The 72,089-nt window shown below is 43.5% G+C and overlaps 3 protein-coding genes across 5 annotated transcripts; 2 read left to right on the plus strand and 1 right to left on the minus strand.

The window, feature by feature from the left end:
- Positions 1-35,036: 35,036 nt before the first annotated feature.
- Positions 35,037-39,986, plus strand: LOC123142291 (protein IQ-DOMAIN 31). Of its 2 annotated transcripts, none has more exons than XM_044561275.1 (7): positions 35,037-35,275; positions 35,653-35,785; positions 35,911-36,204; positions 36,480-36,683; positions 37,539-37,595; positions 37,728-38,790; positions 39,521-39,986. In XM_044561275.1, exons 2-7 carry the CDS (start codon positions 35,696-35,698, stop codon positions 39,550-39,552), a joined length of 1,740 nt encoding a protein of 579 aa, XP_044417210.1. In that variant the 5' UTR covers positions 35,037-35,275; positions 35,653-35,695; the 3' UTR covers positions 39,553-39,986. The 2 variants fall into 2 exon arrangements, with proteins under 2 accessions (XP_044417210.1, XP_044417213.1); XM_044561278.1 differs by having other exon boundaries at positions 35,914-36,204.
- Positions 39,987-41,244: 1,258 nt separating this feature from the next.
- LOC123142306 (mitochondrial outer membrane protein porin 2) lies at positions 41,245-44,518 on the plus strand. The gene is made up of 6 exons (XM_044561284.1): positions 41,245-41,432; positions 41,541-41,608; positions 43,064-43,174; positions 43,304-43,399; positions 43,523-43,731; positions 43,963-44,518. The coding sequence occupies exons 1-6, from the start codon at positions 41,351-41,353 to the stop codon at positions 44,261-44,263; spliced, it is 867 nt and encodes a 288-aa protein (XP_044417219.1). The 5' UTR covers positions 41,245-41,350; the 3' UTR covers positions 44,264-44,518.
- A 4,032-nt stretch (positions 44,519-48,550) lies between these two features.
- LOC123097060 (myb-like protein H) lies at positions 48,551-50,471 on the minus strand. 2 transcript variants are annotated; one of them, XM_044518840.1, is made up of 3 exons: positions 50,163-50,471; positions 49,753-50,024; positions 48,551-49,097 (listed from the first exon to the last, which is right to left on the minus strand). In XM_044518840.1, the coding sequence occupies exons 1-3, from the start codon at positions 50,328-50,330 to the stop codon at positions 48,623-48,625; spliced, it is 915 nt and encodes a 304-aa protein (XP_044374775.1). In that variant the 5' UTR covers positions 50,331-50,471; the 3' UTR covers positions 48,551-48,622. The 2 variants fall into 2 exon arrangements, with proteins under 2 accessions (XP_044374775.1, XP_044374768.1); XM_044518833.1 differs by having other exon boundaries at positions 49,753-50,471.
- Positions 50,472-72,089: the final 21,618 nt, after the last annotated feature.

The following is a 72,089-nucleotide window of genomic DNA, read 5'->3' on the forward strand; positions in this document are numbered from 1 at the left end:
GCTTTGTCATCTCTATTAGTGTTGTGCTACTGTTTAGATACTGTCATGAAAAAGTGGTATTGTCCTTGAGAAGTGCTTCATCTGTGCTATCTTAAATATTTCCTTTCCTTTTTTTCGAGCAAACAGGGATCATCTTCCTCTGAAGAAGAATATGGAGTACGTGAAGTGACTAGTTCCGATTATGCCAGGATGAAGAAGCCATGTCTATCTTCTCATCAGAAGGAGCAGTTGAAGGATGGTTACATTACTCCCCACAAGACCAAACTAACTTCAGCTCAGAAGGACTGACAAATCTCCATTTTTTTGTTGTGATGCGCGAGTACAATGTTGTTCTAGGATTCTTTCTAGTGAGTTCCATTTTTCTAAAAGTGTGCTCTACATGGACCATGTATGTGCCTGTTGAAACTGTCAATTCATGGTACAGTTTGCTTTATACTAATCACTTTTTTGTATTTGTGCAAACAGGGGTGCTTAGCTTGATTTCAACGGGAACTGCACAAAATGTTCATGAATACATCGAATCATTCATTTCCACCACAAGAAAGGAGGTGCCCATAAGTTCAAGGCGTTGCAACATATAAGGGCGAAGTCATACAAGCTACGCGCGAATTTGGTCGATTTTGGTGGAACTGCACAAAAAGAACAGCTGGTTTATTTAGCACGAGGTGCCATGTCAATGTCTGAACTGATGGCAAACCCTGCCCATTCCACAATCGTAGGCATTTGATATTTTGGAATGGGACAACCTTGTCAAATTTTTCTCATTGATTTTAGCAAGATATGCGTTTGATATTTTCGAATGGGACGCCCTTTGCTGTCAGCAGCGGCGATCAATTTTTTCTTTATTCTTTAGTTGTGAAGTAAATATTGCCTCTGACATGTGAGACGCTGAGATGCATAATCATCGATTGTTTTGAATGTTCTCTATGAATTGCCAGTCCTGTGTGTTTGATTGCAATGTACAGAAACGCTAAAAAGCTGCTCAAACTCTTTGTACTCCTTCTGTTCCTTTTTACTTTGCACATGCTGAAAGTGCATACTTTTTTGTATAAGATTGGTCAAAGTAGAGATACTTTGACTGCAGACAAAACATGTATGCAGCCTAGAAAGGACCGGAGGGAGTACATGTGAAACCGCTACAAACGTGGTGATCACCCTGAGAATAATGCTAGTACGTATTGTTTTGCATGTTCATCCAATGCCAGTGATACAGGAATTCGAACTAATCAAAATAAATTCATTCATACACGGTCGGATTTCATATAAACATGCCGGATTTCATTACATTTCATACATTCTTCAACTAAAAAGGGGTGTTTGTGGCCGCATGCATCTCCCAGATGCAGAGGCCGGGGGTCATCCTCCTTTTCTAAAAAAAAGAAAACTAAAAAGTGTTGGGTAACGTAGCAGAAATTCAAAAAAATTTCCTACGTGTCACCAAGATCTATCTATGGAGAAACCAGCAACGAGGGGAAGGAGAGTGCATCTACATACCCTTGTAGATTGCTAAGAGGAAGCGTTCAAGAGAACGGGGTTGAAGGAGTCGTACTCGTCGTGATCCAAATCACCGGAGATCCTAGTGCCGAACGGATGGCACCTCCGCGTTCAACACACGTACAGCCCGGTGACGTCTCCCATGCCTTGATCCAGCAAGGAGAGAGGGAGAGGTTGAGGAAGACTCCATCCAGCAGCAGCACAATAGTGTGATGGTGGTGGAGGAGCGTGGCAATCCTGCAGGGCTTCGCCAAGCACCGCGGGAGAGGAGAAGGGAGAGAGGTAGGGCTGCGCCAAGGAGAGGTCAAAACTCATGTGTTGGCAGCCCTCAAGACCTCAACTATATATAGGGGAGAGGGAGGGGGTGCGCCCCCTCTAGGGTTTCCACCCCAAGGGGTGCGGAAGCCCTAGATGGGACTTGGAGGGGGCGGCCAAGAGGGGGAGAGAGGGGGCGCGCCCTAGGGTGGGCCTTTAGGCCCATCTGCGCCTAGGGTTTCCCCTCTCCCCTCCTAGCTGCGCCTTGGGCCTTGGTGGGAGGCACACCAGCCCACTCTGGGGCTGGTCCCTTTCCACACTAGGCCGATGCAAGCCTCCGGGGCTGGTGGCCCCTCCCGGTGGACCCCGGAACCCTTCCGGTGGTCCTGATACATTACCGGTGACCCCCAAAACACTTCCGGTGGCCAAAACCTCACTTCCTATATATTATTCTTTACCTCCGGACCATTCCGGGGCTCCTCGTGACGTCCGGGATCTCATCCGGGACTCCGAACAACATTCGGTAACCACATACATCTATTCCCTATAACCCTAGCGTCATAGAACCTTAAGTGTGTAGACCCTATGGGTTCGGGAACCATGCAGACATGACCAAGACGTTCTCCTGTCAATAACCAACAGCGGGATCTGGATACCCATGTTGGCTCCCACATGTTCCACAATGATCTCATCGGATGAACCACGATGTCAAGGACTCAATCAATCCCGTATTCAATTCCCTTTGTCTAGCGTTATTGTACTTGCCCGAGATTCGATCGTCGGTATGCCGATACCTTGTTCAATCTCGTTACCGGCAAGTCTCTTTACTTGTTCCGTAACACATCATCCCGTGATCAACCCCTTGGTCACATTGTGCACATTATGATGATGTCCTACCGAGTGGGCCCAGAGATACCTCTCCGTCACACGGAGTGACAAATCCCAATCTCGATTCGTGCCAACCCAACAGACACTTTCGGAGATACCTGTAGTGCACCTTTATAGCCACCCAGTTACGTTGTGACGTTTGGTACACCCAAAGCATTCCTACGGTATCCGGGAGTTGCACAATCTCATGGTATAAGGAAATGATACTTGACATTAGAAAAGCTTTAGCATACGAACTACGATCTTTGTGCTAGGCTTAGGATTGGGTCTTGTCCATCACATCATTCTCCTAATGATGTGATCCCGTTATCAACGACATCCAATGTCCATGGTCAGGAAACCGTAACCATCTATTGATCAACGAGCTAGTCAATTAGAGGCTTACTAGGGACATGGTGTTGTCTATGTATCCACACATGTATCTGAGTTTCCTATCAATACAATTATAGCATGGATAATAAACGATTATCATGAACAAGGAAATATAATAACAACTTATTTATTATTGCCTCTAGGGCATATTTCCAACAGTCTCCCACTTGCACTAGAGTCAATAATCTAGTTCACATCGCCATGTGATTAACACTCACAGGTCACATCGCCATGTGACCAACATCCAAAGAGTTTACTAGTGTCATTAAACTAGTTCACATCATCATGTGATTAAGACTCAATGAGTTCTGGGGTTTGATCATGTTTTGCTAGTGAGAGAGGTTTTAGTCAACGGGTCTGCAACATTCAGATCCGTATGTACTTCGCAAATCTCTAGGTCATATTGTAAATACTGCTTCCACGCTCTACTTGGAGCTATTCCAAATGGTTGCTCCACTATATGTATCCGGTTTGCTACTCAGAGTCATTCGGATAGGTGTTAAAGCTTGCATCAACGTAACCCTTTACATCAAACTCTTTATCACCTCCATAATCGAGAAACATATACTTATTCCTCTAAGGATAATTTTGACCGCTATCTGGTGATCCACTCCTTGATCACCTTTGTACCCTCTTGCCAGATATGTAGCAAGGCACACATCAGGTGCGGTACACAGCATAGCATACTATAGAGCCTACGTCTAAAGCATAGGGGACGACCTTCGTCCTTTCTCTCTTTTCTGCCGTGGTCGAGCTTTAAGTCTAAACTTCATACCTTACATCTCAGGCAAGAACTCCTTCTTTTGACTGATCCATCTTGAACACCTTCAATATCATGTCAAGGTATATGCTCATTTGAAAGTATTATTAAGCATTTTGATCTATCCTTATAGATCTCGATGCTCAATGTTCAAGTAGCTTAATCCAGGTTTTCTATTGAAAAACACTTTTCAAATAACCCTATATGCTTTCCAGAAATTCTACATCATTTCTGATCAACAATATGTCAACAACATATACTCATCAGAAATTCTATAGTGCTCCCACTCACTTCTTTGGAAATACAAGTTTCTCATAAACTTTGTATAAATCCAAAATCTTTGACCATCTCATCAAAGCGTACGTTCCAACTCCGAGATGCTTACTCCAGTCCTTAGAAGGATCGCTAGAGCTTTGCATACTTTTAGCATCCTTAGGATCGACAAAACTTTTCTGATTGTATCGCATACAACCTTTCCTTACAAAAACTGGTAAGGAAACTCGTTTTGACATCCATCTGCCGGATTTCATAAATGCAGCTTGTGCTAAGATGATTTCGACGGACTTAAGCTTCGCTACGGATGAGAAAATCTCATCGTAGTCAACTCCCTGAACTTGTGAGAAACTCTTCGCCACAAGTCGAGCTTCATAGACGGTAACATTACCGTCCATGTCCGTCTTCTTCTTAAATATCCACTTATCTCAATGGCTTGCCGATCATCGGGCAAGTCCACCAAAGTCCATGCTTTGTTCTGATACATGGATCCTATCTCGGATTTCATGGCTTCTAACCATTTGTCGGAATTTGGGCCCACCATCGCTTCTCCATAGCTCGTAGGTTCATTGTTGTCTAGCAACATGACCTTCAAGACAGGATTACTGTACCACTCTGAAGCAGTACGCATCCTTGTCACCCTATGAGGTACGGTAGTGACTTGAACCGAAGTTTCATGATCACTATCATAAGCTTCTACTTCAATTGGTGTAGGTGCCACAGGAACAACTTCCTGTGCCCTGCTACACACTAGTTGTAGTGACGGTTCAATAACCATATGAAGTCTCCACCATCCTCCCACTCAACTTTTCGAGACAAACTTTTCCTCGAGAAAGGACCCGATTCAAGAAACAATCCCTATTGCTTTCGGATCTGAATTAGGAGGTATACCCAACTGTTTTGGGTGTCCTATGAAGATGCATTTTATCCGCTTTGGGTTCGAGCTTATCAACCTGAAACTTTTTCACATAAGCATCGCAGCCCCAAACCTTTAAGAAATGACAGCTTAGGTTTCTCTAAACCATAGTTCATATGGTGTCATCTCAACGGAATTACGTGGTGCCCTATATAAAGTGAATGTGGTTTTCTCTAATGCCTAACCCATAAACAATAGTGGTAATTCGATAAGAGACATCATGGTATGCACCATATCCAATAGGGTGCAGTTATGATGTTCGGACACACCATCACACTATGGTGTTCCAGGCGGTATTGGTTGTGAAACAATCTCCACAATGTCTTAATTGTGTGCCAAATTCGTAACCCAGATACTCATCTCTATGATCATATCATAGACATTTTATCCTCTTGTCACAATGATCTCCAACTTCACTCTGAAATTACTTGAACCATTCAATAATTCAGACTTGTGTTTCATCAAGTAAATATACTCAACATCTACTCGAATCATCCGTGAAGTAAGAACATAACGATATCCACTGCGTGCCTGAGCACTCATTGGACTGCACACATCAAAATGTATTACTTCCAACAAGTTGCTTTCTCCTTCCATTTTACTGAAAACGAGGCTTTCAGTCATCTTGCCCATGTGGTATGATTTGCATGTCTCAAGTGATTCAGAATCAAGAGAGTCCAAACGATCCATCTGCATGGAGTTTCTTCATGCGTATACACCAATAGACATGGTTCGCATGTCTCAAACTTTTCAAAAACGAGTGAGTCCAAAGATCCATCAACATGGAGCTTCTTCATGTGTTTTATGCCAATATGACCTATATGGCAGTGCCACAAGTAAGTGGTACTATCATTACTATCTTATACCTTTTGGCATGAAAATGTGTATCACTACGATCGACATTCAATAAACCATCCCTTTAGGTGCAAGACCATTGAAGGTATTATTCAAATAAATAGAGTAACCATTATTCTCCTTAAATGAATAACCGTATTGCAATAGACATAATCCAATCATGTCTATGCTCAATGCAAACACCAAATGACAATTATTCAGGTTTAATACTAATCTTGATGGTAGAAGGAGTGTGCGATGTTTGATCACATCAAACTTGGAAACACTTCCAACATATATCGTCAGCTCACCTTTAGCTAGTCTCCGTTTATTCCGTAGCTCTTTTGATTCGAGTTACTAACACTTAGAAACCGAACCGGTATCTTAATACCCTGGTGCTACTAGGAGTACTAGTAAAGTACACATTAACATAATGTATATTCAATATACTTCTATCGACCTTGCCAGCCTTCTCATCTACCAAGTATCTAGGGTAATTCTGCTCCAGTGGCTGTTCCCCTTATTACAGAAGCAGTTAGTCTGGGTATGGGTTCAACCTTGGGTTTCTTCATTAGAGCAGCAGTTGATTTGCTGTTTCATGAAGTATCCCTTCTTGCCCTTTCCCTTCTTGATTTCTACTTTCGCGGTGTCAAACATCGCGAATACCTCAAGGATCATCATATCTATCCCTGTTATGTTATAGTTCATCACGAAGCTCTAGCAGCTTGGTGGCAATGACTTTGGAGAAACATCACTATCTCATCTGGAAGATCAACTCCCACTCGATTCAAGTGATTGTCGCACTTAGACAATCTGAGCACAAGCTCAACAATTGAGCTTTTCTCCCTTAGTTTGCAGGCTAAGAAAATCGTCGGAGGTCTTATACCTCTTGACGTGGGCACGAGCCTGAAACCCCAATTTCAGCCCTCGAAACATCTCATATGTTCCGCGACGTTTCGAAAACGTCTTTGGTGCCTCAACTCTAAACCGTTTAACTGAACTATCACGTAGTTATCAAAATGTGTATGTCCGATGTTCGCAACATCCACATACGACGTTTGGGGTTCAGCACACTGAGTGGTGCATTAAGGACATAAGCTTTCTTCTGTCTGCATAATCGCTACTGTCAACTTTCAACTATATTTTCTCTAGGAACATATCTAAACAGTGGAACTAAATCGCGAGCTTATGACATAATTTGCAAAGATCTTTTGACTATGTTCAGGATAATTAAGTTCATCTTATGAACTCCCACTCAGATAGACATCCCTCTAGTCATCTAAGTGATTACATGATCCGAGTCAACTAGGCCGTGTCCGATCATCACGTGAGACGGACAAGTCATCATCGGTGAACATCTTCATGTTGATCGTATCCTCCATACGACTCATGCTCGACCTTTCGGTCTCTTGTGTTCCGAGGCCATGTCTGTACATGCTAGGCTCGTCAAGTTAACCTAAGTGTTTCGCGTGTGTAAATCTGGCTTACACCCGTTGTATGTGAACGTAAGAATCTATCACACCCGATCATCACGTGGTGCTTCGAAACGACAAACTTTCGCAACGGTGCACAGTTAGGGGGAACACTTTCTTGAAATTTTAATGAGGGATCATCTTATTTACTACCGTCGTTCTAAGCAAATAAGATGCATAAACATGATAAACATCACATGCAATCAAAAATAGTGACATGATATGGCCAATATCATTTTGCTCCTTTTGATCTCCATCTTTGGGGCTCCATGATCATCATCGTCACCGGCATGACACCATGATCTCCATCATCATGATCTCCATCATCGTGTCTCCATGAAGTTGTCTCGCCAACTTATTACTTCTACTACTATGGCTACCGGTTAGCAATAAAGTAAAGTAATTACATGGTGTTGTTCAATGACACGCAGGTCATACAATAAATGAAGACAACTCCTATGGCTCCTGTCGGTTGTCATACTCATCGACATGCAAGTCGTGATTCCTATTACAAGAATATGATCAATCTCATACATCACATATCATTCATCACATTCTTCTTGGCCATATCACGTCACGTAGCATACCCTGCAAAAACAAGTTAGACGTCCTCTAATTGTTGTTTGCATGTTTTATGTGGCTGCTATGGGTTTCTAGCAAGAACGTTTCTTACCTACGCAAAAACCACAACGTGATATGTCAATTGCTATTTACCCTTCATAAGGACCCTTTTCATCGAATCCGTTCCGACTAAAGTGGGAGAGACTGGCACCCGCTAGCCACCTTATGCACCAAGTGCATGTCAGTCGGTGGAACCTGTCTCACGTAAGTGTACGTGTAAGGTCGGTCCGGGACGCTTCATCCCACAATACCGTCGAAACAAGATTGGACTAGTAACGGTAAGCATATTGAACAAAATCAACGCCCACAACTACTTTGTGTTCTACTCGTGCAAAGAATCTACGCAATAGACCTAGCTCATGATGCCACTGTTGGGTAACGTAGCAGAAATTCAAAAAAATTCCTACGTGTCACCAAGATCTATCTATGGAGAAACCAGCAACGAGGGGAAGGAGAGTGCATCTACATACCCTTGTAGATCGCTAAGCGGAAGCGTTCAAGAGAACGGGGTTGAAGGAGTCGTACTCGTCGTGATCCAAATCACCGGAGATCCTAGTGCCGAACGGACGGCACCTCCGCGTTCAACACACGTACAGCCCGGTGACGTCTCCCATGCCTTGATCCAGCAAGGAGAGAGGGAGAGGTTGAGGAAGACTCCATCCAGCAGCAGCACAACGGCGTGATGGTGGTGGAGGAGCGTGGCAATCCTGCAGGGCTTCGCCAAGCACCGCGGGAGAGGAGAAGGAAGAGAGGTAGGGCTGCGCCAGGGAGAGGTCAAAACTCATGTGTTGGCAGCCCTCAAGACCTCAACTATATATAGGGGAGAGGGAGGGGGTGCGCCCCCTCTAGGGTTTCCACCCGAAGGGGTGCGGCAGCCCTAGATGGGACTTGGAGGGGGCGGCCAAGAGGGGGAGAGAGGGGGCACGCCCTAGGGTGGGCCTTTAGGCCCATCTGCGCCTAGGGTTTCCCCTCTCCCCTCCTAGTTGCGCCTTGGGCCTTGGTGGGAGGCGCACCAGCCCACTCTGGGGCTGGTCCCTTTCCACACTAGGCCCATGCAAGCCTCCGGGGCTGGTGGCCCCTCCCGGTGGACCCCGGAACCCTTCCAGTGGTCCCGATACATTACCGGTGACCCCCGAAACACTTCCGGTGGCCAAAACCTCACTTCCTATATATTATTCTTTACCTCCGGACCATTCCGAGACTCCTCGTGACGTCCGGGATCTCATCCGGGACTCCGAACAACATTCGGTAACCACATACATCTATTCCCTATAACCCTAGCGTCATCGAACCTTAAGTGTGTAGACCCTACGGGTTCGGGAACCATGCAGACATGACCAAGACGTTCTCCTGTCAATAACCAACAGCGGGATCTGGATACCCATGTTGGCTCCCACATGTTCCACGATGATCTCATCGGATGAACCACAATGTCAAGGACTCAATCAATCCCGTATTCAATTCCCTTTGTCTAGCGGTATTGTACTTGCCTGAGATTCGATCGTCGGTATGCCGATACCTTGTTCAATCTCGTTACCGGCAAGTCTCTTTACTTGTTCCGTAACACATCATCCCGTGATCAACCCCTTGGTCACATTGTGCACATTATGATGATGTCCTACCAAGTGGGCCCAGAGATACCTCTCCGTCACACGGAGTGACAAATCCCAATCTCGATTTGTGCCAACCCAACAGACACTTTCAGAGATACCTGTAGTGCACCTTTATAGCCACCCAGTTACGTTGTGACGTTTGGTACACCCAAAGCATTCCTACGGTATCCGGGAGTTGCACAATCTCATGGTCTAAGGAAATGATACTTGACATTAGAAAAGCTTTAGCATACGAACTACGATCTTTGTGCTAGGCTTAGGATTGGGTCTTGTCCATCACATCATTCTCCTAATGATGTGATCCCGTTATCAACGACATCCAATGTCCATGGTCAGGAAACCGTAACCATCTATTGATCAACGAGCTAGTCAATTAGAGGCTTACTAGGGACATGGTGTTGTCTATGTATCCACACATGTATCTGAGTTTCCTATCAATACAATTATAGCATGGATAATAAACGATAATCATGAACAAGGAAATATAATAATAACTTATTTATTATTGCCTCTAGGGCATATTTCCAACAAAAAGGGGTGCGCTGGAGGTATAATTAATTAACCGAAGCTACCCACCTGTGTCCCGTTGAGCCGAACAGAAGCTTCGGTGACTTAACTGCAGGTGCAGTTGCGTAACTGACATGTGGCCTGTTGGGCCCATGTGTGAGTCAGCCAACTGCACCAGCAGTTAAGTAGAAGCAGCATTCTTCTCCAGCGCAGCTCTCCGACTCCACGTCGTCGCCAAGAAGCTAACCAGTCGTTAATGGTCATCCCGCCTAGCTTGGCTTCAATCGGAGGGTAGCAGCGGTGGCTTTACTTGGACCCGAGCGGTGGCGACCTAATGTGTTCTACTCTTCCTTGTTTTCTGTGTGGCGCGGCCTCGTTGGCAGCGGGGCGGGGCCTCGGCGAAGCCGACGATGTCCTTTGTCTCGTTGCCGGCGGGCGGCGCCTCAACGGAGCGGTGGAAATCCTCCCCCACGTTGCCGGCAGGGTGGGTCCTCGGCTGAGCCGACGATGTCCTCTGCCTCGTTGTTGGCGGGGCGGGGCCTCGGTGGAGCCGGCGGTGTCCTCTGCCTCGTTGTTGGCGCAGCGGGGCCTCAGCAGAGCCGGCGGTGTCCTCTGCCTCGTTGTTGGCGCCGCGGGGCCTCGGCGGAGCAGGGCGTCATCGACGCCAGCGTAGCGGGGACTCGTCGGAGCCGGCATTGTCCTCTGCCTCATCCTCGGTCTCGCCAAACAGTGCCTCGCCTGCTTCATCGCCCTCTTTGCTAGCCTCTTTGTAGGCGGCCGCAGCCTCCGCCACCCGCATGCGGTACCGCCAGCGCTCAAGGCGGCCCTTGCGGGCGGAGCGGTACGAGTCGAGCAGCGCCTCCTGCTCCGCCCACTCCGCGGCGATCTGCTCCTCCGCCTGCAGGTGCTCCTAGAGGAGATGGTGGTTGTAGGCGGCGTCGGCCTGCGCCTCCTGGAACTGCTCCTCACGCATCTGCCTCACCATCTCCATATATTGGGCACGGGCCTCACCGATGGTCATGGTGCAATGCACCAGCGAGGATGGCGCGGAGGAGGGGGTTGGCACCGGATCGTCGACTACCATGTTCTCCATTGGGACGTCATCGTCCTCCGGATGCCTGTCGGCCAGCCGGTCAGCAGCAATGGCTGTCATCTCCTTGTGGTCCATCATCCGCCCGTCCCGAAGAGCGCTGGAGCACGAGGAAGCCATGGTGGGCAGTAGTGGTGTGGACAGGAGAAAGGGAACGGATGCGGATGACTGCGGCTATGGTCGGCGCAGCAGTTTATATAGCAATGGTGGGCGGGCAGAGGGACGGACGTGTGGCGCCGGAGTAGCCGCATCGGCAACCGCATATCATTAATGTGTGCGGCAGGTGGACGGACGGGCGACACTTGTGTCGTTTGAAGGCGGAGCAATCGCCTGCACCGGGAAGCGGGGCGGCCGGCGCTGACTGTTTCGGGTAGAAAGTGCGCACGGGCGAGGGGATGACTTTACTTGGATAGGATGACAATGGGGACCCACCAGGTCCATAGCCTCACGTACGCAAGTGCCTCCTTATTTTATATTTATATATATATAACTATAATTTATTTCGCTTCCTCCTGGTTTCCTGACATCACGGTCCTACACCATTGTCAACCTATGTACTCCCTCCTTTCCGGTTTATAGGGCTTATCTCAAAATTTTAGTTTTTCCATTTTATAAGGCTCAATTTGGTTGTTTTCCATCACATGTTCAGATTCCAAGGTGCATTAAATCATTGCATGCAAGTATTAAGAGAAAATTGACCAATGCATGTACTTTATGCATGCATGCATTGCAATTAATGCATTGATAAACATATTTTTTTGAGGATAACAAGAGCATTAATTAGGGGCTTTTGCAAAACTACAAAAAATATTCCACCACTCGCCATCTACCTTGATTGGTGAGATTTTCGAATTGAGCATTATAAACCGGAAAGGAGGGAGTAGTAAATAAACGAGAGAATTGCACAAGAAGCGGCCGACAGCTGGGACCAAGTAGCTCGAGTAGTATTTGTGTTTTTGAGGTGTGAGCACTGCAGAGTTTTTCGATGTTTACCCCAGATATTAATTTTTCTCCTCTGAACAACAACGAAAACATCGTTGCAGGTATTAACTGGGCGGGTTGTGGCCCGTCTAGCCCAGGCTAGATATCCAGCCCAGATATTAATTTTTTCAAGCTGAAAATGGCTAGCCCGACTATACTTTTTTTAGGAATACCCAGGCAAGGTCAAGTTGTTATTCTCCGCCCCGCTGGGTTGCAAATCTTTCCTAGGAGGGATGCATTAGGCTTAACAAGAAAATGGGCTTTAAGAAATAATAAATGGCATGTAATTATAAAAACTGGGTAGTAGCTATAAAAAATGCACCAAACAGTGATTACTTTATAAAATATTGTTTTTGGAATATTGAAAATTTTAATTTCATTAATTGTTGCGAGTGCAATGTTTCGTTGGATTTTTATGTAATATAAATTTATATTGAAATTGTATTTAATCTGACTAGAAATTTCGGGATAAAAATATTCGGATCCCATCAAAATGTGGAAAATTTTATTGAATTATGTTTTGAACGGTTGGTTGAAATGGGCTGTACTTTTAACAAACTGTAAATGGGCTGTAGTAAATTCCATTAGAATTCAAAAATGGGCTACACATTCTTACAACTCTCAAATGAGCTATAAGTTCTCTGCCACACACTTCTGGCCTTACTAATTTGACGCGTCCCCTAAAAAAACAGAGTTGACGCGTATGCAAGGCTTTGTCAACTTATAGTCAACACATGGTTCTAGCAGCAGTGGCCATTGGATGTCCATCCAACGGATGCCGTGCTTCTTCTTCAATCTCGGATATTCTGGCTTCACCCGCCCAAAAAATGATTCCTCCCCCTAACATCTGGGGCGCACTATTTCGGAAGCTGACCTGTGGGCCTACTAAGTTGACGTACCAAGGGCTTTGTCAACTTAGTCAATATAAACGATTCTAGCTGCAGTGACCGTACGATGTCCATCCAACGGCCGTCGTGCTTCTTCAACCTCTGGTCTTCTTGCTCCAGCCGCCCAAAGCAGCGCCGGTCGTGCTGCCTGCTCCTGCCTCCCGTGGCCGGCTGTGCTGTCGCGGAGGCCTCACCGCCCCCTACTACTCCCACCGCTGGCCAGGCCATCCCTCCACTCACCCACACCCCCTGTTATTCTGCAGCGACGGCAGCGCAGCTGAACCAGTGAACCCTCGTACTCCTTTTCGCGTGTGCATCCACTGCCACGTCTTCCCCGGCTCCGCGTCTTCCCCTTCCTAGGCCTCGCCGTCGTCCACCGCCGTGGTGCTCTCGGCGCGGCATGGTCAATGTGGTCAAGGAACGACTTCCATTGGACGTGGACTGTACGTGGAGAGGCTGACAGCTGGGTCCACGGCACCCGCAAGGAAGTGCCTCCTTATTACGTGCAAAATAATTATTCCTCCACCTGACAGCAGGGACCCACCGTACGGGCCACCGTATTTCGCAAAAAAAATGATTCGCCCCCTGACTGCTGGGACCCACGAGCTACATCTTCGCATGCAAGGAAGTGCGTCCGAAAAAAAAACGATTCGCCCCCCTGACTGCTGGGACCCACCAGCTACACCTTCGCACGCAAGGAAGTGCGTCCGGGCAAAAAAAACGATTCGCCCCTCTGACTGCTGGGACGCATCAGCTACACCTTCACACGCAAGGAAGTGTGTATGGGCAAAAAAACGATTCGCCCCCCCCCCCCCCCCCGACTGCTGGGACCCGGCAGCTACACCTTCGCACGCAAGGAAGTGCGTCCGGGCAAAAAAAATAGAACGATTCGCCCCCCTGACTGCTGGGACCCACCAGCTACATCTTCGCAGGCAAGGAAGTGCCTGACAGTCGGGACCCACCTGGTCAAAGCGTAAGTAGCATTGTCATCCTGGTCGCGAACGTGTACGTACATACTGGTCGATGTAGAGGCGCGCACATGTCGTAGTAGAGGCACGCACATAGCATGTACATGTACGTACAGCGGCCAGGGTGCAAGAAAGAAAATATGGCCACGTATGTGTACATACGGGCGGGGTCTCGAACGCCTAGTCGCGCATACGTACGGCGAGGGCTCGTGTTCATGGGGAGGCAACGGAATGCATCGTGTTCATGGGGAGGCAACGGAATGCGTCGTGTTCATGGGGAGGCAACGGAATGCGTCGTGTTCATCGGGAGGCAACGGAATGCGTCGTGTTCATCGGGAGGCAACGGAACGCGTGGGAGCCAACCGGCTTGGACGGAACAGGCGATGGAAACGAGGCCTAGCGTACCGCAAAACGGAGGAAACGGCCTTATGTTCGACCGGCCACGTTCGGAACGGGGTCCTGTTGATCGGGACGAGTGTGGCGTACCGCAAAACGGAGGAAACGGACCTCCTACGGTCGAAACGGGGGCCCTGTTGATCGGGAGGGGTGTGGCGTACCGCAAAACGGAGGAAACGGACCTCCTACGGTCGAAATGGGGGTCCTGTTCATCGGGAGGGGTGTGGCGTACCGCAAAACGGGACTCCACGGGATACTGTTCATCTCCACCGTCGACCTCCTCCAGCCTCCACGGGCTACCGTCGACCTCCTCCAGCCTCCACGGGCTCTTGTTCATCCAGCCTCCACCGCGCGCTACTCCACCGGCTACTGTTCAACCACCCCTCCACGGGCACCCCTCCACCGTCTACTTTTCATCCAGCCCTCCACACCACAGGGTCCTGTTCAACCACCCCTCCACGGCCACCCCTCCACCGTCTACTGTTCATCCAGCCCTCCACACCACGGGGTCCTGTTCATCCAGAGGCAACGCCACCGCTCACTGTTCATCCCCCCCCCCCCCCCCGCAACGCTCACTGTTCATCCCAGAGGCAGCATCGATCGGCTTCAGTTAGCAGCAGTAGCGAAGGAATCGCTCCATCGGGTTCAATTAACAGCCATCGATCAATCGCTCGGGTTCAGTAACGCGTAGCCTACAGTGCAATCGCTCGGGTTCAGTTAGAGCCCAACGCCTCGCTCGGGTTCAGTTAGAGCCAACGCCTCGCGCACACACGCGTACGTGTATGAGAGAAACGCGCATCGCTCGGCCCTCGACCTCCCAGCGTAACCGGCAACTCCCCAAAATTTTCCTCCCCCTTGCTTCTACCACGGTTTTTTCCGTCATGGACGGCCCAAAGAATGTCATGCAGCTGCGTCTCCGGCCTGCCCAAGACGAAAAGCCCATTTTCTGTCATGATTTTTTGTCATAGAAGTAGGAGCCCACCACATCTATGATGATACCGGGTTTTGTCACAATTATCGTCATAGAAGTGTCATATGTATGACAGAAAAAAAAATCATTCGACCCAAAATGTCATGGATGTGTCTTTTTTTTGTAGTGCTTACGGATTGGGGGGATCAGGCTTGTCACTTTATAACGCGGCGTCGGCATCCTCTGATTTCCCGTATCATAAGCCGGATGGTATTTGGTGAGGTCCGCCTCATCAGCAATTACACTGGCCACAGGGCGTATTTCCTTCGCACAAGCAGCGAAATCCTCCTGTTCAAATGAAGTGACATCCTCCTTAAGGCTTGGATACTCGATGGCGATGTCGGCTAGGTCTAATTCCGATAGCCACGCTTTGGCCCGGCTTAGTGCAGACACAACTCCGACTCTCGCAGAGGACGCTTTAATTCATTGAACCGCTGCGGCAGCACAAAAAGCTTCTTTAGCACATCAACCAGAAGTGTGGGGGCTTCATTTGACAGACAACTGTGGCTAAGGCACGCTGAGCTCCAATGTAAAGTTGTTCTACGAGCGTGTAGACCGCCTTCAGCTTCACCAGCATGTCCTGATTGAGGTTGGTGCTCTTGGGGCCTGCATAGCAATAGCAGGTGAGTTAATGACAATTCATATGATCACCATAAAGATTCAATACTTGACACTTGTAGGGCGGCTTACCAAAGATTGCTAAGACCATCTGAGACACATGGCATTTTAAGCCGACAATTCAGTGGTCACCTCTTCAAGAGTCGCCTCTGCTTTCTTAGCTCGATGGGTTAAGGCAATCTTTTCCTCGGCCCAGGCCTTTTTCTCAACTTTAATCTCGGCCCTCAATTTTTATTGTTCAGACACGCTGAATTCAAATTTGGAGTTTGCTCTGTGAGTCTCCATCTCTTGCAGCTCCAAGCGGTTCTTCAATTCAGATAGCTCTGACTGAAGTTGAGCAGTGGTGGTCTGTACATGTACCGGATTAAAATCATAAACATTAGTATGCAATATTAAGTCCCAAGCCTTTTGCAAGCAACAACACTTGGCACTTGGGGGCTAATGTCTACCGAAAGTTTGTCTAAGTGGCGGCTTATGAGAGTAAAGTCCCAAGCACTTTGCAAGCAAGAGTACTTGGCACTTGGGGACTAATACATATAGTTGTTCAAAGTCACACAAGTACTATCTTCTAAACAAGCATATGAAGGACTGGCTCATTCATGCTGAGTAAACCGGCCCTTGGGGGCTACGGATTAAGTCGGATTTTTAAAGATTTTACCAAAGGATATTACTGATGTTCATAAGTTTGTTCTAAGTCTATAGCAGATTCATCATAAGCAGTAGACTTGGGGGCTGGCATAGTAAGGAGAATTCAATAAAGGGAAGCATTTATACCTCAATGCATTTGTTTCACCATGTCAACTTCAAGATCGTGGTTGTTGTGTACTTTGCTAAGATAGCCAGAAAAAACTTCGCCAATGCTCATTTGAGTGTAGTCAGCAACATCAAATCTGACTTTACGTTGTTCAATGTGCTCCTCCTTGGCAGAACACTTGTCCAGCACAGTAGGTCTCCCCGGCTCGGTGTAGCTGGTCTTGGTGATTTCCACGTCAACATCTTATGGGTCGGCTGTCTTATCCGGGCTTGAAGCTTCAGGGTTTACAGAGCCGTCGGCGGCTTGATCGACAGGCGGGTCAGCAGTCATTGTTGGCATATCATGAACCGGCTCAAGTGGTGGTTCAAGAACAAAGGCCTCAGGCGCTGCAGGTTGAAGCTCCGGCTCATTGACGGTCGGCTCTTCGACCGGCTTATTTTTCTTCACCTTTTTGCTCGATTTTGCTTTTCCACTGCATATGTCAAAAAAGGTCAGTACAGGTATAAAGGATTATAATGATTAAAGGATAAGTAAATGGTCGTTACCCAGGAGCGGTCTTGAAAGCCTCATGATCATATTTCTTCTTCCAAAATTCATCATCAGCCTGTGAAAATCAGCAAAGGTTTGAGTTAAGACAAAACATCAAAAGATAAAGGTAAAATGACTGAGTTTGGCGGCTTACCCCTGGAGCCGGGTTAACTTTGCAGAAAGGGCTAAGGCCCACCTTGCCACAATCTACTAGGCTTTCGTTCAAAAGTGACTTTGTCATGTCATTGATGACATCGTCAGGTAAATCGTCAAGGCTGTGGCGCAGAGGGTCATTCTTCTCGCCCGTGTAGGTGCACATCAAACCGGAGCAGCGGCTCAACAGAATGATCCGCCAGGCAACCCAAACACGGACCAAGTCAATACCATTTAAACCGTTCCCCAAAAGAGCCTTGACTTTAGCCATGGTGGGGGCGGGCTTCTGGCGATCGGCAACTGACAACTTGTCTGGAGGAGGATTATTAGACTCAAGGCGCAGGGCGCAAAAGCTGGGCAAAGGGTTCTCATCAGCTGGAGATGTGTCTTGACAGTAGAACCATATCTGGTTCCAGTCTTTGGGGTGACTCGGTGGGTGCGCGTAAGGAAACGTGGCATCTCTCCGTCGTCGGATTGAGACCCCGCCGAGTTCCAAACTGGGTCTGTTGGAATATTCATTCTGGCGGTTCAAATAAAACAACTCTCTGAAAAGTAGCAAGTTGGGCTCTTCTTCAAGATGCACCTCACAGGATACTTGGAAGTTGCATATGTTGGACACGGAGTTGGGTCCGATGTCTTGAGGACGAAGGTCAAAAAAGTGCAGAACATCTCTGAAGAACTTTGAGTCGGGTGGCGAAAAGCCCCGGTTCATGTGATCAGTGAAAACGATGACTTCACCCTCTTTGGGCTGAGGCTTTTCTTTTGTTGGATCGGGAGCACGGTACGACATCACATCCTTTTTAGGCAGATAGCCGGTTTTCACAAAATCATCAAGTGTACTCTCCGTGACGATGGATTTGACCCAGTTACATGAAGTGACTGTTTTGGGCGGCATTGTGAAGAAGGAAGCCTAAAAAAGAGAAAAATTCCTGGTTCAAATTTAAGCCGGAGGAAAAGTATTACAACACGTATTCGGAATGTCGGCTTATAAAGGAGCCTAATGGTATATGACTAATTACGTCAGGTTATTTAAACCACCATGAGCAGTTAGGTTATTTAAGCCGCCATGGGTAGTCGGATGTTATCTATTGAGCATTGCAATTTAAGCTAGTGGTTTGAGCCGCCATGGCTAGGTGGATCTATCAAAATGCAGATTTTGGCTAAGTGTTACACAAAATAAGTTTCATAGGCTGCAGCTATTATTTTGGATCAACGGCTGTTCAGGAAAGGAAATAAATCTAGACCTAAAAACCCAGTACAAATGAGTTCATAAGCTCTAAAAGGATCTTTTCTTCCAGGAAAGGGGGTCTGTTGGTATAAAGATGAAGGCAAAACAGTAACCGCATCGGTTATACGCCGTTTTCAGATCAAATAGGTTCACGGTGCAAGCACTAAAGATGAACTACGATGAACTATGAAGAACACAGAGAAGTTCAGAAACCCTAATGCAGATCTGAGGTGCAAGAAAGCAAAAACTTACAGGTGCAGATCTACTGCGGAGGGTCGCCGCCGTTCTTTGAATCGATTCAGGGTGATGCAGCGGCCTGGGACGAAGATGATGGTGCGCTGTGCAGCGGCGGCGGAGCTTGAGCGGCAGAGGTCGCGAGAGGAAGAAGACGCTGGAAAGGGGGAGAATGAGGAAAGACTAGGTCGTGGCTATTTATAAGGAAAAGACTGATAAGTGGGTGCGAAAAATGAGGAGGCCGAAACATGGTTATCCAGCTGCCCAGACGCCTCGATTCTCGGACGGGTATTAAAATAAAGATCCATTGAGATATGTTGATAAAAGTGTGAATTAATGACAGATGATGTCATGGCAGGTTATCACAGATCCAGAAGATGATGTCATGGCGGGTTATAAACTCTCACGCAATGAAGAGCAGAAGATTTTGTTCTAAGTGTTGAAGATTGACATGAACCAGTTCAAATCAATCTGGGGCCTAATGTTGGGGATATAACTATTAAGTATGACCCGCCCAGGAGGGGCCGGGTTATACCTATGGCAATTCGTAATATGAAGCCCAAGACGATACTTGAAGATGGCGGTTCAGTTAAGGGCCCAAGGCCCAAAGGCGGCTTAAGGCCCGTAGAGATAAACCGCCATATGTATATGACTTGTATTATAAGGCATGAATAGATAGAGACTAAGCCGGACACTGTTTATGAGCCGGCCGGGACTCTATGAGCCGCTGGGCGTCGACCCCTGTATATAAAGGGACGACCTGGCAGCGGTTCAGGACAAGTAACATCAGATCGAGAACTAGGTCAAGCGAATTCACTCGCTGGTAATCGAGACATAAGCAATCCCACCTCAAACTGGATTAAGCCATTACCTTCACCGTGAGGGGCTGATACGTCCATTTTGCATCATGTTTTACATCGATATTTATTGCATTATGGACTGTTATTACACGTTATGTCACAATACTTATGCCTATTCTCTCTTATTTTACAAGGTTGAAAGCACAAGTGCTCCCTGGGTGATTTTGGTAATTAATGTCAACATATCTCTTGTTGAACTAACACTTTTACCTAGTATGTTTCAGAAAAGTTCAACAATGAAGTGGCATGGACTAAATGATGTGGAACCCCTTCAAGATGCTAAGGACAAAGGATTGGCTCAAGCTCCAAGATCAAGACTCTACTTTTTCCATTTTAGTGATCCAAGATCACATTGAGTCTATAGGAAAAGCCAATACTATCAAGAGGGGATGAGGTGTTGCTTAATGGCTTGCTTGCTCAAAGTGCTTAGTGATATGCTCCAAAGCCCTCAACCACTTTCTCACATCCACACATGTCCTAAACCAAAAGTCTAACTCGGCCCTACCGATTCTTTCTATCCGGCGCCACCGAGTTCAGATGTCATAGCCACTGCCACAAACCCTAGGCAAATCGGTCTCACCGATAGGGATCTCGGTTTCACCAAGATGGGATTGTAATCTCTCTGTGTATGTCCATTACCAAAATCGGTCTCACCGAGTTTGAGCAATCGGTACTACTGAGATTACAATGCAAACTCTCCGGTTAACTTATCACCAAAATCGGTCCTACCAAGTTTGTGTAATCGGTCAAACCGAGTTTGCCTGACCAACTCTCTGGTTAGCTTATTACCAAAATTGGTCTCACCGAGTTTGTGTAATCGGTCCCACCGAGATTATGTTATGCCCTAACCCTAACCATATCGGTCCTACCGAGTTGCATGTCGGTCCCACCGAAAATCCTAACAGCCACTAGATTTGCTGAATTGGTCCGACCGAGTTTCTCATTTCGGTCCCACCGAGTTTGGCAAGTTGTGTATAACGGTTAGATTTTGTGTGGAGGCTATATATACCCCTCCACCTCCTCTTCATTCGTGGAGAGAGCCATCAGAACGTGCCTACACTTCCAGCATACTGTTTCTGAGAGAGAACCACCTACTCATGTGTTGAGGCCAAGATATTCCATTCCTACCTTATGAATCTTGATCTCTAGCCTTCCCCAAGTTGCTTTCCACTCAAATCTTCTTTCCACCAAATCCAAATCCTGTGAGAGAGAGTTGAGTGTTGGGGAGACTATCATTTGAAGCACAAGAGAAAGGAGTTCATCATCAACACACCATTTGTTACTTCTTGGAGAGTGGTGTGTCCTAGATTGGCTAGATGTCACTTGGGAGCCTCCAACAAGATTGTGAAGTTGAACCAAGGAGTTTGTAAGGGCAAGGAGATTGCCTACTTCATGAAGATCTACCACTAGTGAGGCAAGTCCTTCATGGGCGACGGCCATGGTGGGATAGACAAGGTTGCTTCTTCGTGGACCCTTCGTGGGTGGAGCCCTTCGTGGACTCGCGCAACCGTTACCCTTCGTGGGTTGAAGTCTCCATCAACGTGGATGTATGATAGCACCACCTATCGGAACCACGACAAAAACATCCGTGTCTCCAATTGCGTTTGAATCCTCCAAACCCTTCCCTTTACATTCTTGCAAGTTGCATGCTTTACTTTCCGCTACTCATATACTCTTTGCATGCTTGCTTGATATGTGTTGTGATTGTTAAACTTGTGCCAAAACTCCACTTGAACTTAAAGAAGTTAAAAACTGCAACTTTTGATACTTAGTGTCTAATCACCCCCCCTCTAGACACCTCTTCTCGATCCTTTCAATTGGTATCAGAGCTTTGGTCTCCATTGCTTTGGTTTAAACACCATTGGAGGAAGATGGATGAGTCTACTATTGGGAGACTTAGACATAGAGTGCCTATACTTGATGGCGAGTACTTTCATGAGTGAAAAAATGAGATGCTTGTGATTTTCAATCAATATAATTTGAACAAGTATATTGCTAGCCCTTGTGCACCTCATGTTGATCCTATACATCCTACCCTTGATGAGTCAATTGACATGATCCGCAATCATAGAACTGTTAAAATTATCATTAGAGGCCTGCCTAGAAACTTGATTGGATGTTTGCCTACTCTTAAGTGTGCCTACACCATATGGAAATTTCTGGAGGAACGCTTTCCAAATTATTCCTTGAAAAATCTAGATGAAATTCTCCATAAGTCTATTGCCTTGAGTAAGATGAATTCCAATGATCCTATGTTTGGTGATTGTCTATTTGAGCTTACAAACCTTATGTGTGCCAAAGGAGATGTTGGAATTATTAGTGATATCATTTCCGAAGCTATTAGAATTCATAAACAAGATCATTGTCAATCTCACTCTAACGAATCACCCTCTCTAGGATTTGATCCACCACATGACGATGTTGAACATGGATACTATGACGAGGATGATGATAGTGACTTTGATCTTGATGATGCAATGAGACACTTTGGTCTTATGGCAAATCTTCGGGGATATATGGCAGGAGGAAAGGAATGGGTTCTTGATAGTGGATGTACCGATCACATGACCGGAGATAAAGACATGTTTCGTGAGCTTGCTGAAAACGATGGTCCTCGAAAGTATGTCACTTTCGGTGACAACTCAAAGGGTAAGGTGGTTGGCCTCGGTAAGGTGGCCATATCACATGATAGCTCCATACAAAATGTCATGCTCGTTGAATCTCTTGGCTACAACTTACTTTCAGTATCTAGACTTGCTGATTTCGGTTTCAATGTCCTATTTACTGAAGTAGATTGCCAAGTGTTTCGTAGAGATAATCATAAAATGGTCTTTACCGGTGTACGTAGAGGTGATCTATACATTGTTGATTTCACTAAAAAGGCTCAACCTAGAACTTTCTTTATTGCTAAATCCTCTAAAGGTTGGTTATGGCATAGACGACTAGGTCATGTTGGTATGCGAAACCTTGACAAGCTTATTAAAGGAAATCATATCCTTGGAGTTAACGATGTCATATTTGATAAGGATAGACTTTGCAGCGCTTGTCAGGCAGGTAAACAGGTTGGAGGAAGGCATCCCGTGAAGAACATCATGACCACAAGGAGGCCACTCGAGCTACTTCACATGGATCTCTTTGGTCCCAACGCCTACAAGAGTCTCGGTGGAAATTCTTTTGGTCTAGTTATAGTTGATGATTTTTCAAGATTTACGTGGGTGTTCTTTCTCTATGATAAATCGCAGGTTCAAAAGATCTTCAAAAACTTTGGTAGGAAGGCCCAAAATCAATTTGAAGTGAAGATCAAGAAGGTTTGCAGCAACAATGGAACGGAGTTCAAGAACGCAAATGTGGACACCTTTCTTGACGAAGAAGGGATTTCACATGAGTTCTCGGCTACGTACACACCTCAACAAAATGGAGTTGTTGAGAGGAAGAACCGGACGCTCATCGACATGGCGAGAACGATGCTTGACGAGTACAAGACGCCGAAGCACTTTTGGGCGGAAGCAGTTGAGACAGCTTGTCATGCAACAAACCGCTTGTATCTTCACAAGCTACTCGGCAAGACGGCATACGAGCTCCTCACCGGTAACAACCCCCAAGTTGGATACTTTCGAGTATTCGGCTCAAAGTGCTACATTCTTGATAAGCATCATCGTTCTAAATTTGCTCCTAAGTCTCATGAAGGTTTCCTACTTGGTTATGGCTCAAACTCTCACACATACCGTGTCTACAACAATTTCACCCGAAAGGTTGAAGAAACGGTAGATGTGAAGTTTGATGAATCTAATGGCTCGCAAGTAGAGCAATTGCCAATTGATGTAGGAGACAAAGATCCTTCGGAAGCAATCCAAGACTTATCTATTGGCAAGATTCGTCCAACGGAGGTGAAGGAGAGTACCTTGCCCGTCCAAGTGGAAGCTTCTACCTCACGACAAGGTGAACCAAGAGTTGATACGGAAGCATCCACAAGTGGGACACACCAAGATGAAGGAAACGAGGAAGCGCACCAAGACGAACATCAACAACCTCCTTATCCACCACGACAAGAGAACGACAACGCCAACAATGAAGAAGGCCAAGAAGAAGAACAAGATGAAGAATATGTTCAACCAAGACCTACTGACACGAGTTCGAGCAAGAATTGCTAAAGACCATCCCGTCGAGCAAATCTACAATGATATCCAAACCGGGAGAATCACTCGCTCTAAAACTCGTTTAGCTAACTTTTGTGAACACTATTCATTCATCTCTAGCATTGAACCTATGAAGGTTGAAGAAGCATTGGAAGATCCGGATTGGATAAATGCCATGCATGAAGAGCTACACAACTTTGAGAGAAATCAAGTTTGGACATTGGTTGAGAAGCCCGACAACAACCACAACATCACCGGTACCAAATGGGTGTTTCACAACAAGCAAGATGAAGATGGACAAGTAGTTCACAACAAAGCACGTCTCGTCGCCCAAGGCTACACACAAGTCGAAGGTATGGACTATGGTGAGACTTATGCTCCCGTTGCTAGACTTGAGTCCATTCGCATCTTACTTGCCTATGCTAATCACCATGATATCACCTTGTACCAAATGGACATTAAAAGTGCTTTTCTAAATGGTGAAATAGAGGAGGAAGTTTATGTTAAGCAACCTCCAGGCTTTGTTAATCCAAAGAAACCTGATCATGTTTACAAACTTAACAAAGCACTCTATGCCTTAAACAAGCTCCTAGAGCGTGGTATAAATGCTTAACCAAGTTCCTTATTGAAAAAGGCTTTGAAATTGGAAAAATAGATTCTACTCTTTTTACTAAGAGGGTCAATGGAGAACTATTTGTGTGCCAAATCTATGTTGATGATATTATATTTGGTTCTCCTAACCCTCATTGTAGTGAAAAGTTTGGAAAGCTAATGTCGGAGAAGTTTGAGATGTCTATGATGAGTGAACTCAAATTCTTTCTTGGTTTTCAAATCAAGCAAACTAAGGAAGGTACTTTTGTCTCTCAAACAAAGTACACCAAGGACTTATTCAAGAAGTTCAATATGCAAGAATGCAAAGGTATGACTACACCCATGCCTACTAGTGGACATCTTGATTTCACCAAAGATGGTGAACCGGTCGATCAAAAGGTTTATCGCTCTATGATTGGTTCATTGTTATATCTATGTGCTTCACGTCCCGATATCATGCTAAGTGTGTGCATGTGTGCATGATATCAAACTGCTCCTAAAGAATGTCATCTTAAGGCTGTGAAAAGGATAGTGAGATACTTAATCCATACACCAAATTTTGGCATTTGGTATCCTAAGAGGGCCTCTTTCGATCTTGTTGGCTACTCCGACTCGGACTATGCCGGTGACAAGGTTGATAGGAAGTCCACTTCCGGTACTTGTCAATTTCTTGGTAGATCTCTTGTGTCTTGGTCTTCCAAGAAACAAAACTCAGTATCATTATCCACCGCCGAAACGGAATACATTGCCGCTGGTTCATGTTGTGCTCAATTATTTTGGATGACCCAAACTCTTAAAGATTATGGGATATATGTGAAACATGTTCCATTACTTTGTGACAATGAAAGTGCTATCAAGATTGCTCATAATCCCGTGCAACACTCTCGAACTAAGCATATTGAAGTTCGTCATCATTTCATTCGAGATCATGTTGCTAAGGGTGACATTAATCTTAAGCATGTTCGCACCGAAAAGCAATTAGCAGATATATTCACTAAACCACTTGATGAGAAAGTGTTTTGCAGGTTAAGAGGTGAATTGAACATCATTGATGCTTCAAACTTGGAGTAGGAACTCCATTGGATACATGCAAGACATGAGCTTATGACTAATCCTTGACATTTCTCTTATGATGATTATCTTCTGTCTTGGATATATTTGCATCTTGCATGTTATCTAACCCATGTAGGTACTTGGATGAATCAAATTCCATGAGATTGTAACCTACTCACATCTTGAGCAATCTCTACATCACCAAGTCTCTACACAATGGTGGTTGAAGACAAGGAAGCACAAAACCATTCAAACATATCCTTTGACAAATTCTATGTTAAGCTTCATGATTGTCATTTTGGATACACAAGTGCTCTTCCTTGCAAAAACTAATCCATGTAGGTAGATGAACTCAAATCCAAGTGGTGCTCCCAACTCTTGATGAGCTACACCAACCTTGAGCAACCCACACAAGTTCAACTACATGATCACGATCAACACCACCACCCAAGGTATGCTATTCCATCGTAGAGAAGCTTTACTCCATCATGAGTCAAAGCAACTCGAAAAGATGTGAATACATCAAGATTCTTAAACCAAAAATGGTAACCCCATTTTGAGCTTAAACGATGAGTATGACCTATGATCAAGTGATCTCACTTGACTCCTAAGTCAATATACTCTAACATAGGTGACTTTGTTGCCGACCATCTCTAGATGAAGTTTACTTGTGTTCTTCTCTGTGCTCTTGCATTTGTCTCAAGCATATTTGTTTCCCCTTTCAAAAAAACTTCATCTAGATTTCTTTTCTATTTGTTCAGCATTCCCTGCATCCAATTCATTGCAAATCCTTCAGTTAATTCCTTGCAAATCCTTGTGAGATCTTACTTGTCTAGTGAGCTGAGGTGACAAGTATTTTCTCTGCGATGAACTCGATCTCACCGGTTTGATGCATTCGGTCCAACCGAATCCTTTCGGTGCAACCGAAGCATATCACTCGGTGCCACCGATTTCACTACAGAAAAACATTTTGCCGTTTATTCCTGCATTACTTTTGATCCAGCTCCACTCAATGAATCTTGTCCTCTACAAGCATCACATTTACCTTAGTGCTTTGTGCTGTGACTCAAGGACCAAACCCATTCACGACAAATTCCAGAAGACCCTTCTTGGAAATTGATGCCAAAGGGGGAGAGAGAGATCACATCAAAGCTTCATCATATCTATAGGGGGAGAGAATACTCACATCTCTAGGGGGAGAGAATACTCAAGGAGAGAGTAATCTTCAAGAATCCCAGATGCTTGGTGTTCAAGAGGAGAGATTCCACATGTCTTCTTGAGGGGAAAGACATGTTCATATGTGCATATTTGCATTATCTCTGATTTTGCAGTTTGCTCTGATTTTTCTGTTCCCTATCTTCTCCCAGTATCCCATGCTAGATTCAGGGGGAGCAAGACATCTAAGGGAAAGAAATTCTTTAAATTAATTGCACGTCTTTACCTTTGGGGACATGTCTATATTCAATGTGGTACTTAGTACTCACTCTCAACATGTCATCTTAGTCTTGGTACTCTTGTGGTTTCTTTTGTTTGCTCTGGCCAGCAAGTGTATCTGTGTTATCTAACCTTATTTTCACAGGTTCATTCCATCCTAAGCCAACTCAAGACCACAAGGTAAGTATATGCATCACAGTCATGTGTATGAGGAATTCTTGCTGATGTACATACTGTTTGCAAGAAGGACTCATGAGCATGAAGGTACATTTCCCATATTCACATCTTTTGCTCTGATGCATATAGCGAAGATACATGTAACACATTGCGTACTCTGTCATGGTTATTCTCTCACATGCTCCTATATTCCATATTCACATGATTGCATACATATAGGGGGAGCCTATGCATGTTACATGTCTTTCCAAATCTTTACTTGCTATTCTCTATATCTTTATCTAAAGCTTTGATGTATGTTGTCATCAATTACCAAAAAGGGGGAGATTGAAAGCATAAGTGCTCCCTGGGTGATTTTGGTAATTAATGTCAACATATCTCTTGTTGGACTAACACTTTTACCTAGTATGTTTCAGACAAGTTCAACAATGAAGTGGCATTGACTAAATGATGTGCAACCCCTTCAAGATGCTAAGGACAAAGGATTGGCTCAAGCTCCAAGATCAAGACTCTACTTTTTCCATTTTAGTGATCCAAGATCACATTGAGTCTATAGGAAAAGCCAATACTATCAAGAGGGGATGAGGTGTTGCTTAATGGCTTGCTTGCTCAAAGTGCTTAGTGATATGCTCCAAAGCCCTCAACCACTTTCTCACATCCACACATGTCCTAAACCAAAAGTCTAACTCGGCCCTACCGATTCTTTCTATCTGGCGCCACCGAGTTCAGATGTCATAGCCACTGCCACAAACCCTAGGCAAATCGGTCTCACCGATAGGGATCTCGGTTCCACCGAGATGGGGTTGTAATCTCTCTGTGTATGTCCATTACCAAAATTGGTCTCATCGAGTTTGAGCAATCGGTACTACCGAGATTACAATGCAAACTCTCTGGCTAACTTATCACCAAAATCGGTCCTACCGAGTTTGTGTAATCGGTCAAACCGAGTTTACCTAACCAACTCTCTGGTTAGCTTATTACCAAAATCGGTCTCACCGAGTTTGTGTAATCGGTCCCACCGAGATTACGTTATGCCCTAACCCTAACCATATTGGTCCTACCAAGTTGCATGTCGGTCCCACTGAAAATCCTAACGGTCACTAGATTTGCTGAATCGGTCCGACCGAGTTTCTCATTTCGGTCCCACCGAGTTTGGCAAGTTGTGTGTAACGGTTAGATTTTGTGTGGAGGCTATATATACCCCTCCACCTCCTCTTCATTCGTGGAGAGAGCCATCAGAACGTGCCTACACTTCCAGCATACTGTTTCTGAGAGAGAACCACCTACTCATGTGTTGAGGCCAAGATATTCCATTCCTACCATATGAATCTTGATCTCTAGCCTTCCCCAAGTTGCTTTCCAGTCAAATCTTCTTTCCACCAAATCCAAATCCTGTGAGAGAGAGTTGAGTGTTGGGGAGACTATCATTTGAAGCACAAGAGCAAGGAGTTCATCATCAACACACCATTTGTTACTTCTTGGAGAGTGGTGTGTCCTAGATTGGCTAGATGTCACTTGGGAGCCTCCAACAAGATTGTGAAGTTGAACCAAGGAGTTTGTAAGGGCAAGGAGATCGCCTACTTCGTGAAGATCTACCGCTAGTGAGGCAAGTCCTTCATGGGCGACGGCCATGGTGGGATAGACAAGGTTGCTTCTTCGTGGACCCTTCATGGGTGGAGACCTCCGTGGACTCGCGCAACCGTTACCCTTCGTGGGTTGAAATCTCCATCAACGTGGATGTACGATAGCACCACCTATCGGAACCACGACAAAAACATCCATGTCTCCAATTGCGTTTGAATCCTCCAAACCCTTTCCTTTACATTCTTGCAAGTTGCATGCTTTACTTTTCGCTGCTCATATACTCTTTGCATGCTTGTTTGATATGTGTTGTGATTGTTAAACTTGTGCTAAAACTCCACTTGAACTTATAAAGAAGTTAAAAACTGCAAATTTTGATACTTAGTGTCTAATCACGCCCCCTCTAGACACCTCTTCTCGATCCTTTCAAAGGTTTACATGAAGAGGGAGAATGCCGGCAGCTGGGATTCTGGGCTGGAAAAGGAGCAAATATTAGAGACCTATTCCACACAACTCCAAAAGTCCTGAAACTCCATGAAAGTCATTTTTGGAATTAATAAAAAATACTGAGCGAAAGAAATACCAGAGGGGGGCCGCCCACCGTCCACGAGGGTGGGAGGCGCGCCCTACCCCCTGGGCGCGCCCCCTGTCTCGTGGGCCCCCTGGCAGCCTTCCGGTGACCATCTTCTGCTATATGAAGTCTTTTACCCTAAAAAAATCATAAGCAAGCTTTCGGGACGAAACTCCACCGCCACAAGGCGGAACCTTGGCAGAACCAATCCAGGGCTCCGGCGGAGCTGTTCTGCTGGGGAAACTTCCCTCTGGGAGGGGGAAATCATCACCATCGATCCTCTCATCGGGAGGGGGTCAATGTCCATCAACATCTTCACCAGCACAATCTCCTCTCAAACCCTAGTTCATCTCTTATATCCAATCTTTGTCCCAAAACCTCAGATTGGTACCTATGGGTTGCTAGTAGTGTTGATTACTCCTTGTAGTTGATGCTAGTTGGTTTATTTGGTGGAAGATCATATGTTCAGATCCTTAATGCATATTAATACCCCTCTAATTATGAACATGAATATGCTTTGTGAGTAGTTACGTTTGTTCCTGAGGACATGGGAGAAGTCTTGCTATAAGTAGTCATGTGAATTTGGTATTCGTTCGATATTTTGATGAGATGTATGTTGTTTCTCCTCTAGTGGTGTTATGTGAACGTCGACTACATGACACTTCACCATTATTTGGGCCTAGAGGAAGGCATTGGGAAGTGATAAGTAGATGATGAGTTGCTAGAGTGACAGAAGCTTAAACCCTAGTTTATGTGTTGCTTCGTAATGGCTGATTTGGATCCACATGTTTCATGCTATGGTTAGCTTTACCTTAATACTTCTTTTGTAGTTACAGATGCTTGCAATAGGGGTTAATCACAAGTGGGATGCTTGTCCAAAGGGCAGCACCCAAGCACCGGTCCACCCACATATCAAATTATCAAAGTAACGAACGTGAATCATATGAGCGTGGTGAAAACTAGCTTGACGATAATTCCCATGTGTCCTCGGGAGCGCTTTTATCATTATAAGAATTTGTCCAGGCTCGTCCTTTGCTACAAAAAGGATTGGGCCACCTTGCTGCACCTTATTTACTTTCATTGCTTGTTACCCGTTACAAAATACCTTATCACAAAACTATCTGTTACCGATAATTTCAGTGCTTGCAGAGAATACCTTACTGAAAACCGCTTGGGATTTCCTTCTGCTCCTCGTTGGGTTCGACACTCGTACTTATCGAAAGGACTATGATAGATCCCCTACACTTGTGGGTCATCAGGGGCCAAACCATTATAAACTCCCGTGTCCTTTGTCCCGTTTTAACCCCTTTAAGCTTCCTAGTTGCGATGCCTCCACGACTAAGTCCTTTTTCTAGGACGTCTGCCGTGACGTTTCCATGACACAATCCATAAGTTAAACTCTTATAAGTTTATATTTTCAATCCAATGCAAGACCAACATATCTATAATAGGGGGGCGGGGCAAGTGCCATAGAGGAATGATGTCAAAGCGTAGAGAGTGCCAATATTGTTCAAGATGGATAGGGCGAACACAACTCGACATATGCTAATGGTAGCAATGAAGGTTGTCGGCCTTCTAGAGTTAATCGTGCTCTGGAAGAGTAGCCGCCCAAAATGTTTGACCTTGTTAGGTACCCTAAAACCCCATATCATCCCATCGACGTCTTCATGTGGTGTGTAGGTGCCCTTACTGTAGAATGATCGAGCCGTTGACGAGGAACTAGTCAACATTTTCATTGTTGCACTGAAAAATCACACAACAAAGATATTGACAGAATCAACTATGCAAAAGCAAATTGAAGCTATGTGATTTCAAAGGTTAAATTCCAACCCATTTCACATTATAATGCAACAATCGCATTGGCTTTTCTAGGCCTCCTTTGATTTATAGGATAGAAATATCATGAGAATAGGAAAACTATAGGAAATGTAATGACAATGTATCTCAATTCCTATAGGGAAAGATACATCATTTGCTTCATTGGAAAGAACTTTTTCATTTGGTCTAGGGTAATGTTTGTTGTTCCTTTGACATGTGAAAGATTGGTTCCTATCCTACATTGAAATAAGTATTCATTTCTACAAACCAAAGGGCTTCAAAGGAATTTTTTCCTACAGACTTCCTATCCTTTAGAATTTCTACAAAATTCCTATAAACGAAAGGAAGCCCTAGAGTGGCAGAAAAGGTTCAGGAAGGCATTTGTCAAAGGTAAGCGGTGATGCTAAGATCTAGCAAATCATGTGATGTGTCAATTTTTGGTAGGAGAAAGAAAATATGTTGAAGGGTTTGTTGTTTTGCAAATTAATGAGGGGTAGGTGTGTGGTAAGGCTAGGACGTTTTGGTTTTGTAGGTGGAATGAATTGATCCAAAGTGTGCCTAAGGCAAGAAGTAACTTGAAAATGAAATAAGTATAAGTATGCAGATAACAACATGGAAATTTTAAATGTCTGGACCCCCCCCCACTCCCACCATAAAAATCTCCATAAGAAAAAAGATGTTTCGTGCGATCACATCGATATCTTTGGTCACATTAGTATGAAGCCTAAAGACCAAAAATTCATGTTTTTCTGCGGAAATCCAACCCGACCGTTGGGAGCATATGCCCTTGCGCATAAAAAAGTATTATGCAAATGTCAAAAAAGTTTGAAAAAATAGATGTTCTCATTGTCACACCTAAAGTCTATGCTTAAGCATTTTGACCTACGCAAAAAAATTCGAACGCCAAATGTTACCTCCAACATTACACTTAATTTTGTTTATTTTTCACCGAAGAAACACAACTATCCCGTTTCGCATGAAAGTTTTCAAGCACACTTGTTACACTGACAATAACATCTACAACAAAATTAGAATGTTTAAAATTTAATTACTATTTGTTTTGAATTTACTGTCCGTCTAGGAGCATTTGCACCCTAGAGCCAAAACATCCATCCCATTTTTCAGTTCGCTCATTCAAAATAACTGTAAAATATTTGTGGCACTGCAGTGAGTTCAAAATCTTATCACCCGCAACAAACACATTGATGATAATGTTAACTGTGCTCTGGAAGAGAAGTCAAGCAAAATGTTTGATCTTATTAGGTACCCTATTGCTCAATATCAACCCATCATTGTTTTCTTCATGGAGTGTGTAAGTGTCCTTAGTGGAGGATGACCGAGCCGTTGATGAGGAACCAGTTGTCATTGTTGAACTTGGAAATGACACAACAAAGATATCGACACAGTCAACTATGTATAAGCAGTTGAGGTTAATCGACACGTGATTAAGACAAAAATTACATTGACGTTTCTAGAGTGGGAGAAAGGGTCCAGGAAGGCATTTGTCGAGGGTATGTGGTGATGTCGAAGATCTAGTAAAACAAGGTGATATGTCATTATTTGGCAGGACAAAAAACATGTTGAAGGGGCTTGCTGTTTTGCAAATAAATAAGGGGTAGGTGTGTGGTAAGGCTAGAAAGTTTTGGCATTATAGGTGGAATGAATTAATCCAAAGTCGGCCTAAGGCAAGAAGTATCTTGAAGAAAATTTATAGGAGTAAACAGCTTTCAGCAAGCACATTCTAAATGCCTACCCCCACTCTCACCCCAAAAAATATCTCCATCTGAAAAACATGTCCCACGCAAGTACGCATTTCACTGGTGCAAGATTCATTTGTAGGATAGAAAAAGCATGAGAGTAGGAAAACCATAGAAAATGTAATGATGTGTATCTCAATTCCTATATGGAAAGAGACGTCATTTGATTCATAGGAAAAAACTTTTTCACTAGGTCTCGGGTAATGTTTCTTATTCCTTTGACATGTGAAAGATTGGTTCCTATCGTACATTGACATAAGTATTCATTCCTACAAACCAAATGGCTTCAAAGGGTTTTTTCCTACAAACTTCCTACCCTTTAGAATTTTTAGAAAATTCCTACAAACGAAAGGAGGCCCTAGTGTGACAGAAAAGGTTAGGAAGGCATTTGTCAAAGGTAAGCGGTGATGCTAATATCTAGCAAAACATGTGTTGTGTCATTTTTTGGTAAGAGAAAGAAAGTATGTTGAAGGGTTTGTTGTTTTGCAAATTAATGAGGGGTAGGTGTGTGGTAAGGCTAGGACGTTTTGGTTTTGTAGGTGGAATGAATTGACCCAAAGTGTGTCTAAGGCAATAAGTAACTTGAAGAGAAAATAAGTATGAGTACGCAGATAACAACATGGAGATTTGAAGAGAAAATAAGTGTGAATTCGAAATCCTATTACCCGCAACAAACACATTGATGATAGCGTTAACCTTGCTCTGGAAGAGAAGCCAAACAAAATGTTTGATCTCGTTAGGTACCCTATTGCTCATACCATCCCATCATCGTTTTCTTCATGTAGTGTGTAAGTGTCCTTAGTGGAGGATGGTCGAGCCATTGACGAGGAACCAGTTGTCATTGTCATTGTTGAACTTGGAAATCACACAACAAAGATATCAACGCAACCAACTATGTACAAGCAGTTGAGGTTAATCGACACGTGATTAAGACAAAAATTACATTGACGTTTCTAGAGTGGGAGAAAAGGTCCAGGAAGGCATTTGTCAAGGATAAGTGGTGATGTCAATGATCTAGCAAAACAAGGTGATATGTCATTATTTGGCGGGACAAATAAAACATGTTGAAGGGGTTTGCTGTTTTGCAAATAAATAAGGGGTAGGTGTGTGGTAAGGCTAGAAAGTTTGGCGTTATAGGTAGCGTGAATTAATCCAAAGTGTGCCTAAGGCAAGAAGTATCTTGAAGAAAATTTATATGAGTAAACAGCTTTCAACAAGCACATTCTAAATGCCTACCACCCACTCTCACCCAAAAATATCTCCATCTGAAAGACATGTTGAACGCAATTACGCATTTCACCGGTGCAAGATTTGTTTGTAGCATAGAAAAGGGGTTGTCTAATTGCATCAATATCTTTGGTCACATTCCTAGGAAGCCTAAAAGCCAAAATTTAGTGTTTTCTTTTCGAGAGTACAAATTTCGTGTTTCTCCGTCCATTAATTCCAAAAAAACCGTTGGATATTTTGTTTCATCACGGTTCGCCGGTGAGTTCAAAGCCCTATGACCGGCGACAAACACATTCATGATAATGTTCACGAGGAATACAAAATCCAGCCACGGATACATGCATGTTTTTGTACTACTTGATTGAAAACACGTGCGTATTTTGGTATCATGGCCATGGAGGTCAATGGTCGATTCCCCCTCATCAAAGTCAAAAACAAAGAAAAAAGATTCCCCAGGGCATCTAAACCGTCGTCGTCCTAATCCACAATCATGATATATCCGTTTAAGGCGTTAATCACCGCACATGCCGCGGGGCCCCACCCCCCGGACGCCCGCGTGACCAGCCCCCCTCTGCCCCCACTCCGCCCACCGCACGGTCCACGCAGCGGCACTGACTGACGCGTGGCCCACCGCCACTCCCGTCGCGCAGCCGGTCAGGCGGGACGGGGACGGGGCTGACAGCTAGCCGGTGAGAAAAAAAAGGCGCGGCCGGCCACCTTCCTCCGCGGAAAAGGGCGACGGACCACGGCGGGAGGTACCCCGGCCCCACTGCCCGGTGGCCCCGGGGATAGCCACGGCCCCACCCCGCCCATCCTCTTTTTCACCGCGCGGCGCGATTCAAAACTCACCGCACGCATGCACGCACGCTCCTTCCTCCCCCCACCGGCGTGCCGACGGCCCACCCAGCCCGGGCCCGCGAGTCATCGAGACGGGGCGCATACCGGAGCCCCACATGTCATGGAGAAGGAGTGGTTCTGTTGGGGCGGTGGGGCCCACGCTTCACTGGCTCATTCTCACTCTCACTCACTGGCTCACTCACTCCCTTCTTTTTCTCTCGCATTTCATTTCCCTTTTTCTTTTCTTGCTGTCGCCGTCACCTCACCTTGCTGCTGCTGCTGCTACTACACTACCATCCAGCCAGAGCCAGTGCCCAACTCCTCGGCCGCCTCTCCCTGGAAGGAATGGAGGCGTAGGAGGGCGTCCGAGCCAGGCAGACAGAGAGCGGGAGCTAGGGTTCCGCCGCATCCTCCTCCTCCGGTGAGTGACCCAGCCGTCGCTCCCCAGATCCGTCCGCCCGCCGCCGCCCCCTAGATCTGCGCTAGGGCGCTGCTTCGACCGTTTTTTCCGGCCGGGCCCGAGGCTCCGGGCGCTGCATTCGGCGGCGGAGCTCCCCGCGAACTGCCCGGGCCGCGGATCTCCTCGCCCCCTCTCCTCTTCCGTGCCTCGTTTGATCCGTTTCTGGGTTTCTTTTCTCATTTTGAAATTAGTTGCCGTGGTTGCTTTCACTGCGACAGTGCTCATGATCTCGGGGGGTTTGAGTGGATGCCGCGGGTTCTGCCGGTTTTTCTCTGTGTAACAATTAGCTGCGGCGTAGATCTGCGCGCTGACGTGTCCGTCCGGCGGTTCGGCTGCAGGGTCCCAGGCCTCCGGCGCGCGGCGGGCTAGGAGGCGGCTCCGATGGGGAAGTCCCCGGCCAAGTGGCTCAAGTCCGTGCTCTTCGGGAAGAAGACCTCCAGGTCTGGCTCCGCCAAGGCCAAGGATTTATCGGTATGTCAATACTTGGATTGGAGGTGAAAATTGAAATTTTTCCGAGGATTCCGCGGAATCGCCTGCAACTGGAGAGCAGAGATCTGCTGATTGCAACTGATGCTTTTGTTGTTTTCCATGCGTAGAAGGCCGGGGGCAACAGAGGGTATGTTGCTGCCGGGAAGGAGCCCGGGTTCTCGGAGAGCTCCCCGGTGATCTCCGAGCCGGTGCTTGTTACCCCGCGCAACAATGACGCTGTGCCGGAGGTGGGGAAGGGCGAGAATTCCAGCTCGCAAGGCGAAGCGGCGGCTCAGCAAGAAGTGAACCATGATTTGGAGAAGCAGAGCACTGCCGGGTCTGATGTGCTGTCCAATGACCCGGAGCGGCTCAAGGAAGAACAAGCAGCCGTCAAGGCCCAAGCTGCCTTCCGAGGCTACCTGGTAATGCTTATCTTGATGTTGAAATTTCTTCTGTTAAAATGATCAGAAAAAGGGCAAAAGTTATTGTGTCACACCTCTGTGATTATTTATGATTTAATAGTGTTCCTATTCATTTGAATTCCTGCATACACACATGATCATTTCACCCTCTTAATGTTCTTTTTTTTTGCGGTTGTTAATGTTCTTATTAAGCTGCTACAAAAGAAATTCTTGGTATAGCCATTTGGTTTGTTTTCCTTTACAACCATGCTAATTTTAGCATCACATTGGAACAGGCACGTCGGGCTTTCCGTGCATTGAAGGGAATCATACGACTTCAGGCGCTGATTCGTGGCCATCTTGTAAGGAGGCAAGCTGCTTCAACTCTCCGTGCCACATGGTTGATTGTGAAGTTCCAAGCTATTGTTCGTGGCAGGAATGTCAGACTTTCTAGTGATGCAATTCAATTCAGTTGGAAGCTTGCCGAGCAGAAGTCTGTGGTAAATTCCTTACTCATTCTAGTTCCTCCAATACCTGATATATTGTTCATCGTGGGAGCAAAGAGTGCTCCTTTTTATCTTTTCAAACTTTATAATCTTATCAAATATGGATGCTCATGATTTTATTAGTATGTGCTATGTCGAGGAATGCAAGATGTGAGATACGGGTAGGCTAAAACAAGAAGAAATAAGTTTTCATTAAGGCCATTAAAGCCAAGTAAGGCCGCTTTGTACTTAGTTGACAGATTGGCATGATTCTCCTTCAAGCGTCATGTGGATTTTGTAACTTGTTTGCATACAAAATGTTAAATTCGGCTCATGGAATAATTGCTGTTCAATTGGAATAATGTTTCTGTATTCATTTTTTTCACATTAGATTTCTTTATAGTTGAGTGACGGTGATTTGTAAAGACAATATGGTTGGTGGTTAACTTACATACTATTCAGTTGTAACTGGACTAAGAGACTTTGTTAAGCTTATCTTTTTTTTTTGCGGTGATCAGCACAAAAACAATTCTCTTTGTTGCTATTGCATTGAAGATAAAGCTATAATTCTGTATATTGAACATTATGATCATTAGGATAAAGCTATTCAGTTGACATGGATCTTTCTATATGTTTTTAAATGCCTGCCCCTTCTGGTTCAATTTAACCAAACAATAACACTACAGTGCCAATTGTGAGCATTGTGGCTAGATTCTTGTATCTTTTAATGCTTTCATTTTCATTTGTATGTAATGTTGATGAAAACTGAAAAGATTTGCATGTATGACCTTATATTTGATATCTTTACCAAAATTGTTAATACACAATTCTTGCCTTTCCGCTAAAAAAACAATTCTTGCCTTTTCTCAGGGTGCTAAACCAGATGCTTGGAGGGAGAGGTTAGCTTCAAACGCATTTGCCCGTAAGGTATACATGGTCAAACTCTATATAATTATTTGAGGGCAGGGATATACAGAACAAATTATCCTGACCTGTTGAGTCTTTGTGCTCTTTTGCTGTCTGTCTGCAAATTAACCTTTTTCTTTGTATATGTTGTAGCTTCTGGCTTCACCGATTCTGGTAGAGGCTCTTCACTTTCAGTATGATGAGAGGGATCCCAATTCAGCCTTCAACTGGTTAGAGAGATGGACCATAAGCCGTGTCTGGAAACCCGTTTACCAAACAAAGAGAAATGCTATTGCTGATGCCAAACCGCAGACAAAGAGGGCCAGTTACGCTATGGAAACAGAGTCAGGGAAATTGAAACGCAATGCTCGGAAGAGTTCTGCATTGTCAGTTGAGCCCATCCCTCTGACAAACATGCCATTGGAAACTGAAAAAACAAGAAGGACCCCAAGGAAATTCACTAGCACTCCTGCTGATTCAGTGCCTGATAGCCAATTAACTGAACTTGAGAAGGTTAAGCGTAGCCTTCGGAAGGTAACTAATTCCATGGCCGAAGCCTCAAAGGTATCTAGTCCTGCTTGTGATACCCCTGACCACCCAGAGATCGAATGTGAGAAACCACAATGTACTGCACAGGAAGTTCCAGTTTATCCTGAGATTCAAGAACCTAACCATGATGATCAGTTAGAAAATGCGAAGGTGGATATCTTTGTACCTGATCTCAAACCTGAAGGGGAAGTTACTCCATATGCAGTCACAAGTGAAGAAAAACTTGATGAGCCGGCCGTTGTTGCTACAGCAGCTGAAGTTATGCCCCTGCAAGACATTGACAATGAAGAAAATGCTTTGGTGAATGATGCGGAGCAGAGATCCAGAGAAGAACCTCTCTCCGCTGAAAGCCTTAAAGGTGGTAACAGGAGGTCTTCGTTCTCAACGAAGCCAGAATATCCAGAGAACGGCTCCAAAAACTCTCCAGCTGTGCCCAGCTACATGGCTGCAACAAAATCTGCAAAGGCGAAGCTGCGGGGACAGATATCACCTAGACTTAGCGCTGATTCAGCAGAAAAAACTGTCTACACACGCCGCCATTCCCTTCCTTCCCCTGCCAATGGTAAGCAGAACTCGCACTCGCCGCGTACACAAAGGCCAATCCATCCTGGTACCAAAGAGGGAGCGAAAGTCGACAAGTCTATGCTGTCATCAAGAGACGCAGCCGGTAAGTAGTAGAGGATCATTGAATACTCATGTTTACATTAGTAAGACTGTTTGATGACTTGTCAGACTTTCTTACCTACTTCAAAGTAACCATGTACACATAGTATGTTTTTGCCTACTTCAAAGTAACTTTTGTAATTGATAATTAGGTTGTTGGTAGAAGCCAATTATTGTTATATACATCATATTCCGTCGTCTTTGTTTACATTAGTAAGACTGTTTGATGACTTGTCAGACTTTCTTACCTTCAGTACACATAGTATGTTTTTGCCTACTTCAAAGTAACTTTTGTAATTGATAATTAGGTTGTTGGTAGAAGCCAATTATTGTTATATACATCATATTCCGTCGTCTTTGTTTGCTATAAAAATTGAGACAAAGTGTTCCAGGCCCCAATTGTATTAAAGTCATATATCTTTCTTATTTGGTTCAACAAAAGTAATCAGATAATCGACTAGTATTGTCTTTATTTAGCTCCACTATAAATAAGCAGATAAATGAACTGAGCTGTTCCCTAAGATCATTCGGAGCTTGCTTGCGCAAACACACTGGCATCCATGAATACCATACGAGCCAATTTTCTGAACCGGGCAAAGGTTCGAAGAAATAAGCATAAAATCATATTACTTTTGTGCTGCATTTAAACGGCATTTGCTACAGATAGTTGGATTGTGCATCATACTTGCCACTTGAGCTCAACTCGCCTTGTTCTAACACTAAATCCTGTGCAGAGAGACCGATGAAAGCCGAATGGAGACGGTGAAGACGTGGGTCCTCCGTTCCATTTGAGTAGCGTGGCGACGGACGTTTGGGTGGACGGCAGCTTGCTCCTCTGATTGTTTTGCTTCTGATGTAAAAAATGTTCTCTGTGGTCTGCTGCCGCGACATCAAGGGGACCTGCTTAATTTGTTGTGGTGTTGCCGACCTGTTGCCTGAGTTTGACTTATTTTTATAGGGTTTTGCGACGGTCATGCCGCCTTTGGCTTGTGTCTTGTATAGCTGAAGTTTGTCCCCCAGTTTGTTTTGGTTCGCCTTTGAGATACCGTGCGTTGTTAAGTGAGATCGAGAGACAGACGAGATGCTGATGTTAGCAAGTACCTGGGCTGTTTCTTGGTTGGTTATCCCTGATGCGTTTTCTTAGCTGACAGTGAGTGTGATCCATGACATAATTTGGTTATCCATCCCCTTGTTTTCCCAGCTGCATTTTCTTGTCAGTGATGATTTCCTTGTCATAGTTGTGAGTGTGATGTTGCCTCTGGAATAATATTTCCTTGTCATTCTGTTAGCAAACATTTTTGAAGGGGAGCAGAGTGTACAGCTTCGTTAGCCTGAACATTCTTTATGCAGCCTAGCCCTATTTATGATGCGTGTTTTCTCGGTCATGTCCCTGGCGAGGTGAAGCAAAAATCACCGCAGTAAAACAATCCTAGTTTAGCTGGATGTAAATCGAACTGAGAGTGCCGTTTTGGCTATGGGGAGCATATGCTCATGGATGAACACTAAATTAAAAACAACTAGTAAATAAAATTTGGAAATTCTGTTTTTTTTGTGTGGATGTTCATGTTAGTCTAACAAGTGTGCTTGATAATTTTCATGTGAAACGGGATAGCAGTGCTTTGTTGGTGAAAAAACAAAATTAAGTGTAATATTTGATGCTCGATTTTTTTTTGCAAGTAACATTTTGGTGTGACAGTGAATATACCTATATTTTTTTTTGTTATTTACAACTTTTTTTTTGGTGGGCAGAACCGCAGAAGCATATACTGCCAAGAGCCGAATTGGAATTTTTTTGCTGAAAATTGAATTCATGTCAGTTGATTTTGTTTGCGAAGGAAGGGAAGGAATAAGGAGGCACATTGGAGCGCCGAGGCCACTGCCTACGGTGCCGAAGGGAGCGTAGCATGCCCGGGTTGAAGGGTGACAGTTTGGGGGTGCATATTGTTGCACTTGTTTAAAGGGATGGCGCCGACTCGGAGATGGGAGGCGGTGAGGGAAGGGCAGGGCGGCAATGCTGGTGCAGGAGCGCCGTTGGCCGCAGGCGATGGAGGAATGGGGGGTGATGAGTGGAGGAGGAAGGTGGAAGAAGCCTATATTTTCAGCAAAACGACCATCTTTCTGCCCAAGAAAAAGGAAATATTCGATTGCCCTATATATATTTTTTTCTAGTCAGGTCAGATTGACTCTAGCCAGGCCCAAAACGACCATCTTTCTGCCCAAGAAACGGAGGGGAATGGACGCCGGTGCAACCTTCACCAACCGGCCGCATATTCCTCTCCCCAACAACACCAGCCATTTTTTCAAAAAAAAAAAACCCAAAACACGAGGCGCATCGCGTCAGTCATCCGCGTACGGCCGCCTCATCTTTTTCTTGAAGAGAAAGAAGGTCGCCAGCGATAATCTCGACCCGGCCCGCGGCAGATCCGGGCCGTCCGTCTGAGCCCCACGCACCTGGCGATAAAACCAGAGCCCTCCGTCCCATTCATCATCCCTCCCTCCCTCACGGTCTCCGCCCCCTAAATCGCATTCCCTCTCCCCCCGCTCCTCGCCGCTGCTCGCTCGCCATGGACGCCGCCAAGCCCGCCCCGGCCCCCGCCCGCCCCGCCGGCCCGGGGCTCTACGCCGACATCGGCAAGAAGGCCAGAGGTCGGGCACCTTCTCTCCTCCTCCTCTTCCCCGCCGGGGCTTTGATTCGGTAGCTTCAGTGATTGTTTGATTTGCTGACGCTTGTTTCTCCTCGGGCGGGATCTGCAGATCTCCTCAACAGGGACTACACCGCGGGCCAGAAGTTCACCTTCACCACCACCGCCGCCAACGGAGCTGTGAGTGCCTCCCTCCCTTCTGTTCGTTCTCAGTCCTATGCTACAGCTTGTCCTGTTGCTCATGTGCTGCTTGCTGTGGTTGAGGTCGCGTTTATGCGGATAACGGATTAGGGTTTAGGATGGACTCGGGAATGGTCTGGTTTTTGCTTGCGGAGACCCGATTCATGTTGGTGACTGTCCGTGGTTGCCCTGCCAGTCCCCTGTTGAAGATTCGTGCTGACATGTGCTGCGATTGGTATCGTATTTACCGGTTTACGCGTTGTTATTGTGTGGTTTTTTGGGTTTAGTGTGTAGCAGCCCTTCTGAATCATGGCTGTAAGTGGGCTTTGTTCGCTTGTCAGGTCCCACTCGAGGTTTTGGTGTTTAGAGTGGATTGGGTTGTCCGATGACTTCCTAGCTGACACTATGCTTGCAGTGTTTGGAGGTTAATGCACTTTCGGTGTATCTCCAGTTTAAGTTTTTACTCCCTCCGTTCCTAAATATATGTCTTTGTAGAGATTTCACTATGGACCACATACGGATGTATATAGATGCATTTTAGAGTGTAGATTCATTCATTTTGCTCACTATGTGGTCTATAGTGTAATCTCTCCAAAGACTTATGTTTAGGAACTGAGGGAGTAGATGTCTAGCCTTTGCATGTACTCCCAACGTACACTAATGTAAGACGTTTTCCAGATCAAAAAATAAATAAATGTAAGACGTTTTTGCAGTTCTAGTGGCATATTAATTCTGTTCCATCGCTGCCTGGTTGGTATTACCAATGTCAGTTGGTTTTGCGTTTGCTCACATGAAGTGACATGATTGTTGAAGTACACACATGACTATGTAGGAACTTTTTTTCTGTTGGATTTACATGTAACTTCAGTGTCTGTATATCTGATGAAGTTTGCCCTGGTTGTAAAAATCTGTTCTACCAAACATGACACACTCCGGATTTTGTTTTAAACAAGTTGTATGTGTTTGTGAGCAGACTTGATTCATTCAGCAATAACGTGGTCTTGAGTTGAAGTAGTATCTATTACTCCTTACAATTTATTTGCTTGGATTAGAAGCTGTATACTTATTGTTGAATTTTACCAACCAGTATCCAGTGAATTTATTTTGGTTACCTGATGCATGCCTAGAATGTGCCTTATCTATAGCTCTGGTGTGTTTGATCATGGGCCACTGACTATGTTGTTTAACGATTATAATATCCTGATGGGCACTGCGCTAAAGATGGTCTCAGTTATGTTTTTGTGGAGCTACACCTAGCATGACCTAATCCAGAGAATTAATTATGTTATTGTACTATATTGTTGCGATGGTATGCTAAGTTATGGCCATTTTTGTTTTCTTGCTAATTATGGCAACAAACACAACATTTCTTTGTCAATGTTTCTGAACAAATATGTAGTCCTGTGCTTGAAAAGCTTTATAGTGTTGTACTAACTCTCGTTTTCACCTTTCTAGACTATTACTAGTTCAAGCACAAAGAAAAATGAAGCTATCTTGAGCGACCTCCAGACCCAGGTGAAGATTAAGAATTGCACAGTGGATGTGAAAGCAACTTCAGACTCAAGTGTAAGTTCTTTTCTTCTCCCTTTGTACTTGTTACTTGCCTAATACCATGTCTTTCATTGATGTTTACATCTCCTGAAATCGGAGTCCCCAGTTTCTGTATCAGTTACATTCGTTTTTCCCTTTTACCAGGTTGTAACTACAATCACTGTTCCTGAGCTGTACACACCAGGCTTGAAGGGAGTTCTTTCTCTTCCTTTCCCCTACCAGAAGTCTACCCCTGGGAAGGTATTATCACCTTAACTTTTGTATCCGAGTGTTGAATTATCTTTCTGATCCCCTCAGTGTGCATCTAGGAATGTATTACCAATTCCCACTTCTGTAGCTTAATTATTCACGTGGTTGTTTCAGGCTGAACTCCAATACTTGCATCCCCATCTTGGCATCAACGGCAGTGTTGGCCTGAATCCAAACCCTCTTGTTAACTTTTCTGGCGTCATTGGGACTAAGGCTTTTGCTCTTGGTATTGATGTTGCATTTGACACTGCCTCTGGTGACTTCACCAAGTACAATGCTGGATTGAGCCACACTAATCAAGATCTTACTGCTTCGTTGAATCTGTAAGTTGTTTCTTCCAGTGCTTTGTTGTATTGAGTAATTGTTTGATTTCTGGTCTTAGCATGTCGTTTACCTTCTACAATTCCCAATTGCCCTTAGCAATCTTTCCTGTTAGCTTCTGATTCCGATTATTTTATTGCTCTTTGCATGATCATGTGCATGATGTAACACTAATTTAGCCTATAAGAGTATTCATAAATGTGGTACTTATGGTGTTTAATTATCAATTTCAGGAACAACAAGGCAAACACCCTGGCTGCTTCCTACTACCACCAGGTGCAGCGCACCACTGCTGTGGGAGCAGAGATCGCTCACAGCTTCTCGAGCAACGAGAACACCATCACCGTCGGGACGCAGCACGAGCTGGACCCCCTGACCACCGTGAAGGGGCGCTACAACAACTTCGGCATCGCAAATGCGCTCATCCAGCACGCGTGGAGGCCCAAGTCTCTCATCACCTTATCCACCGAGGTCGACACCAAGGCCATTGAGAAGAGCCCCAAGTTCGGGCTGGCCCTGTCACTCAAGCCCTGATGTGGGATTGGCGGGTGCGTTAGGATGCTAGCATTTTGGTACTATCAGCTCTTGGTCCAGCGAACAAAGCTTGGACAGACAGAACTTGTAATGCCCAACTTTGGTGATGCGACAAACTTATCTGTCGTTTTTTAGCCTGTTCTACCTGAGGGGGTTTTCTACCCAGTTGATCTGTGCTACTGGTCGTTATGCACGGGCGTATTGCGAATTTGTGATGTCGTGAAATCTGAATGCCACTTGGATGTGCTTTGTGTTTGTGTTTGCTTTGTTATGCAAAATGCTTCCCAGAAAAACCACAACGCAAGTAAACAATCAGACAAACCACTTTTGCCTATGGTCTGCTCTCAGACCCATATTTGCCAGATGCAATCAACCATCGAAACTTTGTACCAAAGCAGTCAATTAATATGAATTGGAGGGAGTAATTTAATTTTAATAGGGAGCCACAGACTGCTAGAAAGAATTGTAGTACTTGGCAATTACAGGACTCCTTAGCTGACTTCTGGTTCATAGTGAGTTTGATATTGAGTTGATAACTATTTTTTTTCCAAAACAGCACACAATCGTTGCTATCACTAGAATAGAATAGAATTGCGATGGTTTTACTTTTGGCGACTAATAGGCGCCGGCGCACCGGCCGAACGTTTCGGCCGGTGCCTGCCAGCCGCGCGATCCTAGCGCTATCCTCGTCTTAGAACTGCTTCGCAGAAAAAAAAGAAAAAGAAAACTGCTGTAAAGAGGGAGCCGTTTACATGTTAGTATGCATCTCCTAATTGAGCCTATATTCCTTGTGTTTTTAAACTTGTAGAGTTCTTTGCATTCACTTAGCAGGAGGCTTTCATATAGTTTCTCAAGTCAAGAGATGTGAATCATATTTTAAATTCTTCGACTTATCAAGGCTGGCACACCAGCTCTTGGCAATGAGGTCACTCTAAATCTCGTCGTAATACTTCCGCTCTTGCCTTTTGAGACCTGCAGGGGCGGACGCAGGATTTGGCCAAGCCCAGGGCCCTAGGCTGCTACAGTGCTACTACAGTACTGCTACAGTACACAATATGCTATAGTCAACCACGCCCCAGGCCCAGGCCCCCCCGGCCTGGGTCCTGGATCCGCCACTGGAGACCTGTACTGGACACTTGGTGGTGATAAAGTTCTTGGATATGTTTTTCTAGTGGACAAGCCGAAAGGTGTGTTAATCCCTCTAACGAACTGGTTACGTTTGCACTACATTGATTGACAAGAGCAACTGGTTAATTTTTGCAAGACATAAGTGGTTCCTCTTTAAGAAGAGGTATATATGTGTTCCCGAGGGGAAATTTATCGAAAGGTTGAAGTTCCATCATTACAAGTGTACAAAATTCTAGTAGATTTACCAACACATTTCCATTTAATCACACATAAATCAAATTTATCATTGTCAATTTTACACTCGTGATATGTTTTGTCATGACAAAAACCTACACAAGAATAAACATTGTCTGGTAATAAAATATGGTTCTACTTATAAGTTATAACCATGAAAAGGTAACAATTATTTCCTACATAACAATTTGTTCCTCGAAAAGTAAGAAGATCAACATATGCTAGCACCAATTATCCATCTTGCACGTGCTAGGGGATATATAATGAGTTCTTGCCAAAAAAGTTCTAGCAAAATGATACTAGAATTAAATTGGAGCAAGAAAAATGGAGTAATGTTATTGCATTTTATTAGAGAACTAAAATATTTAAACCTATGTAAATAAGAGCTCAATCATCCATAGTAGTAGCATACTAGATCACGGTTGGTCTACGAAAATTCCAAGTGCCACCATATCATCACCGGTTTTTGTAAGCTTCTTGTCCATTAGAATAGAAATCCTCGCTAGCGCCCTCCCGCATTGAAGCATAGGCCAGACAATTGGACGGAGGAGGTGTATAAAAGTAGGAGCCGACCATGGCCATTAGTTGGAAGGGTGTAAATGAGAGAGGCATAGGGAGAGGGGATGAGGCTATTTGACAAAGCATGCTCGATATGAGGCGATATCTCGTGAATATAAAAGGTGGCATAGGACCCCCCCCCTCTCGCACGTGAACTAGTATGAGGTTTCTCGAATGCTCGATAGAGTTCGATCCACTACTGAAAGGAGGGCGAAATAGCATGGCTGTAGGGTGGGGCCATTAAAATGATATCCACCCCATCAACGATAAACATTGCACCCATGAGAGCAAAGCAATGCAGTAAACACGACCGAGCAGCTCCCATCGCTCAAGTTCCCTAGTAGACACTGAGTAGTGTAGCGACACTTCTTAACCAAAGTAACTTCTGTATGTAGGTAACGATGGGCCACAATGATTATATAGTTCAGTAACAAGGAAAGTTAAACATATGAATCTCTCTATTAATTCATATCCGAGGAGTTGCTTAATAATACACACCATGCATATTCTGAAATAGTGCATAGGAAAACAAATACCTAATTGGGAAAATGACAAGGGCATAAAGATTGATCGAGCATGTCTCCTTCCTTGGTCAAAAGCAACCTCTTCCGTATGTAGATAACGGTGGGCCACAATGACTATATAGTTCAATAACAAAGAAAAATAAACTTATGAATCTCTTTATTAATTCATACCCGAGCACTTCTTTAATAGTGCACACCATGCATCTCATGAAATAGTGCAAGAATTTTTTTACCTCATCGAGGAAAATGACAAGGGCATAAAGAATGATAGATGGTGTCCAATACAGGGGATGGCCAATGCCCAGGAGCACGACCTCATCCAAGACACGGGGCCCAGCAGGCCCAGCATGCGGAGCAAACCCTAGAGGGCGAGGGTGACCTTTGTGATGTCCAAGAAAGGAGGGCGGCAGCACCCTCGATCGCATCTACCTTGTAAAACCATAAACCTCTCTTGCCTATATAAAGGAAGGTCTAGGGTACCCATCGATCATCTATCCACAAACAAAAAAACTCTTGGTAGCAATTTCATACAACATTGTAACCCCTCGCACGAGGTATGCCTCCACTATCATCAAAACCAACAGGATGTAGGGTATTACTCTCTGAAGGCCCGAACCTGGAAAAACCCTCGTGTGACCTCTGATTCATGACTTCCAGCTGCACTTGGACCCCTACCGAGGGAACTGACGGGATTTCGCTCCGTCAATGATCGGGCATGTATCCTTCTATGGTGAAAAGCAACTGCTTTTTTGGCATTACTCATCGATAACAGAATAGGTTCATTAGCACTTCCACCCCATTATCTTGGACTAGACCGAACCTCCCGCATCTTCATCTTTGCCCCCAACTCGTTATTATCAACCATAATTACTTCTATTACGTCCTTCCATTTTATCATCTATTATCATACGAACCACAGACTCCCAAGAAATGCTCATATTAACCAGAGAAAAATATATGAAAATATGAGCTATCAACCAAGTTACAATGGCCCAGATGAACTTCAGTAGGATTGAATCAACTCATGTCGCTGAAAGAATAATAAAACACTACCCCGTGTTTCCTTTAGAAGACTTCCATGCCAGTATATGTTCACCTATTGTTTCTTTTGCCATCTCCGCCATCTCATATATATTCTCCTATGCATACGTCATTCTAACCCTAGGTCTTGTGAGCATGACAAAATGAATACTAGTGAGTGTTGGTCATTGCCCATGATGTCTCCATTCTCCACTATCAGACAAACAAAAGGTAATACTACGAGACAGCTGGGATATACAATGAGGAGCAGGCAAGGTATTATAGCTATTTGGGGACTATGTATAGTGAGTCCTCAATTATATATTATAAATATTAAAAATATATAGCAATAACACACTAAATAGTGGCGGTGCTTTGACTATAAAAGGAAAAGCCAACATGCATGATTTAGATAATGTAGTGGAAGTTTATAAGATTTGGACTATTGAGTAGATGATAGGTTTTTCAAGTATTTTTGCAATTGTATCTTATTTTATTTAGTCAATAAATATTGAGCATCATTTCAAAGATTCTTGTGTTTTGTCATTGGGTGATTACAGTTTTGTAATGAAGGCAACAATCCTGTATGATATATTACTCAAGGCAACATATAGAGACAACATATACGCCAACTTTAGTGTGGTAATCGAAAATAATTGTATTTTTATGAAATCAGGGACCTGAAACAAACATTGTATTAAGATAACGATACATATAAGGTGAAACACATTGTTTCTTACAAACATTAAATTATTGACTTTCCAAACAGGAACTTTAGCCATACCGTCTTCAGCATATTATGTTACCATCTTTTGGAGGGAAATTCGTTTATACACTTACCTTAATGATATAGCTTCACAAACATTTCCCAAACCTATGATCTACTACATCTTATTCATACATTGCCAAGAGGAAAACATGTCAATCCTTGTTGACATGGAGGAGCAGAATTTCCCATGCCATCCGTTACAACTCCAGTAGACCCCAACATCTGATGCTCACTCCACACTGGCTGCTGATTTACTTGGTGACTATATATGAAAGGTGGCCATAACTGAGGCTGGTTGTTCATGACTATGGATGAGCTTAGCGGAGCCTGCAACCCTAAGCTTGTTTCATTGTTGAGACCAGTAGAACCAAGCGTTTGCGAGGGACCAGAACTATTATTCATCGACCATGGGTCCTCATCATGTAGCCCAACATCGTTGATGCTATAACGTTGCGTCCCAAACGAGGCTCTTTTATGTAGCCTCCTAAAGTACTTTTGTGCATGGCTTGAGACTTGGACATGAGTTTTAGTAGTGACAAAGTGCTTGGATATGTTTTTCCAGTCACCACGACCGTAGACACCTAGGCCACGGAGAAACAACCTACAAAAACAAGGTTCATTAGAATTTGTTAGACTAAGTTGTGGAATGCAAAGATGAATGGTCGATTGAGTTGTTTTATTGAAGCAACCAATAATTTTAGAGAGACAAAATATCCCGACTTACGTAGATATACATGTTTCTAACCATTTCAACAACACACATGCTTATTTTAGTGGAGTTATGGTACTACATAGTATGTATGCGTATCATAAATCCTTAGATGAATGAACATTTTGGAACATAGATGGCCATAACAAACTACAACTAAGCACTATCTTAGCAATTTTGTATGGTTCTACATGTTATCAATCTTTTGAATAGGGGCAAGTAATGCCACATTGGAGTTTACTGGCCTTATTTATTACATTTATGTTACCTAATTTCAAATCATTATATTTGACAAATCACACATAAATGTAAGGGATGTAAGTTCGTCAGTCTAAAACTTGTATGGGAAGTATTATTTACCACCCCATATATATATGTATATATATATATATATATATATAAAATAAAGTGTAGAGATATATCATCACAAACTTAACCTAACTCTCACATACATTAAATCTTCACAACATGATTAATTAGTGTATGGTGGTTTAATATAAAGAACAATCTAAACTACATGACAAAAATCAGAGTAGACATTGATTACTTGTGTTCGTCGATGGTCCAAAATCTCCCTTGGCGTGGGGGAACAACTGGTTGATCACTAGTAATATTGTTCTCCAAAATCTGCATCTTGTTCTTGTCTACCATCAATGGTGCTTCCTTCGTCTCCATGATCCTCGTATCCTCCAATGCATGACCAAATATCAATCCATTATCATTCATGGTTGCTGCCTCCTCCTCCTCTCGTACCCCATAGCCGCCAATCACATGGTCACCCATGGTATTGATGCCACATATGTTGCTAGCACCAATCTCCTGATCCGACACCCCAAAGTTATTGTTCACTAGGTTAATGGGGCCAACGCTATGTGTGTTGCTACCAACAACATGTCTCTCCTCCCCCGAATGCATCATATATGATTCCACGACGAGATTGACATAAAGATCTGTTACCTGCTGCCTTGTCTTTGAAGGGAATAATTCATGGAGAGCATCCACGATGTTGTTGTGCCTCTTGTTCTTGTCATCGTACACGATTGTGTGGCTGTTGTGCCTAGCAATGGCTGACCTTGCCTCCTCTTCCTCTGATGAGGTCCACCCTTGGTTGACTAATGGATCCATGAGACTAGATAGGTCAAAATTACAGACTTGTGGGTAGTATGAACTATGAAGAATGCTTAGAGCATGGGGACGGAGAGAGGACTAGGATAGTGTATTTATAGTCCTTCCAGGTATGAAACCTACTTTCGCTAATTAATTTGATACATTGGTAGATTGTCGGGCCACAAAAATAGAGATTTAACTAAAACTAATAAACTGCTTATGAATCTCATAGGAAGACACCGACACATGTGAAGTTGACCTCAAGATTTTATCATTTATTTGAGATTTTTGGGTTTGGCGACATGCAATTGTAGATAGAAGACTGCTAGAGACAACACATGTAGGCCTGTTGAGTGTTGATAAATCTCAATCTTGCTAGAGAGCAGACACCTGTCTTGTGCATGCGAGACATATGTGCTCCTCTCATCGCAGTGTAAGACTGAAACCATGGTATTCGCCGCCCGCACATAGGTATAGCACACAAGATTTTCATCCGGTTTGATCATAGGTGGCCCATATATCAATGTCGATTTTTATGTACGTACACATGTCAACGGCATTTTGTTGTGTACATATTTGCAAATAATTTATTAATATCCTCCATCGAGTAACTATGCCACACATATGATCCACTCATTACCAGTAAATGTGAGCATATCTTTTCTATTAATGTTGGTCATCACTTATCTCGCATACAACACATGAAATTCCATTGATATGCAATGGGTCCTTTGAAACCAACTAATACATGCTCCACTAAAATATATACATATCTACATATGTTCACATATATGCATTTAATAACCCATGAATTCAAAAAAATTGACAGCATGATGTTGCAGCACCCTCTATCTCTCTCCAAATAATTTCAAGGCAATCTACATGATATGCACATTAAATTATTGTGTTGTTTTCTAGATATGATCACTATTGAGTAAAACTATGAACATAACAGTTGACAACAGAATATATGACTGCTTAAATGCATGCCTCTACATCTAGCTATCATATGGGACTACGTGCATATCCTGGACTCATATGGCAACATTGAATCAGTCCACCAATGCCTTTTACCTCCAAATGAATGTATCATTTATTAAACTAGATTAAAAAAAGTCTTTGCTCTACATAAATGTTGACCAACTTCACAATAGCTTCTTCTAGCAAAGGATGAGAAACAAAAAAAAACTGTATTAATTTTTAGCTGATTTTTACCGGATTGTGAATGATAATATGTAGGAGCTTCAAAATTGGCAATATCATTTTGAGTTTAGTTTATTACGCTTGCAAACTTAGCCATATTTGACACCACCTCCTCAGGTTGTCAGTTTCTTTAGTACATAGAATGGCTCTCGGTGATGGCTAGGTCCAGCATGTGGGTGCCAGGTCGTAGCTTCTTTTCCCGTCGGTCCCTTCTCCTCGTGGGACCGTTCGCATCTCACGGCGGGGGTGGTTGCGGCAACACGCATCGTCGGGTTGCAGTGCCGTGGGGAGGGGGATTATTAGAGGAGCATTGACCTCAGCTTGCAATCGTTTTAGCGAATGGGTGAGCCATGACTTGTGTGACGCCATGGCGACTTGCACTGGCTGCCGCCTGTTTGCAGCAAGGGATAAATGAAGCATCCACGTGGTGTGTGTATGAACTTGGGGAATCCATGGCGGATATGAGATTGGGGAGTCCAAGGGGGATTTCGTTTAGGGAAGGATGGCGGTCAACAACCAAGAGCGACGAGAAAAAAGAAGGAGAATGTAATGAGAGGCAGGGGTCCACGAGGATGGAAAGAGTGGATGACAATCTTTCATTTGAAGATAATATAGGTGCGCGCGGTGCAAGCAAGAGTATCTAACCATGCCTGATCAAGCGACTCAAATGCGACCGCTGTGATGCGCGTCTGGTGTGTAGTCGGATATGCAGTATCAGGAAACTCCTTGTAGTTCTTACCGGTGGGGCATCATTCTTATTCAGTTTGGGAAGTTAGCGTAGACAGTTATTCATGTCGGGGAGTATTGTGGTGACTTGCATTTCCATGCCACAATGACATTTGTTGTACAACACACTGTGCTTGAGGACTCATCAACCAAGTAAAATGTAATGGATAGGTCCATAGTTAGTTTAATCTTGATTTGATAACTACTTTTTTCCAAAACAACATACATGCTCGTTGCTATCACTAATATAGAATAGGTCTTTGAAGGGGGTTCTCAGACACAGTCCTGTGATGGTTTTACTTCCGATTACAATACTCGTTGTAAATAGACTATGTGTGCCAACACATATTCTGCAAAGAGAATCAGGGGAGCCATTAAAAATCATGTTAGGATGCATCTCCTAATTGAACCTATGTTTCTTGTGTTTCCGAAGTTGGAGAGTTCTTTGCATTCTCTGAGAAGGAGGCTTTCATATACTTTGTCAAGTCAAGATGTGGGCATCATATTTTAAATTATTCAACTTATCAAGGCTAGCACACAAGCTCTTTGCAATGAGGTTACTCTAAATCTCATCGAAATAGTTTTGCACATTGCTTGAGACCTGTACTGAAGTCTTGGTATCAACAAAATGATTGGATATGTTTTCAAGTGGAAAGGCGAAAGGGTGTGTAATCCTCCGATGAACCAGTTACATTTTATATGGGTTTAAGTCGATCTAGTAGGCGTTTTGTCGATTGACAGTAGAAAACTTTTAAATTTTTGTAAGACATAAGTGGTTACTCTTTAAGAGGAGCACATATGTTTTCCCAAGGGGAAATTTATTGAAAGGTCGAAGTTCCATCATTATGAGTGTACAAGAATTACTTGATTTACCAACACATTTGCATTTATTCACACATATAACAAATTTGTCATTGTCAATTTTACACTTGTGATATGTGTTGTCATGCCAAAAACCCACACAAGAATAAACACTGTCTATTATTAAAAATGGATGTACTCATAGTGTATAACCATGAAAGAGTAACAATTATTTCCTACGTAATAGTTTGTTCCTCGTAAGATAAGAAGATCAACATATGGTAACACCAGCTGCCCATCTTGCATGTGCAAGAGGATATATAATGAGTTCTTGCAAAAAACCTTCTAGCAAAATGATACTACTACGAAATAGGAGCAAGAACAATGGAACAATGTAATTACATTTTACTAGACATCTAAAATATTTAAACCTATGTAGATAAAAATCTCAATCATCCATACTAGTAGCATACTAGGTCATGGTTGGTCTATGAGAATTCCAAGAGCCATAATATCATCAACGGTTTTTGTAAGCTTCTTGCCCATTAGAATAGACTTCCTCGCCGATGCCCTCCCACATTGAAGCATAGCGAAGCACTAGGACGGAGGAGGTGTATAAAAGCATGAGGAGACACATGGGCACTAGATGGAAGGATGTAAATGAGAGAGTCATAGGGAGAGGGAATGCGGCCATTTGACAAAGCGGCATGGCTGATAGAGGGAGAGAAGGCAGTCACACGTGAATATGAAAGGGGGCAGGGGATATTTTTCCGCGCACGTGAACTAGTATGAGATTCCAATGCTCGATAGAGTTTGATGGACACTGAATGGAGGGGAAAATGATGGCTTAAGGGCGGGTCCATTAAAATGATATCCTACCCATCAACGATCAACATTGCAACCATGAGAGCAAAAGCAATTTAGTAAACACCACTGAGTAGCTCCCAACGCTAAACTTCCCTAGTAGTCAACTAGCTGTGTAGCAACAATATTTAACCGAAGTAACTTATGAATGTAGCACGGTGGGCCACAATAACTATATAGTTCAATAGCAAAGAAAATTAAACATATGAATCTCTTTATTAATTAATATCCAGTACTTACTTAATAGTACGCATGATGCATCTCCTGAAATAGTGACATGGAAAATTTACCAAATCGGGGAAAATGACAAGGGAATAAAGAATGATCGGTCATGTCTCCTTCCTTGGTCAAAAGAAGCCGCTTTTTGGCATTACTCATCAATAACCAAACATGTTCTTTGGCACCTCCACCCTATTATCTTGGACTAGTAGCCACATCCACACGAAAGTTGCCTTTGGAGCTCACCTCCATTGACGCCTCCAAATTTAAATTTCATATTTCACAAAATTAGTATTTTTAGATTTTAAAAAATTGTGAAAAAAATACAGATATGCATGGCATAACACACATGTGTGTAAATTTCCAAGGCAAAATACGTCGAAATGAGGGTTGTGCAAAAAAATATATGGGGCTTTTTAACACATGATACTATATATTCATCGTTCCAGGTCATGAATTTCTTTTTGTACATGTCATATTTTAGCATATTTCATCATGAAAATTTACACACATGCAAATAACATCCTTGTTTACTTGCAATTTTTTTTTCAGATTTTTTGAAACCAAAAAGTTTGAATTTTAATTTTTTCAAATAAAAAGGCCTCCATGGAGGCCGAGAGCCAAATGTCTGTTCTCCATCCTACATCTTCATATTTACTTCCAACTCATTATTATCAACTATTGTTACTTATAATATGTCCTTCCATGTCATCATCTATTACTATACGAACCGTAGACTCCCAAGAAATGCTCATATTAACTAGAGAAAATATCAAAAAATATAAGCTATCCAACCAAGTTACGATGGCTAGATGAAGTTTAGTGGGATTGAATGGACTCATGTCGCCAAAAGCTTAAAGAAAACACTATCCCGTGTTTCCTTTAGAAAACTTCCATTCCGATATATATATATATATATATATATATATATATATATATATATAGTGTTACTATTCATCACCCAGGATGCAGAATAAGTTATTCTTCACCGAGGTAATCTTACGGTCGTTTCATAAATAAATTATATTTGAAATACAAATAGTTACATTCATAGTGATTCACTACGTAAAATTTGACATAAGAAAACAAAAATATAGGTCATAACTCATAAGACAAGAATTTTTTTAGCATTTTCTGTATATTTTACACTATATTTTACATTTGTAATGTTACGTAACATAAAATATTTTTTACGATGATTATATATTCTCTTACATTCTCTTTTTACGTCTGAAGTAAAACAAAATTTACGGTATGTAAAATTACGATGCATTGACGTGAAAATAGAGGGGGTGAAGACTAACTATTCCTCATCCAGGATGACGAATAGTCAATCCCTATATATATTCTGATCACGGGATCAGAGTATTATTCTGATCACAAACTGAACTTCATGAGTTACATAACCCGAACTTGCCTCTATAGGAACCTGACCTTCATGCTATCTTCGCAACCGTGTCTATCCGCGTGAATTTTTCTGGTCAGTCGTGTTCTATGTGATGTAAGTGTAATCTGCAAACGGTTTTTAGCAACTAAATGCCCGTTTTAAATAGCAATCTCTCTCATTGGCAGATTTGCTCTCGGGTCGGGATGAAACATGCCTCTATTGCAATTTTACTGCCTGAGTTGTTTGACCTGAACTTCCCTCAGTGCTAGGTTGACTTCCGCAAACATTGCCCAAGTGGGGGCTTGCGATATACCATTGGAAAGCTATGGACATGAGTATCATGACCCAAGTTAAATTTTTGGCAAAATGTCAGCGGTTTAAGAGCAGTTTTGAAAACCGTTTTTCTTCATACAAAAACATGAATCGTATTATCGATCGCATTTCTAAACCATTTATCAGAGTGAGGCAAATAATATGGCGTTGGAAGCTGATCCAAAACCGCTCCTTCTACGTGTTGAAAGTTTTCTCTAATTCCCTATGGTTAAAGAGTAATTTGCAAAATCATAAAATTTTGCAAACCAAACAGCCGAGTTCGTATTTTTGATGCCACTTCTAAACGGCTAAACGCAAAAGATATGTCATTGGAAAGCTTATGAAAATGCGCTAGTTTTCCATGTTGAATTTTTTTTCTAATTTTGAACGGTTTAAAAGTAATTCAGAAAAGGTACAAGTTTCACCGAGTTCATATTTTCGAGCTAATTTTTTAACTGTATGTCCGAATGCAGCAAATGATATGGCGTTGGAAAGCTTGAGGAAATGCAAAACTTTTTGGTATATATTGTTTTTCCCAATTCCTTAGGGTTTTAAGTCAATTTTGAATATTCTAAAACTGTTTTTGGGCCGTAATTTCTACAAACTTTATCAGAATGGGGAAAATAATATACCATTGAAAAGCTACAAAAAATGCGAAACTTTTTGATGTAGATAGTTTTCCCTGATTCCTAGCCGTTTTCAAGTAATTTCGAAAACAACAAGATCATGCATTCTGCCTTTATCGTGAAACAGATTCTTTGCAAATGCACCGCATGAAGAACTTGAACTTCTCGACATGTCTGCTTGAACTTCACTCTATTTTTCACATGCTTTTTTTGCTCGTAGCTCTTCATCCACTCACTGGAATTGAGCAAGTGATATACTGATGGAAAGCTGCTGTAAACACACAAGTTTCCCGTGTTGATCATTTTTTCATACTCGTGACGATTTTAAAAGTTTTTCTTGTGAAATTAATTCAGTGTACTAATTGAACTTCTTGCTGTTTTCACGTTGAACTTCTGTGATGTATTTTCGTTTGTAATTTTCTCATCCATTCATCAGTGTTACACAAATGATATTCCTTTTGTACAAATCTCTCTCACAATGATTTTTTTTAACTTTCTCCGACCGAGGACTTGAACTTATAACAACAACAAAAATTGGACATTGCCTTTTAATTCATTTTTCTAATATTAAACACAGACCATGTAGTACATGAAATTTTTCCATTTTTATAATTTTAATTTTTTATTTTCTTTTTGAAATCAAATTGCTCTCAAATAATAACTGAACTTCTTTGTGGATTGAGAGAATTATTATAAAACGCAAAAAAACATTTTTTTGTGTGTTTTTCGAACATGCGAATACAAGGTGAATCTCTCTCGCAAGAATTTTTGAACTTCACCGGACATAGCACTTGAACTTGTTTCAACAAACCTTTTAAGCTTTTATTTTTCTATACTTTTATTCTCACCTGAAATGCATTCCTTGCAGTACTTGAACTTCTCGTTGTTTTCACTATAAACTTCTTTCAAGAGATAAGATTTTTTTTGAATACATAAGAACGTGTTTTAAACGGTATAAATGAAAATTTTAAATCGTTCATCGAAATGTGGCACATAATATACTGGTGGAAAGTTTATGAATAACAACAAGTTTTTCAAGTAGACATGTGTTACAAATTCGTTGTCGTTTGAGAGCAGTTTTTAAAATGGCAAAACAACGTTGTTTTTTTTGCCTTTTTTTCAACATGCAAATGAACGACAATGTCTCGCACATGAATTTTGGACTATGCTAGGAGGAGCATGTGAACTTCTTGCAACAAATCTTTTAAGCCTTTTGTTTTATATTCTTATATTGTTATCTGAAACGGATTCCGTGTAGTAGTTGAACTCCCCGCTGTTTTCACCTTGAACTTCGGTCACATATTTTTTGTTTGTAATTCCTCACCCGTTGCTCGGAGTTCCACCAATGATAAACCGTTAGAAACATGTTGAAAGGACACAGCTTTTTTTAATACGATTAAACTCTTTTTTCAAACAACATACACCAATTCGTTTTTAACCGTTTATTTTGGAATAAGAATATGATATACCCTTGGAATTTTTTTGAATAGAAAGAACATTTTTTGTGTCGAGCATTGTGTTTCAAATTTGTAATGGATTGAGAAAATTGTTTTAAAACACAAACAACATTTTTATGTATTTTTGCACAAGTAAATACACAGTGAACCTCCTTTACAAGAATTTTTGAACTTCATGGGCCGACCACGTGAACTTCTAGCTAAAGTATTTTTAGACTTTGTATTTTTATTCTTTTTTATATGAAACACACTCCATTTAGTAGTTGAATCGCTGGTTGGTTTCACTTTGAACTACTCTCTGTTTTTTTACCCATAATTCCTAAAACATCCATAGTATTATTCTTTGAAAAAAAAAATACTAGTAGAATCATACAATTTTTCTTAAAATTGAACTTCTTGCTTCCATTTTCCCTAGAAACGAAAAGAATTTCAGTTTTCCGTATACATCGAACTACTTCTTTATTTTAATTTGAACTTCATCATTTTTATTCTTTAGTAATAAGAAAAACTTCAGATTTTTATAAACATCGACCCGCTATTTTTGTAATTTGGACTTCTTGGTTTATTTCCTTGTAGTAACGAAAAAACTCTAGTTTTCTAATAAATATTGAACCAGCCCGCTATTTAAATATGAACTTCTAGAGTTTTTTTATTAGAAATGGTGAAAATCCTTTTTTATGATTTTTGAACTACTCTATTTTAAATAAATGAACTTCTTGTCTTCATTTCTTAATAAAGAGAAAATTTTGAATTTTGTATAACCATCGAACTGCTCCGTTTTTTAGATTTGAACTTCTAGAGTATTTTAACGAATAAAAATCCTAGGTTTTTATAATCTATGAACTTCTCTGTTTTTTATTTGAACTTCTTAGTTTTGTTCTTACAAAAGATTTTATTTTATGTAAACATCGTACAATTTTTTAAAAAATAAACTTCATACTTTAATTTTGCATAGAAACAAGAAGAATTTGAGTTTTTGTATACATCAAACTACTCCATTTTGTTAATTTGAAATGCTTAATTTTATTATTAAAATCAAATTGCTCCAATTTTTTTATGGACAAAAACGACGCTACACTTTAGCAATGAAAAAAATGAATTTTTATAGACATCAAACCGCTCTAGTTGTTCAATTTTTGAACCTCTTTGTGTATTTTTAGAAATGGTAAGTATTGTTTTTTAGTAAATGTCGAACTTCTTCATTATTTCAAATTGAACTTCTTGATTTATTCGTTAGTAACGGGAAAAATTCGAGTTTTTTGCAATAAATATTGAACTGCTCTGTTTTTGAAAAATTAACATTCTTGGTTTATTATTTAGTAACGAGGAAAATCTGAGTTTTTCATATACATTGTACGATTCTATTTTTTTAATTAAACTTCTTGGTTTTTTCAATTTGGATTTCTTGGTGTTATTCATATACATTGTACGGTTCAAGTCTTAGTTATGTGAAAAACATCAAACCACCCAATTATTTAAATTTGAACTTGTAGAGCTTTTTAAAAACAGGAAAATATCTTTTATATACTTTTTTGAAATGCTTGTTTTTTTAACTTGACCTTCTTGGTATCTTAATAAATCTTGGACTTCTCCATTATTTAAGTTTGAGCCTCTAGGTTTTCCATAGAAACGAGGAAAATCCATTTTCTCTACAAGCACATGAACAAATAGTTGAACATCAAATTGATGATTTTATTTCTTCGGTAATAGGGAAAATCTAATTTTTTTCATAATTCTTTTTGCTCTATCTACTATTTTCGACGTCTTGGTTTTATTTTTTTCATTTATGAAAAATCCTAATTTTTTAATAAACATGGAACGCTCCGTTCTTTTAATTTGAACTTCTAGGTTCTTTTAGAAATGGGGAAATCCGTTTTTTAATAATTTTTGAACTGCTCTATCTTTATAGTTTGACCTTCTTGGTGTTTCTTTAGAAACCTGAAAAAATGTTATTGTTACTTCATTTGAACTTCTTGATTTTTGGAAATGGGAAAGTTCCAAAATATTATAAACATTCAACTGATATGTTAGTTTAATTTGAACTTTTCATCCTTTTTGACCTTTTATTGTTTACTAGGAAAAAGGCCCGTGCGTTGCAACGGGAAAAAGAAACTTAGCACCATAAGTAGGCATAACTCGAGAGCCCTTAGCAGACTTGCACGTACTAAATATGCAATACTCGGCAGGAGGTAACGCTGACAGTTCCCTACTAACACTGACACTAAACTACAATATATGAATCCTAGAGGTCAGGGAAATGAGCAGCTATTTTTTTCCCTGTTTATGTGCTCTGATCGTGGCACTGCCGTTGTTGAAGGCATACATGTGGGCCCCACTATCAACAACCGCTATGGGATAAACTCTGGCCATGATGCAGACCTTGCCACCACCACCGAAGCTCTTCACCGCTGACGGATGAATCTGCACGACACATCATTCATGTTCAGCCCTCACATGAAGTGCGTGAAGTGAACACCAGGAGAAATGAAATAGCTTCCCAAATTCAACAGAGTTCTCAGAGATATCTTCTTTTCCTTTTGAAGGTCAAATTCAAAGAAGCCTCCACAGGCTGGTGTGCATAGTCTTGGTCTAAATGAAGAACTGTGCAAAGAAAAGAAAATAATTCTTTTTACTCGATCAGACATTTTTAGAGATAAATAACACATTAAGGCAAAAACCATAAGCATTAACCTTCTTAGATCAGAGAAAAAATAATATCATATATGTAGTGGAGTACATAACTTTACAGTAGGCCCAAAAAGAACATGATAATTTCTTTCTTATATCTATATACTCCCTCCGTTCCTAAATATAAGTCTTTGTACAGATTCCAAGGTGGACTACATACGGAGCAAAATGAGTGGATCCACACTCTAAAATATGTCTATATACATCCGTATGTGGTCCTTATTGAAATCTCTAAAAAGACTTATATTTAGGAATGGAGGGAGTATAATGCATATGTCATCTAGTAAATGAACCGGGAAACCCCCCGAATACTGAACACACTTATATAACCTAAAAGGCACTATGATGGCTCCATCTTCACTAATTTCTCGGTAGTTTTGTTTTCATTACAGATCACCTAAAAGTTTACTATGGAACAGAAGAGTCACATTGTTGAGAATTGCAATGGCTCCCATGTCAAAGGATAGTTCTTCATTTCTTAACCATCCAAAGAAGATTCACATATGATCAAAGGCCTGCTGTTAAAAAGCAAGACAATAATTAAGGCGAACTAGGCTAAGAAGACAACTATGGCACACCAGCATCCTGATGATCATCGTCTACACCACCTGATGATTTTTATAGAAGTATAAATGACATTGAAGAATTATACCAGCAAAAACTGATGTAAGTTCTGTGATGATTTGACAGGTTATCATAAATATCAACACAAAGGTCTTCACAAAAAGGCAATCCTCCTTTTAGAGGAAAAAAATATAAGGGGAATTTTTAATCAGAAAATGCAAATCCACGGCAATGCATCAAAATTTCGAACTACCTTCTAAATAAAAGTTCAGCCAATACATGAATAGGAAATGACAATTAAGAATTTACATAAGCTACGCAGCTACTCCCTTGAAAGAAGAGTAATCCATGTTAACCTTTCTGTACACTTACATCTTCAGTAAAATGGACGTAAAAATATGTTAGAGGGACCTGTTGTGACGCAGAAACACCTAGCTGAAATTTCGCAATAAATGTAAAAGGGAAATCTACATTAAAAGGGGGGGGGGTGGGGGGACATAATCATCAAATACAAATTGCGAAGATATATGGGATCTTTTGAAGTGATCCGCCTTACCTGCTGACTGCAGTGTGATTACTTGTAGATCAATGTTGAAACATGTCCAAAAAACTATAAAACAGAAAAGAATACAATAGTTTGAAGCATACGTATATGAATGCAGGGTGAGGATAAAACAATGAATCTAGTGTCGATTTGCATAGTTAGCATGATTGCTCCTGGAAAACATAATTAAAACGACGGAACACAAACTCTTATTAGTTAGTTTTTTAGTGTTTTGGGACATCTAGTAAAGAAAAGTTAATATTTAAGGTTTGTATCATCATAGATGAGATCAACTTTCCACAGCACATTGACCTTCTAGTCAGGGAAAGAAAGAATAAGTAGAAAGTTGAGAAGATGCATGAGAATTTTGCAGAACGAATAAAGCATGCCATCCCCACTAAGCATCCTTTCATCAGCCCCTGGTTTTCTCATCCCTCATGAATCTGGCTATTGAAACCATGTTGACATAGATTAATTAAGAACTAACCCACACCAAATTATCTTCGCTGTTACTGAGAGAGCTACGTGGAGGAGGCAATGAAAAACATAGGCTATAAGCAGGGATACCAAAGAAGCATTGCCTCCAAAACTGATCTATTGGCCGTCTCCTTAATCTTCCTGCACGCAAAACATATCATGTTAGCTGGTACAATACCTCACATATACTATGCCTGAAAATGAGAGTCAGTGGTGATATTCACTAGATTGGTAAGTCAGAGCTTTTCATATAGCAATTTAGATAGATGAAAGGAGCAACACAACCTCGTCCATCTCTTCCTTGGTGGATTTGAATTGCAGAAAATTCAGATAGACAAAAGAGTAGCACGACGCCACGGCTTGCTGCCGTTTGTTTATCATGGCTGGATCTCATTTGCAGAAAATTCAGATAGGAGGATAAGAGCAGCACGGTCTGCTGCTATATGTCATCACGGCTGGATCTCATCTGCATCCACACGGACTGGCCACCGAACGTCTGCCTCCGCTTCCATGCAGTGCAGCCATGACAAGCCAGTGAAGCCACCACTGGTTGCCTCCTCCGTCCTTCCGACAAGGCCATCGCCTCCACCAACCGCCCCGAAGTCTCCACAGCCCGCCCCTCCCCCAATTCTTCGTCCGTCGGACTCGACGGAGCGGCGCTCGCACGCGAAAGCAGCAGCAACTCGGCTAGGGCCGCGTCTTTAACCTCCCCCAATTCTTCATCCGCCGGACTCGACGGAGCGGCGCTCGCACGCGAAAGCAGCAGCAGCTCGCCTAAGGCTGCGTCTTCAACCGCCCGCAGCGGCAGCCGCGCATGGCGCTCAAGCACTCGATATTCCCCATACCTCGCGCCTCGCCGGTGAGCAGCAGAGTCTTCACCGCTGCTCCCTTTCCCTTCTCTCTCCCATCTCCTTTTAAATCTCACCCCGCCATGTTCACTTGCAGGAGCTCGCCGGTGTTGAAACTTTTGGAGGAATATAAAGATGTTTTTGCAGAACCAACTAAGCCACCTCCACCCAGAGTTTAGATCACACAATTCAACTGATGCCTGGAGTGGAACCACCCCATTCTAGACCTTATAGGGTGCCTTATCATCAGAAGGAGGAGATGGAAAAACAGATCAAGCATTTGCTGGATAACAAACTGATCATGCACAGTCAAAGCCCTTATGCAGCCCCAGTGCTATTGGTTAAGAAAAAGGATAGTACCATGAGGTTGTGTACTAATTTCAGAAAACTGAATGCAATCACTATCAAAAACAAGTTTCCAATCCCAGTCATAGAAGACTTGTTAGATGAATTGCATGGAGCAAAGGTATTTTCTAAGTTAGATCTAAGGTCAGGCTATCATCAGATCAGGATGAGTCCTGAAGATATCCACAAGACTGCATTTAGAACATTTCTGGGGCACTTTGAATATCTGGTGATGCCCTTTGGACTATCTAATGCCCCTGGCACTTTTCAAGCTCTCATGAATTTTCTATTTGCTCATTACAATAGAAAATTTGTCTTGGTGTTCTTTGATGATATCCTAGTGTTCAGCCCTTCCCTAGAAGAACATATAGATCATTTAGAACAGGTGCTCAAGGTGTTAAGGGAGAATGAATTGTATGCTAAAATGTCTAAATGTGTCTTTGCTGTAAATCAAGTTCAGTATTTGGGACATGTAGTATCTGCTGAAGGGGTTGCCACTAACCCTGAAAAGATTACTGCAATTGCTCAATGGCCTACACCCACTGATGCTACTAAACGTAGAAGTTTCTTAGGATTAGCAGGTTATTACAGAAGGTTCATTAAGAATTATGGAATCATCTGCAAACCCTTGCACAACAGCTTGAAAAAGGGACAGTTCCAGTGGTCTGAAGAACAAGAGGTGGCATTTCACTCAATACAGAAGGCACTTATGACTGCACCTGTACTAGCCTTACCAGACTTCAAACAACCCTTCCTGTTGGAGACAGATGCTTGTGGGCATGGGATAGGAGCTATTTTGATGCAGCAAGGGAGACCTATTGCATATTATAGTTCTGCTCTGTGTCCTAGAAATGCAGCTCTATCAACTTATGAGAAGGAAGCTCTGGCCATTTTGGAAGCCTTAAAGAAATGGAGACATTATTTGCTGGGCAATAGTGTGATCATTAAAACTGACCAGCAGTCCCTCAAGTTCATTACATACCAGAAAATTACTGAGGGTGTGCAGCATAAGCTCATGATGAAACTGTTGGAGTTCAATTTCACAATCCAGTATAAGAAGGGCAGCAGCAACAGAGTGGCAGATGCACTTTCTAGAATGTGGCCTAAGTGTTTCACAATTTCCACAGCAGCACCACTTTGGGCTGAAGATTTGTTGAACAGTTATAAGGGGGACACTGTCACTAAAGCACTCCAAGAGAAACTGTTATTGCAGAAGCCTGGTACTAATTCAGACCACACAATACATGCAGGTATCATAAGATACAAAGGGAAAATTGTAGTGGGAGATGATAAGAAATTGAAGGAACAATTAATAACTGCTCTGCACAGTTCTCCTGTTGGGGGCCACTCAGGAATGAGAGCTACATACCAAAGAATCAAAGGTATCTTCTATTGGCCAGGAATGAAAAGTCAGATAGAAACTTACATTGCTTCTTGTCCTGTCTGTCAAAGAGCAAAGCATGAAAATTTTCTTCAACCTGGCTTGTTGGACCCTCTCCCAGTAGCAGATATGGCATGGCAGCATATATCCATGGATTTCATAGAAGGCCTTCCTAGTTCTCAGGGCAAGGAAGTGATACTAGTAGTTGTGGACAGATTTACTAAGTATTCTCATTTCTTGCCATTATCACATCCTTATTCTGTACACAGTGTGGCTCAAACATTTGTGGACAACATCATCAAGTTACATGGACCTCCTAAGTTGATCATATCTAACAGAGATAGAATTTTTACAAGCCAACTGTGGAGAGAAATATTTGCAGCACTGAAAGTGGAACCAAGATACAACTCTGCATACCATCCACAAACATACGGGCAAACCGAGAGGGTGAATCAATGTCTTGAAACTTATCTCAGGTGCATGACCACTATGCAACCTACCAAGTGGTTATCCTGGCTTCCTTTGGCTGAATACTGGTATAACACCACCTATCACACAGCTCTGAAGATGTCACCATTCCAAGCATTGTATTGGTTCCCTCCTCCATTGATTTCAGAGTTAGCCATTCCTGGCCCTACTGATTTGGAGGCACAGGAATTCCTAACTGCAAAACAATAGATGTTGGACCAACTGAAACACAATCTCCTGCAAGCTCAAAACAGGATGAAAAAGTATGCAAATACCAAGAGGAGTGAGAGACAGTTTCAATAGGGTGATCTGGTGTATTTGAAAATGGCACCTTACAGGCTTGCATCTTTTGGATTCAGAGGAGCCTTAAAACTCCAAAACAAGTACTATGGCCCCTTTTCAGTGGTGCAACGGATTGGCAAGTCTGCATACAAACTCCAATTTCCTACCACAGTTAAGATACACCCTGTGTTTCATGTTAGCCAGTTGAAGAAACACATTGGCGTGCGGTCAATTCTCAGTCCACATCTCCCTATGGTCAACGAAGATGGTACGATCAAAACAGAACCAGCACTCGTCTTGGAAGTCAGACAAGTCCCTCGCCACAATTTACCCGTAGTACAATGGCTCATCCAGTGGGAAAATTTAGCTCCTGAAGATGCTACTTGGGAAGATGCAGAATTCATAAAGCATGCCTTCCCAGTATTCTTCAAGGAAACTACACAAGCTTGGAAGAACAAGGAGGTTACGTCGTGAGGACACGCCGGTTCTCAGAGGGAGGCAATGTCAAGTACCAGCCACTGATGATTAAGTTCAGTTAACTGTAGCCATCTGACAAGTAACGCTTTGAGCCAATCGGACTGCCGTCATCAACTCAGCAAGGATAGGCCTTACCTGCACCGTCCGATCGTCTTTACAGCTGTACCATTTTCTTTCCGTTGTCGCAGCAGTAGCTGTCCCCTTAGCCTATAAAGAAGCCGGGCTGTGGCTGAGAGAGGGTATCGTTATTCTGTGAATTCTTGCCTTCGAACAAAAGTAATACTCCCAAAACATATATCTTATAGTAGAAATATAAACTTCTGGAGCTACGATCCCCTTCCTGCCCCAAATTGTTCTAGAAATCCACTTGCATCGCACTTGGGGCCTGACAGGGTCTTCATCCACAGAGGGGCGGGCTGCAGCGAGATCCCGGTGACCTATGGAGGGTGGTGGTGCACCGGCAGCACAAGATGTGGAGGAGCGGTGGTGGCGGCGAGATGTAAGGGCGACTGTCGGTGTCAAAACTGGCGGATCTCGGATAGGGGATCCCGAACTGTGCGTCTAAGCCTAATGGTAACAGGAGGCGGGGGACACAGTGTTTACCCAGGTTCGGGCTCTCTCTATGGAGGTAATACCCTACTTCCTGTTTGTTTGATCTTGATGATATGAGTATTACAAGAGTTGATCTACCACGAGATCGTAGAGGCTAAACCCTAGAAGCTAGCCTATGATTATGACTGTTCTCGTCCTACGGACTAAACCCTCCGGTTTATATAGACACGGAGGGGGCTAGGGTTACACAGAGTCGGTTAAAGAGAAGGAAATCTACATATTCGAATTGCCAAGCTTGCCTTCCACGCAAAGGAGAGTCCCACCCGGACACGGGACGAAGTCTTCAATCTTGTATCTTCATAGTCCAACAGTCCGGCACAAGTACATAGTCCGGCTGTCCGATGACCCCTAATCCAGGACTCCCTCAGTAGCCCCTGAACCAGGCTTCAATGACGTCGAGTCCGGCGCGCAGATTGTTTTCGGCATTGCAAGGCGGGTTCCTTCTCCGAATACTCCAAGGTAGATTTTGAACACGCGAATTGTGTTCGGCTCTGCAAAACAAATTCCACGTACCACCGTAAAGAGCATAATATTCCACAAATCTAATCTGATAACAACTTTTCATAGCATGACATCATGCCACGGCCCGGTCATTATATGAACCGTTGTTCTCAACTGCTGCTGCACGCCTTGCGAGGCGGTTTTATTGGCACGTCTTGTCGAAGCAGAGATCGTGTTCCCCTTATCACGGGATCCTCATCAATACGGGCGTGAGTAACCCAACCGTGCCGTTAGTATGACTCCTCGGTTTTAGGCAAGTTCCAAACGGCCACGTGGAGGACGATTGATATTCACCCTCTTTATAAAGAGATCAAGACCTGTCCTTTTATTTCCACGCCCGATCCTCCCCTTCCCCTACCCTGAGTTCCAACACCCAAGGTTCAGTTTAAACGCTCCGGACCTTCAACCATGTCCAGATCCAACCTTCTGGGCCGGTGGATGGCCTCTTCCGTCACAGAGGAGGACATCAAGAAGCTTAGGGAGGCTAGGTATCTGACCGCCGAAATCCCTCACAGACTACCTGCTCAAGGGCAGGTTATCCCCACTCCCGAACCCAACGAGAGTGTTGTATTTGTTTCCCACTTTCTCCGAGGGCTAGGCTTTAGTCTTGACCCCTTCGTTAGAGGGCTCATGTTCTATTACGGGCTAGATTTTCATGATCGTGCTCCAGATTCCTTCCTTCACATCTCGTTGTTTATCGTCGTGTGTGAGGCCTTCCTCCACATTACCCCACACTTTGGCTTATGGTTTAAGACCTTCAATGTGAAGCCGAAGATGATCGATGGGCGAACGCGGAGTGCGGAGGTGCTATAATAAGCAAAGGCACCGATGCCCCATGGCCAAAGGGTTCCTTCCCGGAGGTGTCCGACCTATGGCAACGGGAGTAGTTTTACATCACAGCACCCCGAGGTAGAAAGTGGGTAGCCGCCCCAGCCTTCCGCTCTGCCCCTCCACCATAACTAGCATCATGGTCAACAAGGGGCTGGACTGGGGGCCAGTTAATGACGTGCTGATGTTGCAAAGCCGCATCCGAGATCTCCTCAAGAGGGATATCAGTCTCGTCAAAGTAATTCAAGTAATGTTAGTTTGTCGGGTCCTGCCGTGCCAACGTCGATCTCTCCGTATGTGGGAGTTCAACCTGGAAGGACCGTGAACCATTCAACACTTCTTCGGCGTGACGCTCGAAGGGATGTATCGATTATTCTTCGGATCACGAATAAAGTGTCCGGACACCACCGAGGATGCGGGTCTCAACTACAACCGTCCAGATACCCAAGTAAGTAACTCCGCGACTGAACATGCTGTCATTATATTTGTCAAAACATTATTCTTAAAAGTAACCCTCGGCCAGGACTAGATAAGAAAGGCGGAGACGATCAGGTGTTCGGCCCCTCTTCCCGAAGTCTCGCCGGATCCTGTACTAACCATCATGCTGGCTTGTGCACCTTATCAAGTGCCATCAGGAGAAGACGAGGGGAGGAATAAATAAGCCAAGAGCGGGCTTCATATGTTACACATCCTAACCGGGGGAATTAGTGCCTCCGTGTTGGAGGGTGATCGGGGAGGTGAATCTAGAATCTCCTCTCCCCACGGGAAGAAAAGGACCGCCTCCGAAGACTTGGAAACGGAGGTTTCCAAACGAGGGAAGAAACCTTCACCAGGGGGCCCTGCCCCGGAGGGCATCCTTACCGCACAACGCCCACAAGGGGGCCAGCCTTCAACTGAGCCGTAAGTGAACAAAGGCACTTCAGTAAATATGCCCTGCTCTTTTTCTGAGAATAACAACCGAGACATATGTTTTGCAGTCCGGCTCGTAGCCCTTCTCAACAATGTTCGTCATCTGGGTATCTTTTTCCGGAGATGATGGAGAGCGAAACGCCTCCTCCTGCTTCCTCGCCCCATGAGGCCGACGACCCTGAGGTGTCGTCTCGGAGGATTTCTCCTGATCCACAAAGGCCAGAAGGTAATTCTTCGGCCGCCCGAAGTCTGGAGTTCTCGGCTCCTAAGGAGACCAACAGAAGAAGCCCGGGAGTGTCCGACGTACAACCGGACACATTGATGGGTCTTCTAGAGCAAGCGGCTATCTCAGAGGCACATCGTACCTTAATGGGTACGGTGGTTGAGAGGATTTCATCCGCAAAAAGCGGGTTGAATGAAGCTTTTACGAGCCTGCTAAGAGGCTTTGAGGTACGCAAAGTAATATATATATATATATATTTGACTGTACCGCATACGCAAGGTGTGCTCTGTATAGATAGTAGCCCCTGAGACTCTGGTTGCCGTCCAAACATGGCGAACAAAGGATCATAGTCTCAGGTAATGATAGCGTTGTTTTCGTGCGCAGGCAGCTGCAAATCCGGCGACTGACCGAACTGCCGAATTTGCTGAATTGAGGCGGCAACTTGACATGGCGGATGCGTACATCACGCTTGTTAACAAGCGGCTTGACGAGGCACAGGGTATGCATATTTGGGTGGTCCGCAAATATTAAGAAGAGCATGATGCTAGTATTTATAGTATGCTTTGACTGCAGATGGAGCTGCCGCCGTGGAGACCCTTCAGGCAGAACTTGCCCGAGCCAAGGAGCAAGCCTGGAGAAGTGATGCGGCCGCCCTAAAGGCAGCCAAAGAATTAAAAGCCAAACAGGCTGCGCATCGCCAAAGTGAGGATAAAATAGCCAACATGGCTATTGAGCTAAAAAATGCCGCCAGCCGATATGAGCTTCTCGAAAGGGAAAACCAAACGAAAACGGCTGACTTAGAGAAGGCCTTGCAAGCAGAAAAGGAAACTTGCTCTGAAATCAGAGCGGCGCGGGAGGAGCTTCGGCAAGCTGGTGATATCCCGGCTGGGAAGCCCTTTTTATTGCGAACGAAGTTTGGCGATCCGAAATACGCTCCTCTTGATCAATTGTGGAATTCTGCAGATGCATACTTGGATTTAGCAAAGAGTGCTGCTGATGCGACGGAATATTTCAAGGATCGGAAAGATCATGAGGTGGAAAGATTGTTCTGGTCGCAGTTCAGTGCTCCAAAGCGTCCGCTGCTGTTGAATGAGCAAATGGCCGAGTAGGCCGAGCTCTATAGGCTGCCCGGACTTGCCATGAAGGCTATCGTGGATCATCTGTGGCCGAAAGGACCGAGCCCAGGTAGTTATTTTGGTTTGTTGCAACGATTTCTTCGTGCTTTGCCGCATATCGACGCTGTCAAGAGGTCGGCGTGCATAGAGGGTGTGCGGACGGCTCTTGCCCGTGTTAATACATATTGGGCGGAGATGGAGGCCACCGATGTTGCAACCAGGGGTCCGCCCGGGGGTCAGGACTCGCCCGAGCACTATTTTGAAGAAGTCCTAGCAGGTGCCCGTTTAATAGAGGCTCAGTGCTCAAAGAATACCATGTTCCAGTGACATGTATCTTGATTGTAAAAACAATGCTTTTTTGATAATAAAGGCTATGTTTATACTTTTGCCCGTAAAGTATTGTAGTGCCTCTTGTGCGGCCGTTGATGTATATATGTATATAACCTGAAAGTTTGCAGTCGTCGGCTTCAGCCCCCATGCATATAATGCGGGGGTGTTCGGTAAAGTGCATAAACACACTTGATCCAACGTCTTGGTCCGTTACGGAGGTGATAGCGCGGCGAACAAGGCAATCGAACTATATAGCTTTAACACTTTCACTTAGCCATAGGAGTTTGATGGTGGGGCTACTATATAGCCCCCGGTATGTCCTCGCCCATCCGAATACGGTGCGTGTACATACGTGACCGGGAAACCGTTCCTTCGTTAATGCGGAGGAATCGTGAAGATTCCGCTGGGTCATTGAGTGGTTGACCAGTCTCTCGCTTTATCATGACAGTCAGTTTTTGGCTTTCTCTACTGAGGTGCTCATCCAGATGAACCAGGGCACAATCGCAGTAGTTCTCCCGGTGCCACCTTAGCCGATAGAGCGGAACATAAGGTAGCAAAACACGGGAGCCGGGCAAACCCAACTATTGACCAAAGACATGATTTGGAGCTGGTGCATATAAGGCCAAACTCGAGACGCCGAACACTCCCGAAGGTATTCAGACTTTACAACATATACTGGGCTGAGTACCGCCCTCGATAATGATCCCTGAATTTCCAGGTACGTGCATTAATCCTGCGTGACAAAAGAGTGGCTGTGGTGAGAGCATAGTTCCAAAAAACACTTTGATTTCTGCCCTTGTAACGTCTATTTTAGAATGGCAAATAATAAACTTGCCAATAACGCCGACCCATAGGGTTTGAACCAACAAGAGATGATAAAAAAGATTTACACAAGGTCTTAATCTAAAAAGAAACCTTTGAACGGGGCCCTGCTGCATGTCTGCGCCTTTATCTCCGTTGTGTCGTATCCTGAAAGGGTGTAGGACCATGGTCATCTGTAAAGAAAAAAGGAAAAGCCCAGGTGAAAGAATCTGGTGTGACCATGCAAAAAGTTGGTTACTCTTAATGAACCATGAAAATTCAATTTCTTGAGTGTAAATAGGATCCACCCAAACTATGGATTCTTTTCGTGCGGACAGCCCCTATCACCACATGTGGGGGGTATAACCATTAGTCAAGCTCAGGTTTATCTGGGCTGCTACAAATAGTGGTGCGCTGAACACGTCTAGCCGTGTCCATGGTCTTCGACGACCGATTAGTTATTTGGGTTGGCAAGGCCGATTAGTGGTTCGGCTGCTAGAGCCGCCACATATTCTTACGCATGCAGGAAGCGCTCTGTATTTCCGCTAATTGTGATGACGCCATGTGGATCGGGCATCTTAAGTTTAAGATAAGCATAGTGCGGAACTGCATTGAAACGAGCGAAGGCCATTCTTCCGAGTAGTGCATGGTAGCCGCTTCGGAATGGAGCGTTTTCGAAGATTAGTTCTTCGCTTCGGAAGTTGTCAGGAGAACCGAATACAACCTCTAATGTTAGAGACACTACAAAAAAAAGACACATCCGTGACATTTTGGGCCGAACGAAATTTT

The sequence above is a fragment of the Triticum aestivum genome, chromosome 1B (genome assembly GCF_018294505.1).
Source record: "Triticum aestivum cultivar Chinese Spring chromosome 1B, IWGSC CS RefSeq v2.1, whole genome shotgun sequence".
NCBI classification, from domain to species: domain Eukaryota; kingdom Viridiplantae; phylum Streptophyta; class Magnoliopsida; order Poales; family Poaceae; genus Triticum; species Triticum aestivum.

Excerpts from the sequence above, each read along its gene's own strand:
- LOC123142291 (XM_044561275.1), top strand. The coding sequence starts at position 35,696 with ATGGGGAAGTCCCCGGCCAAGTGGCTCAAGTCCGTGCTCTTCGGGAAG. Across the intron at positions 35,786-35,910 it reads CCAAGGCCAAGGATTTATCG|AAGGCCGGGGGCAACAGAGG; the intron begins GTATGTCAATAC and ends TTCCATGCGTAG. Across the intron at positions 36,205-36,479 it reads CTGCCTTCCGAGGCTACCTG|GCACGTCGGGCTTTCCGTGC; the intron begins GTAATGCTTATC and ends ACATTGGAACAG.
- LOC123142306 (XM_044561284.1), top strand. The coding sequence starts at position 41,351 with ATGGACGCCGCCAAGCCCGCCCCGGCCCCCGCCCGCCCCGCCGGCCCG. Across the intron at positions 41,433-41,540 it reads CATCGGCAAGAAGGCCAGAG|ATCTCCTCAACAGGGACTAC; the intron begins GTCGGGCACCTT and ends CGGGATCTGCAG. Across the intron at positions 43,400-43,522 it reads AGAAGTCTACCCCTGGGAAG|GCTGAACTCCAATACTTGCA; the intron begins GTATTATCACCT and ends TGGTTGTTTCAG.
- LOC123097060 (XM_044518833.1), bottom strand. The coding sequence starts at position 50,330 with ATGGATCCATTAGTCAACCAAGGGTGGACCTCATCAGAGGAAGAGGAG. Across the intron at positions 49,098-49,752 it reads TGGACCATCGACGAACACAA|GTTGTTTCTCCGTGGCCTAG; the intron begins GTAATCAATGTC and ends TTGTTTTTGTAG.